At 40.1% G+C, this 60,948-nt stretch overlaps 3 protein-coding genes across 3 annotated transcripts in view; 2 read left to right on the top strand and 1 right to left on the bottom strand.

The window, feature by feature from the left end:
- Positions 1 to 7,161: 7,161 nt before the first annotated feature.
- On the top strand, positions 7,162 to 27,727 carry LOC311057214 (V-set and immunoglobulin domain-containing protein 1-like; the record flags this gene model as incomplete). The annotated part of the gene is made up of 6 exons (XM_084074163.1): positions 7,162 to 7,206; positions 20,081 to 20,288; positions 25,135 to 25,290; positions 26,008 to 26,124; positions 26,693 to 26,837; positions 27,271 to 27,727. 6 exons carry the CDS (start codon positions 7,162 to 7,164, stop codon positions 27,365 to 27,367), a joined length of 768 nt encoding a protein of 255 aa, XP_083930289.1. The 3' UTR covers positions 27,368 to 27,727.
- Positions 27,728 to 27,767: 40 nt separating this feature from the next.
- tmlhe (trimethyllysine hydroxylase, epsilon) lies at positions 27,768 to 37,914 on the bottom strand (the record flags this gene model as incomplete). Its single annotated transcript, XM_084074161.1, has 8 exons — positions 27,768 to 28,217; positions 28,621 to 28,759; positions 30,228 to 30,464; positions 31,688 to 31,807; positions 33,094 to 33,373; positions 35,189 to 35,365; positions 36,202 to 36,339; positions 37,869 to 37,914. Coding segments are annotated over 8 exons (1,269 nt in total), but the record flags the coding sequence as incomplete, so codon positions are not given.
- Positions 37,915 to 41,533: 3,619 nt separating this feature from the next.
- mpp1 (MAGUK p55 scaffold protein 1) overlaps positions 41,534 to 60,948 on the top strand; it is a 22,172-nt gene continuing 2,757 nt past the window's right edge. Inside the window, exons 1-10 of the mRNA XM_084075190.1 lie at positions 41,534 to 41,842; positions 52,684 to 52,815; positions 53,298 to 53,376; positions 55,165 to 55,250; positions 56,079 to 56,147; positions 58,349 to 58,545; positions 59,082 to 59,185; positions 59,287 to 59,367; positions 59,668 to 59,748; positions 60,587 to 60,789. Of these exons, the coding sequence (XP_083931316.1) occupies positions 41,720 to 41,842; positions 52,684 to 52,815; positions 53,298 to 53,376; positions 55,165 to 55,250; positions 56,079 to 56,147; positions 58,349 to 58,545; positions 59,082 to 59,185; positions 59,287 to 59,367; positions 59,668 to 59,748; positions 60,587 to 60,789 (1,155 nt within the window). The 5' untranslated portion in view covers positions 41,534 to 41,719. The remainder of the gene's footprint in view (positions 41,843 to 52,683; positions 52,816 to 53,297; positions 53,377 to 55,164; positions 55,251 to 56,078; positions 56,148 to 58,348; positions 58,546 to 59,081; positions 59,186 to 59,286; positions 59,368 to 59,667; positions 59,749 to 60,586; positions 60,790 to 60,948) is intronic.

Raw genomic sequence — 60,948 nt, 5'->3', positions numbered from 1 at the left:
AGCATCAACATCAGTCGCCCTTCAACTACAAAAAAAAAATGTGTGTAATGTAAAGGATGCTCCTGCTTAATTTATGCTCCGTCATACGACGATGTCACATGATATGATGGAAACGACAGCTCTGAAAGCTCACAGTGGATCGCGATGTAACACATCGTTAAGCTTGTAGATTGGCTACGTTTGTATGACGATGCATAAATCGGGCTTCACCAGTAGCATCTGAACGTAAGCCATTAGATAGCACATTGAGTGGGGGTTTCCTGCATTTTACTCTTTAATAAAGTTGCCTCTGGTTAAGGTGGTTAGGGTCTGTGTTGTCGCATACCACACGATAACAGTGAAACGCTGTGCTGATTCCCAGTTCCCTGTACATGGGTATAATATACAGCATACCTCCCTCTTAAAGAGCCTTCAAACAGGGAGAATAATGCTCGCTAAACCAGTCAATGAGAATATTATTTGATATTTAAGGAATTGGCAAAAAAAAAAAAAAAAAAGCGTAGAAAAAAACAAGAGTATCAACCCATTTTATTTTTCCAATATGAATTATGAAGTTACTTTATTCATTTATATATTCATTTCTAAATTTGATGTATTTGTTGCATTTGTTACGAATTGTTCTTATTATTACTGCTGTAGTTTTATCATGAGAAGGAAATGTAATCCATCTGACATACAGGCACTGGAAGAAAAAATGCATTTGTTTTTTTTGTACTGTAACCGTTTTGTTCACATCGGGTGCTTATTTGATTCAGTTGTTTAATAAGCTGTTTGATTTCATTTGGAGTATCATCAGTACTCATGAAATCGACATTTGTGTAGTATGAAGTTGTATTTTTTTTGTCGGTGCAAATTAATGTTATTGTGTCAATCAGCTTTTTTAGGTGTTTGAACAAAAATGTTTTTTTCCTTTCTTTTTTGTTTAGTTTTTTTTTACAAATACAAGGTGTTCAAGTATGTGGTATAAAAAGGGTTATCATTCAAACAACAGACTTTTTACAAAATAAAGGCTTATACAGTAAAGAATGCTGATGTCTTTTCATTTGCCCTTTGTGGACTAATATACCACACCATTTCATTTAAACATTTATTATACTTTTTTACATATTAGTCCCCAAAAGGTAAATAGCATCCTATGTTGCAAACTAAGAAGATCAAGTCAGGTATTTCCCATTACAATTCCACATTGCCAGAGCGTCTCGCCTCTAGGTTGTGTCTTGCTTTTGATAAGGACTGTTGGATTTGAGAACAGTCCGACAAACGAAAATGTAAGTACAAACAAGAGTGTCTTCTTTTAATTTGATTACAAAACATTGCGCGTTTATGAAAATATACCTCCTTTCGTACCCTATTTCCTGAATAAAGACGCAAAGTGACTCCTGCTGACAAGTGTAATATTTGCCCCAGGGGCAAGGTATATCAAACTCTACAATGAAATCTATACATTACCAAATACCAGAACATGAACACAAAAGTACGAATGAAGCTTAAGGCATCTGTTGGTATTATTCTGCTGCTGTACTGAAATAGTAGCCTGGTAAAACCCTCCCTCCGGATATCTCATTTCCATTTGATATCAGAAGTGAGTCTGGCATGGGGGCTTGCTTGGCTTTTTGTCTGTGGGCTGGAGCTGGGCGGGAGTAATACTGTTGACTGACAACCCCTTCAGCCAATCAGCATTTCATTCCCCTTCAGCCAATCAGCAGTTTGTTTCCCCGACCACCAGACAGCGTGACACAGGGGAACTTTTGAAAGAGCCGAAAATAGGTGGCTTTATTCGGATGCATGCGTGTCACTGCCCGCCCCTGACAGTTCTCTGAATTTGTATTTTTAAATAGGCTCAGTCATGATTAATTGACCACATATATGAAGTCAAACAACTAAATTCTCTCCGAACAATATCTTAAAAGTAAATTCCGTGCCTCAAAAAAGAAGTTTGAGAGCGTTTTTAAGTTTTAAAACCAAAACAGCGGACAGAATTTCAATGGCGGCCCGTTCTATTTTTGTCGGCTGCACTCGGGTTAACTCGGGTTCCACCTGACTGGCCAACCTCCGCTGTCAATCACAGAGCAATGAGCGAGGACGCTAGGCGAGTCCATAGATAAGCCCTAAGGCCAGACCCAATTCCTGAAATCAAATGCAAAAGAGATTTCCGGAAGGGTGGGGGGGGTTACCAGGCTACTGAAATAGTGCAATGTTCACTGAAAAACATGTTTTCTGAATGTGCTTGCTTTCTAAAGATGTGAATATTATTTGTGAACAACAAATACCATATTCAACAATGCATGTCAATATCACATTGACTGTCTAGAACCTTGTTTTGGGGAATAGTCTCAAAGTTTATGATGTTAAGAAGCTGCAGAAGAATTGGACCTGTGCCAAGCTTCTGGAATGAATAAGTTGTCTTCATGTTATAGCCTAAGCGTATGGTTCCATCAACCAGGGGAGGGGGAATGCTGTTGACAAACTAATTTACTTTCAAAACCACATTTCCTTCAACAAGTCTCTCAGTAGCCAGACGATTAGATAGATAGATATCTAACGTCTGTGGCACTACAATTGAAAAGACCTTAAGGACAAGACAAAAACGAATGTACGACAGACATAATATGTCTGTGGATTGACCAATCACACACACAACAGTCACAACTCCATCGGACCAACCACAGACCTCCACTACAGCCTAGCCAATCAGAGGCTTACCTGAGTATTTCTGTGACAAAACGCCTGACATGCTGATTTGTGATTCAGACCATCTGCTGTTGGAACTGACGATGTAAGACAACGGGTCTGACCATGTGTGACTTCCCTCAAATCATTCTCAGTGCCTATGTTTGGCTACAGTATACAAGCTTCAAAAGTGTGCAGTATGACTGCTTACATGGTGAGACATTTACACATTCTGAAGGCCAAGACTTTATTTCACAAATTTCTGACGTAAACCCCACACTCCAGTCCAGTGCTTATCTGACTTTTTCATGTCAGGGACCCCCAAATTGATATATATTTGGCCGCGGACCCCCATCTGAAAATATGTTGTGCCTAGGACTCCCAGAAGGAAAGATTTCTGATTCTTTAAAATAAATACTTTCAGAGATTTGCACGAATCTTCAAGATTTTTCAAAAATGGCAGATCTACAAGCTCATAATGAGTTTGTAGATTTGTTATTTTTGAATAGCCAAAGTATAAAAGGTTAAAATGGTGAAAATGATTGTGATGCTATATTAACACATTTTGCTGGGGACCCCCTGGGACCTCCCCTAGGACCCCTGGGGGTCCCCGGTCCCCACTTTGAGAACTAATGCACCAGAAAACAAGCACATAATCTGTGATGAGATGTGACCAGTTCTGCGTTTGCACTTTTTGGAAGTTTTGGACAAAGACATCAACTGACCGACCAGCAGCATGACTACTAGACGTGGTTGCCGCTAAAAACTAAAAGGAAATAAATAAATATATATTTTAAGTTAAATGTTCTCAAATATAAATTCTAATCAAAGATTTTCAAATGAATTAGAAAATGATTTTTTTTACTGGTGTCCTGAAACTTTGGACCTTTGGGTGGACCTGGTATTGCATGTGGAAACATTAGGGTTTTATGGTTGGAAAAAAAGGTCGAATGCAGAGTTGCAGACCCAGCCAGCCTGAATGGGTCTTCTGGAAAATGTAAAATGTTGTTACTTAGCTTGATCCCTGCTCTCAGCTCCAATAAGTGTCCAGTGCATGATACTGATGCTGCGCCTACACTTTAAACTCAGAGTGCAATATCTCAACCAATAATTTGCACACCAAATGCAGCAAGATCATGCGTAATCGGACGGGTTATCCTGGAGGCTTAAACGACCAGCTCAGCAGTTCAGAAACTGCATTGTACTGACAACTGAAGATTAATGGGACGACAACCCTTCTGGCATGAAACAGTCCACTCAGCAGTTAAGAAACATATTGTGCTATGATCTACAGCTAAACGGCCAGCTGACCCTGCTGACAGAACCCTGTATAATAGCCTAACCGAAACTCTTGAAGTCTACCAATCTTCAGCGTCTGGTATAGGGCATAGCAGTGTGGCGGCCATATTCTGGTTCCACTTAAAATAGTCCATCAATTTTTCCCAGAGATTCTGTGATTTTTAAAAAAATATTTAATTATATGCAATACTATATTTAATAAATACCCTTTGTTTTGCCGTTCTCATTTTTTTTTTTTTTTTTTTTGACAGAATAAAATGTTTTGTGGTCATGATTCACCAGGACCCTGGATGGCTTGTTTCTAGGCTTAAAATAATTGATATAAATATTTTTGGATATATCTATGGGAAAAATGCATTGGCTTTTTTTGGAGTGGAACCAGAAAATGGCCGCCACTGCTATGCCCTATTATAGTGAGATGAATAAACATCCGAGGTGCTCAACTTGCACGGGGCATACAAGCTTTCCCAGTCTTGCTGTTCAGCCACAACATCAGTCTAAACACATCATTATCTATTCACAACTTTGGCCGTATATCGTACAGGAACAGAGGCAGATTTCGCTTAAATGTTTAGAGAGCGAGGTTATTATATGATTGTTTACGTTTTCGTCAGAAGTCATTAAAGCGTTAGGTTACGAACGTAACCCCTGTTCTTTGAATATTACTCGCTCAATATTCGCTTATGGGAGAGCGCCCCCTGGCGTGATTACAGAAGAATTATTATACATTCCAGGCAATATTATTGGCTGGAACAAGGTTGCGTGCTGGCGTCGTCAGCAAGTACCACACCCCCCGCGTTATTCAAGATAAGCAATTCCCTTCTCGCCAATCAGGCAAGGAGGGCGTTTTTTTCGTAATATTCAAAGAACAGGGGTCACGTTCGTAACCTAACATTCTTTTACCACATTACTCGCTCAATATTCGCTTATGGGAGACTTTATAAACTCCCGTATTGCCCAGACTACTTATCTCGAAGTCCCTTGACAGCCTCAAGGGGGAACGTCATCGCCCCTTTTATCTGGAGTTCGCACTAAGGACTGCGTGTGCCAGAGGCGGTGCAGTCAAGCCTAGCCTATAGAACCTGGCAAAAGTTGAGGGAGAAGCCCAACTTGCCGCGGCACAAATATCCTGAATAGAAAGCCCTTTAAACAGGGCCCAGGAAGTAGATGTTCCTCTAGTGGAATGAGTCCAAGATCTGACACTTGCAGTGGTGGAAAAAGTACACAAATGTTTTACTTTAAGTAAAAGTATCAATACTGCAAAGTAGAAGTACTCTGTTACAAGTAAATGTCCGGAATTCTAAATTGACTTGAGTAAAAGTACAAAAGTATTGGTAACAAAATGTACGTAAAGTACCAAAAGTAAAAGTACTGAAATGTTTGAAAATAGCAGATCTACAAGCTCACAACGCGTCGCGTTGTGAGCTTGTAGATCGGCTATTTTCAAATAGCCTAGGTATAAAATAGGGCTAAAGTGGTTAATGTAATGTAATCATTTATATCTGCAAAGTAACAAGTAACTACAGTTTTCAAATAATTGTGGCGGAGTAAAAGTACAATATTTGCCTCTGAGATGTAGTGGAGTAGAAGTAAAAGTATTGAAAATTGGAAATACTCAAGTAAAGTACAAATACCTCAAAATAAGTACTTAAGTAAATGTACTTAGTTACTTTCCACCACTGCACACTCAAGTCGAGCTGTTAAACTATGATCTGAGAGATAAGGTGAGAGTATGCTCTGTGATTAAGAGAAGGGAAGTTTGAATAACACGCCTGGCACTCATCAGTGCTTATAAAGCACACAGGGGGGTGGTACCTGCTGATGACGCCAGCACGCAACCTTGTTCCGGCCAATAATATTGCCTGGAGTGTATAATAATGCTTCTGTGATAAAAGAACACTACTGAACGGACCTGAACTGTCTGTGTTACTCTCTGACTTAACAAAAATGTAGAGTAACGGACGTTTGAATTTTGTCCATAAATAAATATTTTCTCTAGCAAATAAAGGTAGGGTAAGTGATTTACTTTGGTTAAAATAAGCGTTAAATATCTCTATATTCTGATAGTAGGCCTACTCATTGCTATAGAGTAGCCTGGGTGCCAGCCTGCTTCGCTACGTTCGGCGGATTTTTTTTTCTCTCTGCGCTTCTCAGTCTGGAATGCCTCCTATCTCCAGGAGGCGGGACACAGCAGCCAAGGTTCGAAACCTACCGTGGCTTCTGATTGGTCTGTGGTGCGGGGCGGGACAAAAAAAACGGTGTGATCGTTTTGATCGGGAGCATCGGGGGCATTCCAGACTGAGAAGCGCAGAGAGAAAAAAAAAATCCGCCGAACGTAGCGAAGCAGGCTGGCACCCAGGCTAGCTATAGAGTGTTTGTTCAGTAAAAGGAGACTCCCATGTCTCTCCAGCTCTTTATTAAACAGAAAATGCATTTTCAGTGCTCTCTCCTGATTTGCTTAAATGTTGTCTCCTACCTGAAAATGTACTATATTCTGTTTACTAAAGAGCTGGAGAGACCCCTGTGATCAAACAAACGCTCTGTAGCAATTATTACTACTAGACCATACCCGGTGGACGCATCCGTGGGGGGATATGCGCACATGATCTGGCAACACGGGAGGCAGTTCGTCCCATAGCTGGGCAGCCCCGTAACCATGGCGACAGTGTTTGACACAAAAACGCTAATAAGAAGCTGAGATTTGATGAAATTGAAAAACGGGCTTCACAGTTAAGTTCAGATGGTAATGGTCAATGGCTGTGTGCAAAATCAGAGCAATTGGTCCAGCCACTGAGGAGAACCGGGTAGCTTCACTCACGTACTCACGTACTCACCTACTCACCACTACAGACAGAGGTTACTAGAATTATAGTAGGATATCAAAAAAAAATCCCAAACATTATCCCTTACCCTACCTTAAGGACATACCCAAAATAGGGACGCCGCAGGTTGAAAGTGGTTAAATGATACGTTTGATTAGTGGCTTAGTTCCTACTCGCTGGATTTCTCTAGCCAGAACATTTGTATTTTAAAATGTATTAAAATGCAACGATAACAATGTTGAAAAAAAGAATGATAATGGTGCGTGTTAAATAGCTCAAGGAAGTTTCAATTCTCTGCAAAGTGTTTTTCATATTGTAAGCTACTGAAATCAATGAAAAATACTGGCTTCCTCAAAGACCAAAAGAAACGATGGTTTTGCTGTGGAAAGTGGTCGGCAGTAATGTCACGTACACCGTGAGTGGTAGGAAATGGACTTAACATGACCACCCGTATGATCCTTTAAGCGCCTTCCTTTCATACAGTATGCCTCACCTACCCCGAGTCTTGCAGCTAAGAAACCAGTGTAGCTCAACAGGTGCGAACACTGCCAGAGATGGAGGTTTGTTTCCCACTGGGGCCAGCCATGGTACAAAATGTTTGCATTCATCCAGTAAGTGCTTTCATAAATGATGTGACATGCCTGCATGCCTTCCTTCCCTCTAGAACAGTGTTTCCCAAACAGTGGTTTGGGACCTATACTGTATTTGGGTTGCGGACCCATTTTTATGGGTTGCGAGTAAATATGCCCTTATTTGGTTTCCTTTAAAAAATAAAAATAAATGATTTAAAAAGATTTTCAATGGGTTAATAAAATAAAAAATCGGAGGCATTTCCTAATTGTAAAAACGTTGCGATGCGACACATTGTGAGCTTGTAGATATTTTCACTAGTTTGGGTCACGGCGAGACATCAAATTTCTCTTTTGGGTCTGGAGCTAAAACGTTTGGGAACCACTGCATTAGAGTGTGTTGGAGCAGATTATTGGTATTAGTAGATGGCAGTCAGTAAGCTGTGGCGTGTACTGTAGTTGGCCTATGCCTGCACCCAACCCAACCCCCTTGGAGTCACCCTGAAGCCCAATTCATACTTCATCGAACAACGGCGTCACTCGCCAAAAATGGACAATCCACAAGCTCACCCGTAACGTGTTGTGAGCTTGTGGATCGGCTATTTTCGGTAGGTGGCACGGTCATATGGTGGTCCATAAATTAGGCATAACATGCACCGATTCAGTAATAAATCTCTCCCTATTTACTCCCCTTGTGGAGCCAACATGATGCATAGAATGTATTATCCTAATGGGTAAAACATTGATTTCTGTTCATTTTGCTCTCAATCGCTGCAGGTAGGCTCCACCACTCTTGGCTATGCTAATGAGTGTATTGACCTCAAGATGATTGAAGTATATAATTAACCTGTCCAGTGTTTTTAAGTCATGTAATCTAAAGGTATCAAAGTATTCATTACAACAAGAAAAAGAGGTTGCACATCAACAATGGGTTTTCTCAGTGGAGTGCTAGACCCAAAATCCAGTATACACACCAAAAGTAGGAATTGGAAAAAATCCCAGGACCCACATCCAACATTTCAAATCAATGGAGGACAAAGTACTCACATCCAACGTTTCAAATCAATGGAGGACAAAGTACTCACATTTCCTTTTTTTTTTTTTTGGCATACACACACAATAAATGTGTTTCGGCTATGAGCCTTCATCAGAGCAGATTCATTACAACTGCTTACATCACAACTGAACTTCAACTTCTTAGAAAGAAAAGTTTAGGTTGACGTAAGGCTGGGCGACATGACTTCAAATCAATATCATGATTATTTCAAACGTTTGCCTCGATTATGATTTATGAACAATTTTTTTTTTGTTAATTGAAAATAACAGCAACAAGCTCACAATGCAATGCTACGTGTTGTGAGCTTATAGATCAGATTTCCTGCCACGATTGTACAACAAAGTAACATAATAATACAGGGCTTAATACAGTGATTAATCAACTAATTGATTTAGTCAAACCCTGCCCGTGTTTAAATCACGTTTGAAAACTCACTTGTACTCCTTGGCGTTCGATGATTCAGACTGAGAGTTGCTGTTTCCACTAGGCAATGTGTCTATATGTTGCACCCTATATGTGTTTTTCCCCCGTTTATTGTCTCCGCTAGGCCGAAAAGCATGGCCGAGACTACGTTTTGCACCCCGTCCGTCTGTGAACAGCTAATCTCGGGCACCATTGGCTTGATGGCAGCGAAACTGTGCACACACACTCCCTGGATGCCAGAGCATAACCTCTGCCCCAAATGTTTCACATCGGCCTGTTATAACGCCACCAGGAGGCCGATATTTGAAAAACATTTTTTTTTACAGTACTCCTACTGATTTTGTCCAAACATCACGCAAAACGGTACACGGTCATTAAACAAAACGCGTCTTTCGGCTTCCTAAGTTTGCAAGAGTGCTCCGTTTTGAACAAAATGCCTCAAATCATGAACACAGCATGCAATTTCCATGCAATTTTGGACACACATTCCCACTTGGCCGAGGAAGAAATGCCACTTGATTTTTTTTTAATCAGCTTCATGGTGGTGCTATAACAGGCCGATTTGCGTTTTTACCTATAACTGCACCAATCTGTGTAAAAGTTTGTATGCACACTCCCTAGAGGCCAAGGAAAAACCTTTGTCCTGCATTTTTCACATCGGCCTGTTATAACGCCACCAGGAGGCCGCTATTTGCAAAACAATTTTTTATGTACTCCTACTGATTTTGTCCAAACATCACACAAAACGGTACACAGTCATTAAACGAAACGCGTCTTTCGGCTTCCTAAGTTTGCAAGAGTGCTCCGTTTTCAACAAAATGCCTCAATGCCTTTTATATTACTCCTTCAGATTCAATCAAAATGTCACTCAAATCGGTACACATGATCTCTATAGTCATGTGAGCAAGACGGATCGGTTTGATTTTTTTGTATTCCATCCTGATTGGCTAAGATTGACATCTAAAGTTTGCAGGAGTGATTGTATACCCCCCTCTGCACTGTCGGCCATCGATCTTTTAACTGTTGTGTTTAGTGAAATAAGTCTAAACACTGACATACGCGCCTCTTATTGGCGGGGGCTTCCATCACTGCTCTTCCCTGCTTCTTACCATGGGAAGGCACTCACTGGATTGGAGTGCATAGTTCTGTTGAGAAGAAGATGGATGCGGCGCTAGTGCAGTAGCTCGGTTGAAATGTGCCCTCCATTTCCGTGTTCCATTGTCAGCACTCACATATAAAAACCATCAAATATTGAACGGGTGCATTAACATGGGTCAGATATTGATGGCTGCTCCTCTATGGAGAATAAATAAATAAATAAGAAATTGGTCAAAAAGCATTAGTTGGTTCAGCTTCCTGGCTTGTTTTTCCTTTCTTTTTCTCTACTTTCTGCCACAGAGGTTGTTTTTTTTTTCATTTTCCAACTGCTAACCACAGCTCTGCATTCTCTCTGAACAGATGAGAGCTAATACTTGTTGCAATGTAAATCCATAAACAATTAATATTTAACCCATTAAGACCTGGAATGCATCCGTGTCACTTTTTGATTTGAGCTAAAAAAAAGCATTATTTTACACTTTTGTTATGGCCATGCATTTCTTCAGATCATTCTAACAATATCCTGTGATGTTCTTGAACATCTCAACACAACAGTTTCATCCTGGATAACTGGAGAAGCCATATCCGCTGTCAGCGGTGGACAAAGTATATACTCCGATATACTCAAGTATTCAAAAGTGCAAATTACAAAGTCAATGTTATCAACGCATTGCTGTAATGAAAATGTATAACGTTAAAGGAAATCTTTAATTTGCAAAAATAGTTTTTGATATAGGGCTTCTGTGGTTAGTTCATAATGTATTTCTGTAAGTTTGCATGGGTCGCAAGAGACCCTTCCTAGAAATGTTTGTCAGTGCTAAATGTACTTAGTTAGTGTCCAACACTTATATCAGACAGGAGCTAGCAATTACTTTACGTTAAGATCAGGTATTTAATAACTGTTATGAACTTGATGTTTTTGAATGTCTTCTACAGGGCTTCCCCATGTATGAGAGAATCTTTCCACAACTATTTTGTCCACACAGAACCAGTGTTTCAGTTGCAGACTGCTGTCTTTTGCTTCTATCTATTTTCAATCTTCAAGGGCTCTTGTATGGTGTGTGTGTGTGTGTGTGTGTGTGTGTGTGTGTGTGTGTGTGTGTGTGTGTGTGTGTGTGTGTGTGTGTGTGTGTGGGGGGGGGGGGGGGGGGCAGGAGGAGATGAAGAAGAGTGGAAACATAATGTGTCTGATAAAATATTAACACAAAGCTCTTTTATACAATGTGACCATTGCTGAACCGCTGCATCCCCCATCGTCCCATCTCACCACCCCCATTCCGATGCTTAAAGGGGTAGTTCACCCAAAAAATGACTTGTTTTCTATATCAATTACACACCCCATGAAGCATTGAATTCATGGAGATGTTTTAGTTTTTGTCACATTCCTGAGCCAATAACTTGATGAACGGGTGTATTTCCGGTAGGAGACTCAAAGAAACTCCTTTGAGTCTCCTACCCGACACATTAGCATCTTTCCGCCGGTAATCCATTCCTATTGGCTTAGGAATGCGACAAAAACTAAAACATCTCCATGAATTCAATGCTTCATGGGGTGTGTAATTGATAGAAAATAAGTCATTTTTTGGGTGAACTATTCCTTTAATTTATGCTCCATCTTACGACGGTGTTGTGAGCCGGAAATAGCCGTAGATCGGGTATTCCCGGAGCACGACCCAATCGTGCAACAGAACAAAGTATAAATCGGGCTCAACTCTCAGAACTACTCTCAGATCTAGTGAAACATAGCCACGGCGTGACAAATGGAGGACAGAGGGCAAAGGTTATTGTAGAAAAGTATGCCAGACGCAACCGAAATGTTACAATAGCCTAATTCATCACATACCCAGCCTTTATTTGCCCCTGGGTGAGGGAAGTGATACAAGGACATGAGAGGGTGATAAGCTTCATGTGCTTATTGGTCAGCTGTCCTATATCTTCCCAAACGGTTATACAGCAGCTGACCAATCAGCAGGCAGAGCTAAAGTTCCACTGCACTCTGAACTGCCACTGCAAGCGATCTCCCTGCTTAAGGGACTTGCCATGTCAAACATGGACGAACCTCTGCCACCTAAACACATTTGATCCGGGAGAGTCGGTAGAATTCATGGCTGAGGAGACAGGAGTTTATCTGGATGCAAAGGAACTAGAACGCGGAGTGAAAAACAGTGAACTCTGACAGTTCACAGAAAGGCTTTCTACCAGCGGGGGAGCAACTTCCACGTTCTGAGCCAACTCTTTCCAGACTGTTGGAAAATCGCAGACGATAGACTATCACTATACCATTTCATTAGGGAGCTCCTTGCTGAAAGTAATATTAATCTTTTAACCCATTAAGATCTGAGGCTGATTCTTATTAATGTCTTCTAAATCCTAACAGTTTTCTGAAAAACGTACGTTTCTATGTCAGTGGTGCTCAAACTTTGTCATGTCAAGGACCCCCAAAATGATATGTATTTGGCCGCGGACCCCCATCTCAAAATATGTTGTTTCAGGGACCCCCCAGAAGCAAAGATTTGAGTTTAAAATGTTCGCTTTAAAAGAATATAAATATATTAATTTGCACACATTTTCTCAATTTTTCAAAAATAGCAGATATACAAGCTCATAGCGCGGCACTCGGTGCCGCGCTATGAGCTTGTATATCTGCTATTTTTGAATAGCCAAAGTGTAAAATAATGCTTTTTAGCTCAAATCAAAAAAGTGACACAGATGCGTTCCAGTCTTAATGGGATAACTTAGTGTGTTGATCAAATTCCATTTTGTCTATGTGAATGAATAAGGCAATGGGTATGTGAAAAACTAATTATCACTCAGCATTCGTCATTGCCCTTCTTGTCCAACCTCGGGGGACGGCAATGAACCGTTGTCAAGGCTTGGGGGCTGGCGTGCCTGCCCGCGGTTGGATAAACTCAGGGCAATGACAAATGCCAGGGGTGCAGAAGGAGCTCAACGTATCAAACATGGGATTCCAAACAGTGCCTGTGAATGGTTTGGTAGAATTCACAGCGGAGGAGATTAAATCAATTAGTTTGATTATTGCACCCTATACTCTCCAGCACCTTCTGTGCAAAATTTGACCGAGAAAATTCTTTAATAATTTTAGTTTCAGGTTTTGAATTAAACTCCCTCTCTGTTTAACCATGTAAGCCACATAGGCCTTGGCCTCGTTTCCAGCCTTACTCATCTGCGAAGAGAAAAGCTTGGTCACGACCCAATGCAGAGTGTCTATAGGGGGCGGGACTTCCGCCGTACGCATTTCCCCCGGAAACTATATTTTTCCGACCAATCGTAACACTCGTTTCATTCACGGAGAATGTAAACAGATTTGTAAAGCGTCGACGTCATTTCCTTGGGCGGTACTTCCGCCAAAGGTCTTTGCCCAGCGTGCATAGGCCTACGCAGTAGTAGGTCACCCCAGGTCCGCTCTATGTTTACTCTCCACTCCAAATCTCTTCGCCAAAAACAGCAGATCCATAAGCTCATAATGCGCTGCATTGTGTCCAAGGGGCAAGGCTTGGATATTTACGATGAGGCCAACACGGAAGCTTATGAATGGCCAGAGTGAGGCACTGTTTTACCCTAAGCCGACCTGAAGTGTCAGAAAGAATTTATTTTAACGTGAATGGGTTTTTGACAAACTTTAGACTAGATTTTCTTACCGTAATAAAAATTGTCATAAATTCTATATGCTTCCAGTCGCTAGTTTAAAGTCTCCTTTCAATCATCATGATATGCGTTTTGCTAAATTATGGTCCCATTTATTCTAAAATTGACGATAAAGTAGGCTATGCTCCAGGAGGGGCGGGATGATTTGATTGACAACCTACACAACCAATAGCATTCATTCCCCGCCCCCGCTCTTGATTGACAAGCTACCCAACCAATAGCATTTTTGGGGGTTGTTTTCCGGTTCACTGGTCACGTGTCTGGTCTCAACCAATAGCGTTTGAGTTCCGGCGTGGCCAACTGTATATATTAACGATGGAGGAATGCATGTTACTGAACTATCGGCTTCATTTTCGTTCTGTAGAAAGCAGGGGAGTGGCATTGTCCATTCATTTATACAGTCTATGATTGTGTCACGTGGTGAGCTTGCAGATCTGCACACTTTTGCCTAATGTCCTCCCCCCCCCCCCCCCCCCAGAATAGGGATGCCAGGGTTGATGTGGTCAACAGGACACCCTTCAATAGTATCAGAGATGACAAAACAACCTCCTAACGGCTGTATCACTGCTTATGCCCAGTGGTGGAAAGAGTACTCAAATGTTTTACTTAAGTAAAAGTATCAATAATGCAATGTAGAAGTACTCTGTTACAAGTAAAAGTCCGGAATTCTAAATTTACTTGAGTAAAAGTACAAAAGTATTGGCATCAATATGTACTTAAAGTACCAAAAGGAAAAGTACTGAAGTGTTTGAAAATAGCAGATCTACAAGCTCACAACGCGTCGCGATGTGAGCTTGTAGATCGGCTATTTTCAAATAGCCTAGTTATAAAATAGGACTAAAGTGGTTAATGTATGTTTTATAATGTAATAAGTGATATCTGAAAGTAACTAAAGTTTTCAAAAATAATTGTAGTGGAGTAAAAGTACAATATTTGCCTCTGAGATATAGTGGAATAGAAGTAAAAGTATAGACAATTGGAAATACTCCAGTAAAGTAAAAGTACTAAAGTACAGTACTTGAGTAAATGTACTTAGATACTTTAACACCACTGCTTATGCCCGTGTTATTTTCGCTACGCCAGTCCTTGTGAACGCAGTGGTTTACACGTTACACTTGACGCCAATGTAAGATGATAGATCAGTGTCACACTGTATATGTGTTTTTTTTTTTTTGCGAGGCAGTGGGAGGCTTGCATGGGTCACGAATGACCTTTTTTTTCTCCCTCTCTCTGCAGGGTCAGAGAATCCAGTCTCACTCTCACTGCTTGCGGTTGCATTATTCTTATTTTTGGCAGCGTGCACCCCATCCCTTGCTTTTTTTTGAAGAGTGGTACGTTCTGTGGCTGTAGGGACAGTGTGTGAAGTCATGCTAAATGTCTGGCCTATTTTTCATAGGCTGCCGGGGAAAGATGAGGAGGAGGAGGAGGAGGGCGAGGACTGAGGCGTGAGGAGCTCTTGTCTGTGTTGTCATCGGCTGCCTCCAACTCCCTGCAATCCCCTCCAACCACAAACACATGCACACGGTCACGCACACAGGCACGCACTTAACATTTAGCGGTCAAGCCTGCCATCTGTTGGTAGGCTTCTGAACTTGCAGCTCTGTTGTTGCTTGATAAACGGCTGCATTCGCAGCTGAAGTGAAGGCCGGGGCCTACGAATCAAGTGCCGTCAACCTCAAACTATACTGCTAGTGCCTCTGCTAGTAGTTAACTGCATTCTGCTAGTGTCCCAAGTGATGGGGAAAACCATCAAGTACTCTTAAGATAAACAGTTGTGATCTTTTCTGACTAAGAACTAAGAATCTAGCTGAAAAACGTTAGGAACCATCAGCCTTATTATCACTTCCTTCACAGGTGTGTAATGATAGCCTACTGAAGGCTCTGTTCCATTTAGTGTAGCACAGTGGTTCTCAGATTTTTCAATTTTCACGACCCCCACAACTCTGAGTGTACAAATGGAACCAAATGGACTCTTAATGGGTCCATTTGTACACTCTCAGAGTTACACACCCGTAAGGAGCCATGAGGGAGGCCTGGACCCACATTTTAGACACACCTTGACAATGGAACAGAGCCTTCATTTCATTAGTATCATTGGTAACACCTGTGAATGTCTTACAATATGGCTGCTGTGCATAGAGCCTATTTTGACCAGTTACAACCTTAATATGATCTCCTATAGGACCCTACTCACTATTATCACTAATATCATCAAAACATGCAGCCTGCAACAAGAGTCAATGACCGTATACCTGCTTGAATATAAAGCGCTGGTATCTCTGAGGTCATTGTTTTTATGTTTCTTGAGTGCTATAACTAGCTTATCATCTAGAAGTTGTTCCCAAACCTTTTAGCTAGAGACCCAGAAGAGAAATTTGACTGGGACCCAAACTAGTGAAAATAGCAGATCAACAAGCTAGATATATTTCACTACTTCTTAAAAGTTCTAATTTAGAAAAAAAGTTTTTGATTTATGAAAAATAGTGACTTTTTGGGGCAATTTTAGAAAATCTTTTCAAAAATGAATAATTTAAATTTATTTAGGAAACAAAAGATAAAGCTATATTTCCACGCAACCCATAAAAATAGGTCCTCTACCCCGTTTGGGAAACACTGTTCTGTTTCAATATTTTGATTAGACAAAAAAGAAAGTAGACAATCCACAACGAGTACGACAGGACAGAGGGCACAACATAGCCCAACATAACAATACAATAAGAACAAAAACACAAAAGAGAAAAACAAATCCCAAAAGACTAAACACCAAATACATTATATAGTAATAGGGAAACACTGTTCTATATCTTTTGTTTTGTTTCCTTTTAAATTTGAAATGTCAGTTCAAGGAGTTGAATCTAGAATGTGGGCCTTTCACTGACCACTACTGTTTACTTTCATGCGGTCATTTGTGTGGCTGTGAGTCACACTGTTATAGTGTTACTGTAAGTGATAAGATTTAAAAACGTTAATTTCCTCTTCTGACGTGTTCAACGGTTCTGCTGACAAAAATGTTCCTCCTTTCAGTCCTCTCAGTCAAGAGGTAAACATTAATAGCAGAGCAGTTGCACACTTCCCTTAAATACAAACAAACAAGACAAAACTCTGGTAACACTTTCTATAGTGCTTATAACTAATAATAGTGTTATATAAGCAGATATTCTGCATTATAAGTTTAAAATGCTTAACAGACTTTGGCTTCATAGAAAATGTTACCAAAATGCTTTTTTTCAGACATTAGACAGCCTGACATTTGAACCTATCAAAGGGTTTGTACTTAATGAGCTTTGTTTGTGCAGCTCCTTCACTTGTCCTCCCACCAGATTCCTCATTATGATCCCTGGGCTGGATCCCGAAGTCAAGACCATCAGTCGCTGCTCATCAACATTCCACCACCTCATTAATTACTTGTGCCAACTTCTGGTAATTATATACTCAATTAATCACGCATGACTCATTGTCTCTCCATCAGCATTGTACTGCAAGGCAAAAAGCACACCGCTCCTGTGAGCCAATGTGACAAAGGTGAAACTGCCTTTAATAAGTGAGCAGCACCCAGGGAGTGAACTCCCCACAGATAAGCTGAGTATTGCAGTGTTCTGGCTCACACTTTTCCTCTCTAGGCAATGTGATAAAAAGGCCAGGTGGAGATTAAATTACATTAATTCTTCTTGCCAGGGGCCCTGACCCAGAACGACTTACAAGGCATGAACGTGGGGGGTTGGCGGGCGGGCGCAGAGAGCGAGAGAGAGATGAGTAACGGCTAAAGTACCGCCAAAGTACTGAACGATGAATGAACCGTTAAAGCCTGATTTAGACTTTGACGTCACGGCGGTGCCCCGCTCCGAAAGTGGACGATCTACAAGCTCATCGTGACAAATATTTTCACAATAAATACCTGTTTTATGCACTGTACTTGGATTAATACGTAATTTATTAAATGTAATAGCTTAAAAATGTGTTCATTTGCATTTCATTTACAGCTTTGGACCAAAAAACACAACAGATATTATAAACCAGATTTATTGTAAAGCAGTTATACTGTAAAAAAAAACACTCTGTTTTACCGTAAACTTAACTTACTGTAAAGCTGTTGTACTGTAAAATGCACTTGCAGTAAAGCTATTTTACTGTAAAACAACTAACATTAGAAGGTACTGTAAGGTTACTGCAAAACTACAATACAATAGGTTTGTCAGCTCACTTCTCATTTGCGGGGAGGGGAAAAAAAAGTATGAAAAATATCGTGGCATTCACACACCCAGTCTCACAAACATTGATATGCAAACAGTGTTATCTTCATGCACAGTATCAACCAGTCCGCTACCTACCACTGGGTAACCTTTCCTATTCAGCTGTAACGTTATCATCCTCCCATTACGTTCTAATCACAGGAGAGACTCAGAAACAACTACGGCTGGGCAGAGCTAAGACCATTTAGGAAAATATCCCTTAGTGCTACCCTCCCAAACGACATTTTGTTGAAGATGTTTTCCACATTGAGTGTAATGGTGCTAATAAGCATGATGGGTGAGTATTCTGCTTCAATGTTTTAAGTAAAGTGCACTTTTTTTTAAGAGAAGTTAAGCTTTTAAACCCATGGTGCTATTAGCAAGCTTTGTCCTGGTTATGGGGTTTAAGCTATCTTAAGTCTAACAAAGGTTCTGGGGGTAAAACTGGACTGGTTTTGTTTTCTAGGTGCTGTTGAACTCATCTCAGTGAGGGCCCCTCAGAAGATGGTCAATGTAACTAAAGGTGAAAGTGTCCTTATCCCGTGTACATGTACTACCACTGCAGACACCAAACAACTCATCATCCAATGGAATTTTGTCGGAAAGTCATCCTTGAATCCCGAACAGGTAAATATGCTATTCATATGCTATTTCCCCATTAAGACCTGAGGCGATTCTTAAAACATTTCTAAATCCTAAGTTTTTTGAAAAAAATACAAACATTTTTTTTCAAGATTTTTCAAAAATAGCAGATCTACAAGCTCATAGCGCGGCACTCGGTGCCGCGCTATGAGCTTGCATATCTGCTATTTTTGAATAGCCAAAGAAATCTAAAGTGACACAGATGCGTTCCAGGTCTTAATGGGTTAAATCTGCTCTCCATTTGTAATGCCAAACTTATGCTCTGTTGTACGTCATTGCGGACCGAAAGTAGCAGATCTACAAGTTCAATCTACAACACACCTGAGTATAAATCGGCCATAAGTGTCCTTCGCAATGTTGACCATCTTTCAACCATCTTTATTATTTCGCTTTATGTTAAGACTTGTAATCGCACTTTTTTGTCCAAGTTACAGCAATAGGTGCTGCCTTGATGACGTACTATTTAGTGTATGATCAAACAAGGTTCTGTGTAAAGTAAATAATAATTTGATGTGGCTTGGAATTTTGTTATATAATACCCCACCAACATAAGTGTTGACAATGATTGACAGTCTACTGTCTACTCTACATCTTAAACTAAATGTAAAATGCAAAATTTCTACTCAATTGTGAATTTACACCTACTCAGCACAATCGCATAAGAGAACTTAATGTGAATGTGGGGAAATTCTAAATATAACATTTCATGTAATTTACATATTGCATCGGAGAAATGTTTATCAACCAAGTCATTTAGCATTTACAAAAGAGCGGAGGAAAAAAAAGGCGGTTCAGTTCTAATCATGGCGGTTGCTCTTGAGCGCCAGTTTGGAGACACACCCTGGTAAAACAACAATGGCTGCAATTCAGATTTGAGATAAATCCACACAGCTCTTTCATCTACACAAGCTTAATATTTGTTACTGGTGTCCCGTATTTTCATGCCAACTTGCCAAGTACCCCCAAAATGATATTTGGCCACAGACCCCCAACCTGAAAAGATTGTATCCCATAAGAGAAAATGTGTTAAAACATATACAATTTAGATTGTTCAAAATGTTTAAAAAAATAGCTTGGTGGCACAGTGGTATAAGTTCCTGCCCACCACCATGGAGGTTGTGGGTTCAAATCCACCGAGGTGCATCTAGCTTTGTCGGGCGTCTATGTGAACACAATTGGCCCGTGTTCAGGGGAGGGAAGCCGGGCGGGGAGGGTGATATTGGTCATTGCACGTACAGCTACAAGCTGGGGCGGCACCTGTCAGTAGGGTGTGTTGGGCGGGAGGAGTAGTCCTCCTGGTGTGGGCTCCTCACAGTCAGTAGGATACAACAATAGTGACAACACAGATATGTGTGTAGATTTTGCAGTGTACTTGTTTTAAATAGACCCAAAGCTGAATACCAAAATTGGGTTATGGTGCAAAACCAACTGAAAACTCAAATATGCTACTTTATACACCACAACCTCAACTGCAGTGAAGCCTGGTTTTAAATATTGCCTCGCATTAATAGCACGGGACTGGGATCGTCGATAGTCATTTGGTTGATAGACATTTGTAAGTTGCTCTGAGTTTCTCTACTAAAAGGCTTTGCTTTTCACTTCCAGGTCTATTACTATCAGTCAGGACAGGATGTCATTGGAAAAGGCTACGATGGCAGGCTTCATCCCCCGACTGCTCCCAACACCACCCATGTTGCCTCAATAAGGATAGACAACATGCAACTGTCAGATGCAGGGGTGTACAGCTGCGAGGTCCACAACTTTCCTGATGTCGATGGACAGTCTGAGGCCAACATCATTGTGAATGTTCTCGGTAAGTTTTGCTAACTTTCAAAGGCAGAGACCAGAAGGATTTGAATCCCCCCCCCCCCCCCCCCCCCCGGGGTAGTTTTTAACCATGTGAAACATGTGGGAAGTTTTACCTTTCCATGCTGCACAAACTGGTCTCTGAAACAGCACCTGAAGAACAGTGTACCTGCTGCTACTTTTCTAAATCCAGGCTCATAGCCTCTCTCTTCTCATGGAATACTGCATGATGATGCAGCGTGCATGAAAAAAATGTATTCCACCCATTCCTTTATGCTTGTAAACCTGTTATGTGACAATGACAAATACACCCGATTCTGGCCTCCATAAATATTGCCACAAATAATCCAGCCTTACAGACACACCCACAACTTCAACTTTATAGAGAAAATATACTTGTCACACACACACACACACACACACACACACACACAATTCAATTCAATTCACACACACACACACACACACACACACACACACACACACACACACACACACACACACACACACACACACACACACACACACACACACACACACACACACACACACACACACACACACACACTTCAAAAGAACAAAATGGAAGTAAGCTAAACATCTTTTATAGTGTTCGATTCTTTTCGGGCAAATCAATTGCCGATTATTATTTCAAAATCAATCAAACCAATTTGTTGTATTAACTGTTGCTAGCCCCTAGAATCACTCACACAGCAGTGGACGTTGCATCTGTTACAGCAGCCTCTCGTCCGAATTGCCCCTGGCTGCTTTCTGTCGGAATGCTAAGGTCAGTTATTCAACCAAATGATAAAACTGGCTTGACAACAAGGCAGATGTTGAGTAACTGGAGGACCAGTTCTGTCTGCTGGAATCTAGGTCAGGTCAATGCAGGAGACTGACAATGTCCTTGTATGCACTATCCAACCTGTCTGCCTGTGTCATCTTCTTTTTTCAAGGTCCAACGTTTCTTACATCTTGTGTACATAAATTAATTATTATAATTAAGTATAATTATTTTGTTCTGACTCCTTGGACATTGTAGCAGCAAAAATTTAATATTAATAATATTAATAATTATTTGTATTATTATTATACACAGCATACTGTATGTTCTGTTGGGCAGGAACCTTGTACGTCTGTCCAAAACTACTACTTTTCAGGAAATGGAAAACAGAACCTGACTTCCGAAAGGATCCAATGTATGTTGTTTAGTCACAGCAATTGTCATTGGTTAAATATGCATACGACCCAAAGACACACAACCACTTTCACTTATCACTTCAATAATATTTCTAAAATAGTGAAAACAGCAGCTCTTACAGCAAGCATACAACGCGCCGCGATTCACAACACGAACGACGTGTTGCGTGAGCTTGTAGCTCTGTTCATGATGCCCGACCACCTACCACCTACCACCTATGTACACCTTGAAGTGTATACACAATGAACACATTTTTTTGGTTGTTGAAGGTTTTAAACAAAGAGCCACCATGACATTTAAAATGTTCACATACATTTTTTTTTATATTACCGTGAAATTATCAATAAAATCTTGGGTGTTTCGCCCAATTATTTGGGGGGCCCACTTGCAATAATAATATCGTCACGGCCCACCCACCCAGTGGTAGCCCCTGGACCACCATGGTTGAATGGACGGGTGTGGAAGGACCGCAATAAACAAAGGTTCTCTGCAATGGTTCAAGATAAGCCATTGTTGCGTACTTCTTGGGGAAAAGAAGATGGCAGCAAAACGACGGCAGCAAAACCTTTTTCACCTGGTGAAAAGGTTTGCTCTGCAGCTTAAAGAAGACCAAGCCAAAGAGAAGACGGACAAGAGGGGAAGGCGCGAGGAGAACTTGAAACAACGTGCTGAGAATGAGCGCAAAGCCGAGATTGTGCAAGTGATCCAGAATTACAACAAAGATTAAGAGGATGAAGAAGAATGCTGTGTACAGTATAGGATATGTTTTTCGCCATGCCCTACGTTTGCCATTGTCACAGACCATAAACACATTCATTAGGGCCCTGTGTGATGAGTGAATCACATTCCGCCTGCGTCCTCTCTCATTCACCGAGTTACCACGACAACCTTCGCAGGGCCTCGGTATCCATGGTTAGTTTCCATGGTAACAGCAGCAGCGGCAGCGGTAGCAGCGGCGGCAGCGGCGGCCTCCCTATTGTCAGTGTTGTAAATCGTCTCTGTCGCGTGGAAACCCCGTAAGTCCAAAAAAAAGCGTTCCTTTTATTTTCTCGTTATTATTTTTAAAACGCTTTAAAACAGTGGAAATAGCCGATCTACAAGCTCACAACGCGTCGCATTGTGACGGCTGTGAGCTGGTAGATCTGCTATGTTCGCTCATTTCGCGCAACGCTCTTTTATGATGAAGTAGGGCATTAATTAACGGGGGGGAAAAAAGGAAACGTACAAAGTCGAAATGGAAATACGAGGTTTCCGCCCCACAGCGACGAAATTAAAGTGTGACTGTGAACCCTGACACGGCATACAAAATACATAACAGCAGCGACGGAAAGTAACTAAGCACCTTTACTCAAGTACCGCTACGTGCTCAAGTACACATTTTGAGGTACTTTTACTTTACTCGACTACCGTATGGAGTGGACGTTTTTTTCCCCGACACTTTATGCCTCTCCTCCACTGCATCTCAGAGACAAATATTGTGCTTTTTACTCCACTACACTTATTTGACAGTGGTAACTTTGCACATTTAGATTATTACTAACCAATTAAGCCACACATACAGTAGGGCAACATACGGCCCCCCGGGGGCTGTGTGCAGATGTACTCAAATGTTAAATGTTTATAATGTGCAGTGGTGTAAAGTAACTAAGTACATTTACTCAAGTACTGTACTTAAGTACAATGTTCAGGTACTTTTGACTTTCCTTGAGTAATTCCTATTTCCAATACATTTACTTCTACTCCACTACATCTCAGAGGCAAATATTGTACATTTACTCCACTACAATTATTTGAAAACATGAGTTACTAGCTACTTTGCAGATATCAATTATTACATTATAAAACATACATTAACCACTTCAGCCCTGTTTTGTACCGAGGCTATTTGAAAATAGCCGATCTACAAGCTCACAACGCGTCGCATGGCGACACGTTGTGAGCTTGTAGATCGGCTATTTTCAAACATTTTAGTACTTTTACTTTTGGTACACTTTGATACCAATACTTGTACTTTTACTCAAGTACATTTTTTATTCCGGAATTGTACTTGTAACAGAGTACTTCTATATTGCAGTATTGATACATTTGAGTACTTTTGCCACCACTGATAATGTGACAGAGAAACAGTCTGCCTTAAGTCCATATTTACATAATGCAATGTGTTTGATAATGTGAGCGATACAGTACAGCTGTAAAAAAGGGAAAAAAAGAAAGCCTATTGTAAAGTGTAGTCGTGTCTAACACATTCATGCAGTTTTAACATAATTCAGCACCATGCGTTGGAAGTTCCAATCCAATAGTCCAATGTTTGGCCCTTCACCCACTTTATCGAAGTCAGTATGGCACCCCTGGAAAAATATCCTGCTCACCCCTGAATTAAGCCCTATTTTATATTTCGTCTATTCAAAATTAACCGAACTACAAGGTCACAACGCGTTTGTAAATACGCTATAATTGTTGAAAACATTTTAACAAATAAAATGTGAGCATACTTTTACTTTGGTACTTTAAGTTTTGATGTCAATACATTGTAGGCCTACATGTCAGTACTCTCTCTCGTGATATTGCTACTTTTGGGATATTGAGTACTTCTTCCACCACTGCATAACTAAAAAAAGGCATGGGTTTCCAAGGCTACTGCATAACAGACCCTATCACCATAATACTCTGTTTTGCCTGTAATTCTGAGAAAACAAAACGTTATGCCAGACACAGCAGTGTCAACATGCTAAATCCATCTCATACTCGTGCTTAATAGGCTCTATGCACAGCAGCCATATTGGAGAAAAATTGGGCCTCTTCTGACTTCCTTCACAGGTGTTACCAATGTGATACTAATGAAGGCTCTGTTCCATTCTGGTCAGACAGAGTCAGGGTGCTGATGTTGTGCATGTTGGCTCACTAGAAATACTAGTGGGTCTCAAAGTGTGGTCCAGGGACCCTCATGGTTCCTTGAGAGGGTGTAACTCTGAGAGTGTACAAATGGAACCAAATGGACCCGGGAGGGTCCATTTGGTTCCATTTGTACACTCTCAGAGTTATGGGGGTCCTTGAAATTAAAAAGTTTGAGAACCACTGTGCTACACTAAATGGAACACAGCCTTCATTACTGTCATTGGTAACACCTGTGAAGGAAGCAAGGAAGGGGCCCAATTTCTGTCCAATATGGCTGCTGTACATAGAGCCTATTTGTCCTTCCGTTGTACGACAGTGCCACGTGCCAAAAACAGCAGATCTACAAGCTCACAACGTGTCATGAGCTTGTAGATCTGCCATTTCCTTGGCAGTAAAATGAGACCTGAGGCTTCCCCAACGAGATAAAGGAAAAAAGAAGTTACAGGAGCGCTTACTGGTATCCCTCAGACCACCGGTGCTCATGGAAGGGAATAATGTTCAGGAGAGAGGAAAAATTATGTAAAAACGGCACTAAAAAGTTGTATTTTGTAGGTAAAAGGCCTTTATTATATTTGGACAGACATTAGTGTCTGTAGCCCAAATATAATTTGGGCTTTTACCTACAAAATCCACCTTGAGTGCCTGGACCTGTTTTTTTTTGACAGAATTTCTCCTCTCTCCTGAAGGGTGTGTAATTACTTAAAAGGTAATTCTTTTTGGCACGTTCATTAATCATCACCTCTCCCCGTTTTTTCAGAGAAGCCGTCTGTTCCCTACTGTGCCGTCCACGGTGACGTGGAGTCCGGACACCGGGTCACCCTCAAGTGCCACAGTGAAATTGGATACCCCAACCCGACATACACCTGGATCAGACTGGACCAGCAGAAGACGAGGATGCCGGTGACGGGTGTCAGTAAGTAGTCTATGTGTTTGTGAGTGGTGGAAAGAAAGTACTCAAATGTTTTACTTCAGTAAAAGTATGAATACTGCAATGTAGAAATACTCTTACAAGTAAAAGTCCGGAATTCTAAATTTAGTTGAATAAAAGTACAAAAGTATTGGTATCAAAATGTACTTAAAGTACAGAAAGTAGGCTACTCATTATGCAGAATGTCCCATTTCAAGTTTTCAAATGTAAAACATGTATAAAAATATTTTGAAAATAGCAGATCTACAAGCTCACAATGCGTCGGGTTCAAATGGCGAAATGTACATAGGGCTGAAGTGTAATGTATGTTTTTGTAATAATAATCAAAATCTACAAAGTAACTAGTAACTCAAGTTTTCAAATAATTGTAGTGGAGTAAAGGTATAATATTTGCCTGAGAAATAGTGGAGTAGAAGTAAAAGTACTGAAAATTGGAAATACTCCAGTAAAATTACTTTAAAATTGTACTTAAGTACAGCACTTGAGTAAATGTACTTAGTTACTTTCCACCACTGGTGTGTGTGTGTGTGTGTGTGTGTGTGTGTGTGTGTGTGTGTGTGTGTGTGTGTGTGTGTGTGTGTGTGTGTGTGTGTGTGTACTAAATAGAAGTGTGCACTGGGAAGGAATTAGCGATTAGTCTGTGACTGAACACTCACTGTATACTATGCACTTTGTGTGTTCTCTAAATATTCTTTTCTTTAGCTACTACAACTGGAGTACTGCAGTTCACAAACATATCGCAGTTTCAGTTTGGAGAGTATCAGTGCAACGCTTCCAATGTCGCGGGATTCAACATCTGCAGTGTGGAACTCACTCCAGGTACGGGGTCACATTAACCGCTTTTCTCTATACAATAAATCTACGTTATTTAACCCTTTAAGACCGGGAACGCATCTGTGTCTTTCTTTGGCTATTCAAAAACAGCAGATATACAAGCTCATAGCGCGGCACCGAGTGCCTCGCTATGAGCTTGTAAATCTGCTATTTTTTAAAAATAGTGTGCAAATCTTTGAACATATATTTTTTAAAGCAAACATTTTTTAACAACTTCTGGGGGTCCCTGGAACAAAATATTTTGAGATGGGGGGGTCCACGGCCAAATACGTTTTTTTTTAAAAACGGTTTAGAAGACATTTGGGAAAATCCCAGCAGAAGCAAAGATTTGAGTTACAAATGTTCGCTTTAAAAATATATATATATTCAAAGATATAACATTTTAACGTTTTCTTTTTCAAAATAGCAGATCTACAAGCTCATAGCGCTATGAGCTTGCTTGTATACCTGCTATTTTTGAATAGCCAAAGAAATTTAAAAAATGACAGATTCGTTATTCGTAATGGGGGGTTAATGATTCTATTCATTGGCTTAACAACTTGTCAATTTACAGAAGCAGGAGACGGGCTGATCACTGGGGCGGTGATAGGCGCGCTGCTCGGATGTGCGCTGATCATCCTAGTTGTCTGGTTCATCGCACACAAAATTAAGAAGCACAAATACAGCGCAGTCAAAGCGCAGGAGGCCAGCGAGATGAAGTGAGATCATGTTCACCTTTTTGTTAACTCGCATAATGAAGTGTCATGCAGGTGGTGGGAATCATTGAATGTTAAAAAAGGGACCATACCGGTGGTCCGGCAATTTAACTACAACTCACGCAGACAATCCAACACAGTTTTTTTTCTTTGGGTCAAGCTATCTTTGCATCTTAATTCATTTTAAAGTGCAGATTGATTAGACAAATCTAGCCGAAAAACATTGATTTGATGGCGGTTTGGTCAATCTAAAAGGTCAACAATGTGCTTGAATTTGGAATAAAATACATTATCATTGTAGAATAGTTATAGGTTTGGTGTCTGATCAATGATACTCTTGCATAAAATAAGTCTTTTTTTAATGTGCCTGAATTTGACTTTTGAACACCTATACAGTGGGCAAGGCTGCAATATCATTCCCCTTTCTCTCCACCAGGAGGAGCACTCACCAGGCCCCACCTACCTCAGATGGGGTTCCCATGGCAACTGTGACCAGGCACCAACATGCTGAGGAAGATGAGGCACAAGCTTGAAAACAGTGCCATCAGAAAGGCGTTTTTAAACAGGGCTGACATTGGGACTCGCTCCAGATGTCCCTTGGTTTGTGCTATAGTCCAAATGAGTCCGTTGAGTGCCGTATGTCTGTATGCCCCCTTTGAGACTGCATTTGTACTACATTTAGTGTTCTGAATCAATCTTCTCATTTTTTTACTTTTGTTTGTGTTTTTTTAGTACAATTGAGAAATGTTTGTTTCATTTTTTTTTTACTTTAAATCTTTGTGAATATAAAATCAAACACTACAATAATATGGACGCAAGAACAGGATTCAAAGGTAATCATAACAGTCTTCGTTATTACAAATTCAGTGTGACATTTAAAATATTAACTGTTGACTCATCTCATTCTTAATTGAAAATGAAGACTGACACGAATAAAAGTTCATAGATTTTTATTATTAAGGGCTAAATACTATACATTATTTCAAAGAACTATTTCATAAAAAATGGAATTTTTAACGAGTGAGATAACTTTGCAGAACCTGAGCTTCATTAAAGAGATCAACTTGATTTAGGCTTTTATAAGCAGTATTTTTTTTGTTTAGTTTTTTTGTTTTAATTTCATGTTTTTGTTCGACACATTATCAGCTACCGGTGCACACCTGATCAATTTGATTTGTGGGTCAATGTACTTCATGTGACATTGAAAAGCCGCAGAAGTCACACACACACAGCATACCGCTTCATGTCAACTCAGGCCTGCAGTCCATGGGAACGCGCATTGTTCAGGACGTCATCCCTGGTCAGGTAGCAACCACACAGCTGTCTCAGTCCAGTGAAAGACTCTCTGCCGTGCATGACACGCCAGTTATCTATGAAAATCACCTTAAACACATACAAAAATACAGCACTGTGACAAGACACTATATACTTTGTTGTACGATGAATAGCAAAAATAGAAAATCACAGCTTGTAATGTAAGCCTATAATGAAACATGCGAGCTTGTAGATTTTGCTATTTTCAAAGAATATCAATTTTGTTTAAAAAATGTTTGCCTATAATGACCCAAATATTGTCCATACTAAGAACTATAAAGATATAGTTTTAAAATATCGTCGACAGTGGTGAACAATATTAGTAATAGTTATATTCATAGCTTGCTGTGGACATCATTTTAATGTGGTAAACAAGTAATACTGACAGAATAATGAGAAATAAACTGATGTATACTTCTTTGTCTTCTCTTTTTTCAAATGGGACACAGTTTGACACACACACACGACTTACTTTGCCTGGCGTCAGTTTAACCCATAGTTCATTCTCTGGCCGTCTTAGTTCTGTGGTCAGTTGTCGATGAGCCTCGTACCACCTCTGAACAACATCATGGGGAACTGTGTTTATCACAGCACGGTCATAGTTGTTGTATCTGTGCAAAGCACACACAAATATTTATATATTTTAATGTTATCATACAGTGTAATAATTTTGGTTCCATATCAAAGCCAAGTCCTAGATTAAAATGATGATCTTTCTTAAGCCTTGGGTTGCATACATACTTTAGCTACAGTCCCTGGCCATAATCGTCCCAATATTGTACAATAATCTTTATCTGTTGCGTCTGTGCTGTGAGCGAGGAGCGCGAAATAAACTGAAGGGCTAAACAGGTCTCAAAATCACACTTTTGGCACAAGAACAAATGCAAAGAAAGCCGTTTTTGTTAATATATACAGTAAATAAATGTCTTGGTACATGCCTTTTCACCTACTGGGAGCAGTTGCACCCACGTTATGCCAGTATTGGTTATTCACAGTGGTGGAAAGTAACTAAGTACATTTACTTTAAGTACTGTACTTAAAGGTAGGGTAAGTGATATTTTTGGGTTAAAACAAAAAGTATTTTGTTAAAAGGTTAAAGCACTATATTCTCATAGTAATCATTGCTATAGAGTGTTTGTTCAGTAACAGGAGTCTCCCCGTCTCTCCAGCTCTTTAATAAACAGAAAATACTTGTTTCGGTAGGTGTCAAAATCTCAGCCAATCAGGAGAAAGTACCCATTTTTAAGCTTCATTTTTATAGTGTTCCAGTTACAATTTTGCCTGCTCATTTCTTAGTGTCATCACTTCCAATTTCACTTGTTGAATCTATATCCTGATTGAGTTCTCTATCCTGATTGGATAAAATTGGAAATGAAACTGAAACTGAAACAAAAATGCATTTTCTGTTTTATAAAGAGCTGGAGAGACATGGAGACTCCTTATATGGACAGGACACTCTATAGTAACGAGCACTATCAGAACATAGACCCATTTTGCAATTATTTGAATAATTGCAAATCACTTACCCTACCTTTAAGTATAATTTTAATGTATTTGTACTTTACTTGAGTATTTCCAATTTCCAATACTTTTACTTCTACTCCGCTACATCTCAGATCCAAATATTGTACTTTTACTCCACTACATTTATATTTTGATTGTTATTACAAAACCTACTTTAACCACTTCAGCTATGTATACATTTCGGCCAATTGAAAATAGCCGAAAGGCCGAATAGCAGATCTACAAGCTCAAAATAGTTGTGAGCTTGTAGATCTGCTATTTTCAAAAGATTTTCAAACATTTCAAAACTTGAAATGGGACATTCTGCATTTCTGCTTTTACTTTTGGTACTTTAAGTACATTTTGATGCCAATACTTTTGTACTTTTACTCAAGTATAAAGTAAATTTTGAATTCCAGACTTTTACTGTAACAGAGTATTTCTACATTGCAGTATTGATACTTTAACTTCAAGTATCAACTCATATAATGCCCAGGAACAGTAGCTATACAACCCAGGGTTCTACACTTCATGGAACCTGACCTTTGTGGAGTCAAATTAAAAGTATTGTTGTACCGAATGAGGTGGAGTTCGTTGTTCCAGGGATACACGTTGAGCACGGGGCCAATGCCGACCATGTGGGTGCGGTAGGTGGATGTTTTTTCAAGGTACTCATGTCTGATGGGAACAGTCGCCAGCAGCTCATAGTGTTCAGGGGACTGCTTGAGTAATTTGTCAGCAGCGTAGAAGCCATCTACCAGCAGATTTCTTCCTCCCGTTCCCTCGTGCTTGAGGCAATGGAACACCTGGATTCTACACAGTGAAATCCTTGGTGTTAAAACTGCTCTTGTTTCCTTCTACACTAAATCTCTTCGCCAGAAATAGCAGATCTACAATGTGACACGTGCAACCATAGACTGTAAAAAAAAGAATAGACAAAGTGACGCCATTGGTTTCTACAGACCGGTCCGAAATGCTACCGGAAATTAATGCTATTGGCTGCAACCGCAGCGACGCGGCGGGTCTTCAATCGGTAGAACCAGTAGAAATCCTATAGCCTAAACATACCCTACTTTATCATTAATGTTTTAATTAACTCAATTCCTGCCAATCACGCATAAATGCGATCTATTAAATAGCGCACTTGGCCGCCAAGATCGCATAAATGCGTTCTAATGACAAATTTAAAAAATTGAAAAAAAAAAAATTTTTTTTTGTTTGTTTTTTTCTTCAATTTGACCCAAAGACCAAGGAGATATGATTTTTCGAAGGAAAAGACTCCCATCCACTTCCTTGTTAACGTAAAACTTAAAAATGATGTACCTCGGCTCCTGAGTACTTTTTAAATTTCAATGAAAAATCTCTGGCAGACAACAGCAAAAAATCTGAAATAACTCTGGCAGGTGAAGTGGGACCATAATTTACTAAACGCATATCATGATGATGTAAAAAAAAGACTTTAAACTAGAGATTGAAAACATAGTGTTTATGAAAAGGATAAAGGATCGAGCATAAAGTCCGCCCAAAACCTGTTTTGTATTGAGATCGAGATTATAATGTATTGCGACCGGTAGAAGGTGAAATAGCTACATCTGCAGGGCCATTCACCATATTTACACGGCGGCCATTTTGCTATTAAGTTAATGAAATAATGCCACCCAACCCGCAAATATGACATGAGAGCAAAATGGCCGCTGTGTGAATATAGTCAATTAATAGGAACAGCACTGTGTAAGAGAAAGAGAAGAGAGCGGAAAGAGAGCTTCAATTCCAACGCGTTGTGAGCTTGTAGATCGGCTATTTTTGGCATCGAGATTTGGCGTAGACATTAAAAAAAAGCACGGTACAGAGAGAAAACTCAGGTCCTGTTTACTAAGTCAAGACTAAAAAAAACTTAATATACACAACTGCCATTAAAAATAATACATGGCATGAAACAAACAGTCCCGTCCTCTGTTTGTCCTGAGCACAATGAGACAAATTCCTGGCAACCTTGGTTGATTTGGCAACTGATATTGAATGTTGTAACTACCTACCCACATGGTTCCTGAAAGTATGTAGTGTCTATGTGGCGATCCAGAGCCAGTGTGGTGTAGGCAGTGTCGTCTCTGGACTGATCTGAGGTGAAGCTCCACATTCTCCCATACGTAGTCTCTCTGGTGGGGATGACAAAATGTCAGAATCGAGACGACGGCATGGCTGGCCGATATGGACAAAATCAAATATCACCATGTTTTTGACTAAATACCACCAGGTTTTAGACTAAATACCTAGATTTCCATATTGTGCCGATAATATCGTATTGTGATGATATAAATTGTATTTATTTCGGGAAAAACGGCAGATCTACAATTTCACAACAGGTCAAGTTGTGAGATTGTAGATAGCCAATTTTCATTATTTTTGAACATTATGAGTCATTAAAACCAGGAAAAGACCACAAGTATGCCATATCACGATACTACAAAATACCAAATCCCGGACGATATCTAGTCTCATATCAAGATTACATCTCTGCTGTCGGGCAGAAACCAGCTAACTCCAAAATGTACATTTTTCAGGAAAAAGAAAAACAAAAAATGGAGTTAGGTTTTGTTCATCGTTGATAAGAACAGCTGAATGGACCTCCAAGCTCACAATGAGGTTGGAGGTCAAAAGGGGGTGGAGCCTGGAGTCAGCTAAACCAGCTAACTCCACCCCCCTTTGGTGGAGTTAGCTGGTTTAGCAGAAAGTTTGAGGATCCAATGGAGTTAGCTGGTTTTGTCAGAAGCGCTTTTTTATACTTTTCATTGGTTCAATATTTGTTTAACCAACACACAGACATAAAGGGTGTTCAATAGCACTTATTCATGAACAAAAATGCAAAAGCGTCAAAAATGGAGTTAGCTGGTTTCTGCCCGACAGCAACGATATATATAATACTGATATAAACTAGAGCAGTGGTTCTCAAACTTTTTCATGCCAGGGACCCCCAAATTGACACTTATTAGCCCGCGGACCCCCATTTGAAAAGATAAGCCAGGGACCCTCATAAGGTACGTTTTTTACGTCTCTAGCATTCATTCTCAACCATTTTAATTTCAAGGACCCCCAGTTTGACATGCATTAGGCTACGGACCCCCATGTAATGGCATTTAATATCGCTGGGACCCCAATTCACATTGTAAAATCAATGTTAATTTAACTCTGAGAGTGTACAAATGGAACCAAATGGACCCGTTAGGGTCCATTTGGTTCCATTTGTACACTCTCAGAGTTACAGACCCATAAGGGTCCATTTGGTGCCTAATCTATCATTTAGCTGGGGACCCCCTGGAACCCCCTCAAGTACCCCTGGGGGTCCCCGGACCCCCCTTTGAGAACCAATGAACTAGAGTGAGTAAACATCGCAGGGAAGCTCTGTCTACTGTACGACCTCGACAAAACCACAAGCAGCACTAACCTGATTATGCTGACCCTTTGGGTTAACCTCTCCGTGTCCTCAACCGTTGGTGGAACCCCGTCCACCAAAGCGACGCCGTAGAGCAGGAAGGACCGGAGAAACGTCTTCAGCTCGTCGTCACAGCTCATGATCTTCTCCCAGTCGGCCGAGGCTACTTTGGAACTCGCGTAGATGTCGGAGTTCCAGAGCACTCGCGGCTGGACGGTGGCCAGCCTCTGGCGCTCGTAGCTGTTCTCGGCCAGCCAGCTCAGGCCGTACTTTGTCACGTGACCGTCGGGCCCTGAGGGAGAACCAGCAGGGCAAGCAGGTCACACACACATTTAACCCATTAAGACCTGAGGACTCGATTCTACAAAATGTCTTCTAAATCCTATAAAAGTTTTCTGAAAGAAATGTTTCTGTGTCAGTGGTTTTCAAACTTTTTCATGTCAAGGACCCCAAAATGTATATGTATTTGGCCGCGAACCCCCATCTCAAAATATGTTGTTCCATGGACCCCCCCGGAAGCAAAGATTTGAGTAAAAAATAAAAAATATATATTCAAAGATTTGCAAAAATAGCAGATCTACAAGCTCATGGCGCAGCACAAAGTGATGCGCTATGAGCTTGTATATTTGCTATAGCCAAAGTACAGTATAAAATAATGGTTTAAGTGGTTAAAATCTAAAGTGACAGAGATGCTTTCCCGGTTTGAATGGGTTAATTTATAGAAAAGGGACGAGACAGCTTCTAGTAAAAAATAAATAGTACAAATTTGTAGACAATTTACAATGCACCTTTACCGCCCATTTAAGTCAATGTTTATACTCTTAAATTAACAAAGGATTTTACCGTATGGGATACAATACCCCAAAATAATTATTGCTGGCCAAATTAGATCAGTTAACAATGCATAAGCTATCAAACCTAATGTGTGTTCACATGTTAAAAGGAATACTTCACCCTAAAAAAAGTTCAATTACAATTACCCATGAAGCCTGTTTTTGTCGCAATCCTGAGCCAATAATCCAATATATGATTAATTGAAGTTAATAGGAGACCAATCTTAACAAGAGCAAAACCATATTTAAATTCTATATCATCAGTAGGCTCGTCAGTGATTACACTGTGAGAGTTGTTTTACAGTTTATATTATTATTTTATTATTGGCTCGGGAATGCAACAAAAACAAAACAAATTGTTTTTTTTGGGGGGTGAAGTATTCCTTTAATCTAATGTGATCATTAGGCGTTTCTTTAAAGTGAAGCACAGTTTACTGTGCATAGAATGTGCTATATGAATATAAGACTTGATTTCACTTAATTATTAAACCACAAATAGCAGACGCACAAACTCACTGTTTTGTTTGTTTTTGAAAATTGGGATACCAGGGTTAAAGTGGTTAAATGAGCCATTAAACAACAGGAACTATTATGATCAGTCCTTTGGTGTGGTCAGGCAAAGGACATCATTCAAACCAGTAAATTCATTTAGATAAGATACTATTGAGCCATTTAGCCAATGTGCAAATGTGTTTCACAGGAGGCAATGACCTTACTGCTGCTGTGACCCTATAATAAGGCTAGATGAGTATCAGATGTGATCATTGTACTGAACCAAGTCAGTAGAAGAAAACTCTTTTTCTCTCTCTCTCTCTCTCTCTCTCTCTCTCTCTCTCTCTCTCTCTCTCTCTCTCTCTCTCTCTCTCTCTCTCTCTCTCTCTCTCTCTCTCTCTCTCTCTCTCTCTCTCTCTCTCTCTCTCTCTCTCTCTCTCTCTCTCTCTCTCTCTCTCTCTCTCTCTCTCTCTCTCTCTCTCTCTCTCTCTCTCTCTCTCTCTCTCTAGCCAGTGTTATCTAGAAATGACATATTATGTTAGCTAAATCATTATTGTATAAACTAAGGATGCCGCTTATTTCTCCTCGTCATGATGAATAATCTACCAGGGGGTCCCCAGCTAAATGAATGATAGTTAGGAACCAAATGGACACTTACAAGTCTCTATCTCTGAGTGGGTACAAATGGAACCAAAATGGCTCCATTTGTGCACTCTCAGAGTTAAATTAACCTTGAAACGAATACTGTTGGCAATCACTGAACTCTGGCACAGTTGACTTACATGTGAGTACAAGGTGATCGTCCTCCACTGTTGTTTTGGCTGGACGGATGTTGAGGTCTATGCTCGCCGTGTCCATGTTCCTCTGGTTTGTCTTGGCGTTGTAGCTGTCAGCCGAGCGACAGTGATCCCTCAGCCACACATAGTTGAGCTGCATCGACAGCCCGTCATGGTGGAGCTCTGGAGATGTACAGAAAAGGCTGTAAATAGTGTCGACATACAGCAGTATATAGATATATATATAGGCTCTTCTAGGCTGTGTGTGTGTGTGTGTGTGTGTGTGCAGTGGTGGAAAAAGTACTCAAAATGTTTTGCTTAAGTAAAACAAGTAAAAGTCCAGGATTCAAAATGTACTTGAGTAAAATGTAAAAGTACAAAAGTATTGGTATCAAAATGTACTTAAAGTACCAAAAGTAAAAGTACTAAAATGTTTGATAATAGCATATCTACAAGCTCACAACGTGTCATGAACTTGTAGATCGGCTCTTTTCAAATAGCCTAGGTATAAAATAGGGCTTAAGTGGTTAATGTATGTTTTATAATGTAATCATTTATATCTGCAAAGTAACTAGTAAAGTTTTCAAATAATTGTAGTGGAGTAAAAGTACAATATTTGCCTCTGAGATGTAGTAGAGTAGAAGTAAAAGTTTAGACAATTGGAAATACTCCAGTAAAGTAAAGAAATACCTCAAACTTATACTTAAGTACAGTGCTTGAGTAAATGTACTTAAGTACAGTACTTGAGTAAATGTACTTAGTTACTTTACACCACTCTGGCTCTGTGTGTGTGTGTGTGTGTGTGTGTGTGTGTGTGTGTGTGTGTGTGTGTGTGTGTGTCTGTCTGTCTGTCTGTCTGTCTGTCTGTCTGTCTGTCTGTCTGTCTGTCTGTCTGTCTGTCTGTCTGTCTGTCTGTCTGTCTGTCTGTCTGTCTGTCTGTCTGTCTGTCTGTCTGTCTGTCTGTCTGTCTGTCTGTCTGTGTGTGTGCAAGCTAAGCACTTTCTCATGGAAAAACTCACCGAGACAATCCTCACGTAGCTTCCAGTTTGACCGAGCGTCGGTGTGCTTCCACTTGAGCAAGTGTCTGCATTCTTTATGCCTCTTCCCAAGTCCATGGATCAAATGAGCCTCTTTCAGTGCAGGTCTTAATTTCACCGCTAAACGCCAAAACATTGCGACCTTAGTCTGTAAGTATTAAAAACAACTTTTTAAAAGTATTAAGCAAAGCCTTCTTGGTACCTGCTTGGGCCACACAAGTGTTTTTCACACTCCACCTTGCATGTTACTACCTCTAAGGTGTTTTTTTAAGTCTTCTTATCCTTTGATCTCATAAAAAAATGTAGCAAGTTGTCCTGAGATTCCAGGTTTAATCATTAAACGCCATTTGCATTGGCTTGCCAGTAGAGATGGTACCTTTGACACCTGAGGACAACCAGAGCCTGCAGCCTAGTAGAAATAACTTTCCGAAGTATATGGTCGCGCAATCAGTGGTGTAAGGTAACTAAGTACATTTACTCAAGTACTGTACTAAACCCAGCCACCTGGGATCTGTATTGCTGCTTCGTGTACAATAGGTAGTTGATGCGGGTATCGCCGATGGAGCTGAATCAAATTATCCTTTGCCTTTTATGTTGTTAGCCGCGGTGCTGGGGTCATTGCGGTGATGTCAGTCATATCCATATATGGAGCTCCCGCTGTCAGTCATGCCCAAAGATAGGGTCTATGATGTCAGGCCTGGAGGTTTCGGTTAGCCCCATATATGGAGCTTAAAGGAGGGGTCTATGACGTCAGACCTGAGTATGTCAGTTATCTCCATATATGGAGATGTCGGAGTGCATAGGTTATCTCCGTATGTGGATAACTTTACTCGAGTATTTCCCGTTTTCAGTACCTTTACTTCTACTCCACTACATCTCATAGGCAAATGTTATACTTTTACTCCACTACAATTATTTGAAGACTTTAGTTACTAGCTAGTTTGTAGATTTTGATTATTATTACAAAACATACATTAACCACTTCTTTTTATACATTTGAAAACTTAAAATGGGACATTCTGCATAATGAGTACTTTCTACTTTTGGTACTTTAAGTACATTTTGATACCAATACTTTTGTACTTTTACTCAACTACATTTTTAATTCCATACTTTTACTTAGAGTATTTCTATATTGCAGTATTGATACTTTTACTTAAGTAAAAACATTGAGCACTTTTTCCACCACTGCGCGCAATGAAACATGGGAAATTGAGTTTAGCGACGGTACGTACATTCTACAGCCGGTTCACCAGGAGGTTGTTGACATCGTGACGCAATGACGCATTTGTCTGCCGCTCGAAATGTCCACTACTTTGTATCAAAACACCGCGTACCAAGCAGTATGGAAACTGTTTTGACACGATACTTCAAATGGCAATGCAACACTCCATTTTAAAGAAATCCAATAAAGTACATGTTCAGAAACATGTCAGCCTTGGATCTAGACTATAACATGTGTATTTTATCGAGTCGACTTTTAAGATACGAAGGTAAAACTAGTCTTGATCCAAGGCTAGAAACATGTAATTATCCATGGTCTCCTTTCCCTTGGGTGGGCTACAGATCATTCTGCTCTTTTCAGACAAAACACAACACATTATAAGGACGCAAACATATCGAACAAAGGGGCAAAGTAGTGGAGTTACCCGTGAAACAGACGGTCGGTAGCACTGTGCAGGCAGCGGCGAATTTTGCAGGACATCAGGCAATGCTATTGGAACGCCACCAGGTGGCGTCAGGGAGCCGCCTAACAAGAGCCCAGAGCCAGAATCCACCCTGGATCCATGATGAGCCGAGCCCCCCATAGATATATATATATACACACACATGAGCCCACCAGGAGGAAGTGCGTCAAACAGAACAGACCAGTGGTTTTCAACCCTTTTCATATCGAGGTCCATTATTTATTAGGCATTTGAGCCACCGTTTGATGAGATTCAGACTCTCAGACCCAAGACTGAGATTTCTATTTTATCCACAATTGATGTTGGTACCAATAGGAGAGATAACAGGCAGACGTTGATCAAAATAACAATTATTTAATTAAGTAATGCAGATGTTTAACAATAATTCAACGCTTAAGAGTGTACAAGATCTATAAGGGTCCATTTGGTTACCAACTCTCCATTTTAGCTGGGGACCACCCGGAACGCCCCAAGGACCACTGGTTGAGAACCACTGCATTATACTATTTGCTTATATGTTTGCAGTAGCCTACAAGCAAGCATATAACATACAGTGCAAACTTCTATGATCATCATCATCATTATTATTAATGTTGTGTTAATTTATTTGAATTGCCTATAACCACCCATTTTATATTATTATGATCATGATCATTATTGTTATTTGGTTTACTCCAAGACAGTGCATAGAACTCAACCATAACACAGCATCCCTGTGCTCAGGAGGATGCTCATTGCAGTTCTGCACAGTTCTCAGAGAACTTTTAGTGAGCTTGATTGTACTGTATTTGCGTATACCTGCTCCATGAAAGCCCATATCTATATGTTATAGACAAGACAAGACAAGCAGGTCGGTGCCTTGCATACAGAATACGGAATAAACGTCATCTTACAGAATAAAAACAGATGTATAGGCTACCATCCAATGATGCTGCAATGACACTGCACACACCCACCCTTTCAACACACGCACGTATAGGCACGTGACGTACACACAGCTGGGCGGGCTCTTACAGCATGACGTTTTTGGTGCACCCCTCATCTCCCCCACGCAGTGACCACCCCCATGCAGGCTCTGGGTTTGTCAGTGTGGTGGAAGAAGTACTTTGACTTGAGTAAAAGTATCAATATCACAATGTAGAGATACTCTGTCACAAGTAAAAGTCTGGTGTGCAGAATTTACCTGGTAAGAGTACAAAAGTATTGGCATCAAAATACACATAAAAGTACCAAAAGTAAAACTACTCATTACGCAGAATGTCCCATTTAAATGTAAATGTACCTAGTTACTTAGTTTACACCACTGCTGTTTGTGGAAACCCCCTCTAATGTCTCCCTCCCTCCCCCCTGTTATCACTGCTGCAGCCTGTATACCCTGCTGTACATCTCTGCAATGAGAGCTGCAGTGTCTCACCAAACACACAAACAATAATCTAATGGGACACATTTGGAACCTTATAGCGTAATTCTCTGCTTGCATGCCCGTGTGCACACGTTTCATTAAATAGAACAAAAATCCAAAGAATAAGATGATATCAATAAGCATTGCAGTCCGAGTTGAAAATGAAGTAACTTAAATGAATACCGTATAGGTAACTTTTGTTATTTTAGCATTATTTTAGCATGCAGTGATGAATATTCTCATTTTAATACTTTTGTCATTTGTTTAAGTTTTAAGTCAAGTCAAGGCAACTCTACAGTATGTGCTTGTTGTCAACTATCAAGGCTGGTCTCCATCTGCGTGTTATTCTCATTTAGCTGCATGCAGGTATGAAGCAATGAATTGTCTGTCCTGTGTCCAGCGACCAGGCCCCTCTCTATAGAGTGTAGAGCAGACCAGTGGTTTGGGACCCCCAGGGGGGTCCCCACTTATTTTTTTGGGGGGGGCCCCAGATGACAGTGAAGTGACAATTTAAGCACTTAAGACCCTTTTAATACCTCAAAAAGAAATAAAAGAAAAGGGCCAGAAGCGAGGCGTTGTGAGCTTGTAGATCTGCTATTTTCACAATATTTATCTGTGGAACCAAGTCAAACAAAATTGAATGCCTCAACTCCTACGATTCCAAGTGCTTGTCAGGGTGGGGGGTCCCCAGTTCAAATATGATTATTTTGGGGGGTCACGGCCTGAAAAGGTCGAGAACCACTGTACACTATGCCATGACTTACTGACATATCTGTGTCCTTCTTCAAGTTCAGGGGGGGAGAATAGATTTCAGCAGGTAGACCTCACCTGCATGAGTTAAATTAGCTACAAGTACACTATTTGTGATTGGTTGTAAACGTGCATCGATTGATTCAGCGGTCGATAAATTGCTGCAATACAATTTTAATCTGTAATCTGATAAAAAAATATATTTTCTGCAATCTGATAATAGACATTATGTAATAAGGCTGTAATAGATAATAATAATACACTTGATTTGTATAGCACCTTTCATGACATGAAATGCAGCTCAAAGTGCTTTATAGAGCAAGAATACAATTACAGAAAAAGTACAACTAGTTTAACTATAAAGCAAAAAAGAAATGATAGATAGATAGATAGATAGATAGATAGATAGATAGATAGATAACTACATTGAATTTACTTGCAGTTATTACGAAACAATAGATTAGTTATTATTCAAACATTTCAATGTCACCACTTTAAATTTATTTCAGGTACAATTACATTTTGACAATTTAATTAGCCAAAACATCTTTTGACATCAGTGTCCCTGGTACACTGGGGGTGGGGGGTCCATAAAATAAAAGAACCCCGGGATAGAAAGATACATAGACACGACTGTGTCAGTGAATGATAAAATCCCAATGCTTTTCATGTAAAACCTGCCTCCTTATCCACTGCATCGAGGGAAACTTGAAGCTTTCTGATCTCGTTCTCGACTGCGATCGTGCATGAAAAGCCTTTCCCTGTGGTCGTTGACTATTACAGCTGTTCTGTGACTATTACTAATGCATGACAGTGGGTTTCTGTCGTTGTTTGTGTGATTGTGCTTCCTCACGATCTGTTCGAGAGCTTCGTCATCTGGCCATCCGTACCAATAACAGTACAGTACGCCCTCTTAAGTAAGAGCCCTGCAGTAGGCCGGCCCCCCTTCCAGCAGCCACTCACTGCATGTTTACTTCACTGTTGCCATGTCTGCGACTTATAAGCGACTTTAGGCTTGCTGTTCTGTAAAGTTGGTCGTTGCGGGTTGCGTTTTTGGGCTTGTTTCCAAAGTGTAGTTGCTCTTCTGGCCTCGTTTCCCAATGTTGTTTAAACCAGTGGTTCTCAAACATTTTCATGTCAAGGACCCCCAGATTAACATGCGTTTGATTTGTCTGCGGACTGAACATATTTTTGTACCAGATTTGTGTTGTTAAAATATTCCACAACTTTGTAAATTTGTTTCCAACATTCTTTTGAAATGAGCAGATCTACAAGCTCACAACGCGTCGCGTTGTCAGCTTGTAGATCAGCTATTTTCAAACAGCCAATGTTTAATAAAGGTTTAATAAAGTGCTCATGTGGCCAAAATAGCCGCTTTACTTTTTGTTCTCACAGACCCTCGTTTCTCTCGCAGAATCTGGCAACGCTGGTTTACTTGCTTTGTCAGCTGTGTTCTCCTTCTCCTCGCAATAAGTACATCATCTCCTCATACGTCTTTATTACAGCGCAGAACCTTGGACTTTTAGACCCGAGGAGAGGGACAGATTTTATCTCCTTGTCTCTTCCTTATCGGTGTCGCAGCCTCTCTCTATAGGTGGACCTTTGATCAGGGACACATTGGGTTCACCACCTCTCTCTCTCTCTCAAGAAATCAAGAAAGATGACGTTAAAATCCAATAAAAACGAACCTGCCGTCCCACTGGAGACGGTGTGCAGCGTGCGGACGGCGCTCTCCGACCTGTACCTGGAGCAACTTCTGCACAGCAAGCCCAAGTCTGAGAAGGTAACGACGATCTGTACTTATTATAACGTTAAACCACGCTCATAACATCAGACACTATACTTGCTTCTTCCGGGATTGGACGATGTAATAAATGGTGTTTTTATGTACATTTAGTTCTACGTTGTCGTCGCTTGCCGACAACAATAGATCGACCTGCTTATATTTGTTGTTGTTGTTGTAATAGCCAGCCAAACGTCACCGCCGTACGATGGAATAAGTTTAGTTTAACTGTTTATGCTCCAGTTGCGCGGATCATCTTCTCAACTCATCCTTTTTTCATTTCACGCGCACCCTCATATAATATTTCAGGGGTCATCATCGATGTGTCCGTACACACGGACACGATGTGTCCTCGGTGGCAAAGACTTGGTCTTGTCCGTGGCACATTTTTTACACACCATAATGTTCTTATTTTGATCATAAGACCCAATTATTGAATGTCAAGTCTCCAGGTTTTCTTCAGAATGTGTATGACACTGATTTACTATGACGCTATAGCACAACTGGTTCTCAAATGTTTATTATTTGCAAGGACCCCCTTAACTCTGAGAGTGTTCAAATGGAACCAGATGTTGGTTCCATTTGAACACTCTCAGAGTTACAGACCTATTATGGTCCGTTAGGTCTAGCTTTATGTGTTTCTGGTAATATATTGTCCACTTATTTTGTATGTCCATGGCAAAACATTTATTTTGACCAAAATGTGCCACCACATGCCAGCATGGCCATGACCCCTGTATCAGTTTGACATGCATTAGGTCACGGACCCCCATAATAATAACCCCTATTGATCATATGATTTAGGCTAGATCTCAAATTCTCAATCTAATTTCATTGTTAGTCATGTTTGTCCAATATGGTCCGACTTTGGTCCAGTATTCCTTTTCTGTCAGAGATAACAGTGAAACTCTGATCAAAATACCCACTCTTGTAGGTTACTTGTACTGTCATGCTGCAATAATGGTTAAGAAAGACAACCCCCCCCCCCTCCCCAAGACCTCATGTTGAGGGTCCTCTATCTATGTCTTAAGTCAGTGTCAGTAAAATGCTGGTCTTAGAGATTCCATAGACATGTTATAGGCAAGATTCACTTCTGCAATGTGTACACATAAAGAAATAACTACGTGGGGAGGCCTATTCACGTGATATAACAGACCTGTTTACTCCCATAATAATGAGCCATGTATTTGATTTTAGGCTATTTTTAGAGTTACTTATTCACCTCCTATCCTGGGACTGGGATAAATGTTATCACATGACTTTGATTGTATGTATCACCCATCAGGCTTAATGCCAACCTCTGTGACGAAAACAACACTCAGCAACTCTCCTGGCAAAAGCGTATTTGCACAAAACTAAATCTGCGATACATTGTGGTAGATAAACCTGGCTACATAATAATAATAATGTAACAACTATGTATTCGCATTTGTATGTGGAAACTGGGGCCAGTATCTTTATATATGGCTACAATAATGTACTGATTTATTAGGTAATTAACCACATGAACCCTCATACATGGAATGAGTGGTACTGTAGGAAGTGAAAGAGTCTGAAGAGGCCAGCTTCAGACTGCGGTGGAAAATGGGGAGTGAGGCTGCAGTCCTATGGGGGGGAGGGTCATCCCATAGCTCGGGAGCCAGGAGGCCAGGACATCACAGAGAAGGGAGGGCCACATATTCTGTGTTAGGTTACAATTTTTATCTAGAGTCAAACAAAATGTATTGCCTCAACTCCTACATTCCAAGTGCTTATCAGAGTGGGGGGTCCCCAGTTGAAATATGATTATTTTGGGGGGGGTCACCGCCTGAAAAGGTTGAGAACCTCTGATCTAAAGTGTGCGGGAGGGGGTGTAGGGGTGGATCAGGCCCTGAAGGTGAAAGGTGCCATGCCCTTGATTGCCTTGTAGCTAATCATCACCAGTGATTTGTGCTGGGTGCAGGCAAGCAATCGGAAGCCAGTGAATAGAACGCAGAAGGGGGTAAGACAGGTGAAAATGTAGGGATGTTGAAGACTGGCCTGCGTGCCGCGTTATTCCGGATGAGTTGTAGGGGTTTGACTGAGCATGCGGCCAGACCAGTCAAGGACAGGTCTGAGTTGCAGTAGCCTATCTGGTCTAATGGTATCTGACAGTTTAGAGTTAAGTGACCTTGAGTGACAGTCACATCAGAGTGAAACTGTGCCGATTTGTGAAATCAGCAACTTCTTTTGGATTAGTGCCTAGTCAGGAGTAATACTGAGTCACAAGGGATATTTTGTGCAGAATGAAGGTCTTTCCCTCAGTGTGTGTGTCCTGTACCATACGGTAGTCACTTGTAACTTTATATTCAGCACTTTCTTCTCTATCATGTGACCGTGATTACAGTACATCCAGGGGGTAGTTTAGGCCCACAACACAGTAGCACATGTTTGTTTGTGTGTTGAAACTCTATGACTCTGATAAGGGTGTGTACGATTAGGGTTATGTCTCCCAATATCTCGTGGGGCAGCTCCTGTTCTAGCCTTTTCATCAGGAGATTTTTGAGTCCGATGCCGAACCTGATTTTGGGAAGGCCTCGACCACCAATTATCCATGTTTGGATTATTGATAGAACATTTTCTAATCAATTTGAAACTTGGATTTGATTAAAGTTTATATTTGAAAACATTTAACTTCGGCAAAGAACATTAACTTTAATTATATAATGAACAATGCAAACAAGTAAAATACGTACACATTTTATTTAACCACTTGAGCCCTATTCAAACATTTTCAAAATTAGCAGATCTACAAGCTCACAACGTGTCGAATTGTGACACGTTATGAGCTTGTAGAACTGCCATTTATGAACATTTTTGAAAGCTACACCGGCTGTATAGTTGACGATACCGACCGATGTAATCAAAAAAGTCAAAAATGGCTGATATATTGGCCCAAACGATACATCAGTCTGACCCTAGTTTGTTGAACAGTTTAGGTCAAATAAATAAATAAGGTGCCCACTCCAGGTAGGGAATAACCCAAATGAAGGCGTACTAGTAACTCAGGGTCTTTTTCATGAGTGAGGGGTAGACTTGTCACATAATCGCCCAATCGCAATTATTTGAGATAGTCGTAATTATTTTTCATAATCGTCATAATCGTTTCCATGTAAAAAAGAAATCATACATTTTCCAAAAATAGCTTACAACACGTCATTTCCGCTATTTTTACTTCTTTTGTTAAAGTATAAAATGATTAAATGTGTCCGTAATTTATTTGCATAATTAAGTTAGTTGTCATATTTGCCCAGTGCAATTTGTGATTATGAAGCCTAAAAACCAAACAAATTAATGTTCCAATGCCAAAAACACAATTCAATTGTAAATTATTTGTGTGACAATTAATCGTCAACTTAAATTTGTAATCGTGACAGTCCTAGTGAGGGGAGGACAGAGCTGGGGAGATCAGCAGGAGAATTGAAGCAGCGGTACTGTGTTTACTGTGCTACAATGTCATGAGGAAAAGAGAGCTGAGCCAGAAGGCAATGCTCTCCATCTACCAGTGGAAAATTAGGTTCGATCTTTTATCCGTTGAGGTGGTTCAGGACAGGTATCTAATACGGATGCACCCCGGGCCATTCCCAAGGGAGGTTTTCCAATCCACTCAAGACACGTCCAGCTGGAAAGGCAGACCAAGGACCAGATGGGGGATTGTATCTCCACACTGGCCTTGGAATGCCTCTGGAAACCCCAGTCAGAAGTAGAGAATATAGCCCAGGAAAGGAATGTTTGTGATTCTCTGCTGTAATAAGATTAATAAAGCAATAATAAATGATGTGTACACTACAGCAGTTTAGCAAACATTAAATGTCAAAGTTGTACCACAGGTCATTGTCAATTGTTCCTGAAAAACACATTGCAATGTTTAGAAACTATAAGTTGTTACAGCAACTATGCAGTATGTGGCATCTAGGCAAATCATTCTGGCTAAGGAATTCTACCTGGCTTTAAATAGATACCACATCAATGGAAGTTTCCCCATCCCTGTTTTAGAACCAAGAACAGTTAAGATTTTGTATAGATTTCTCAGCTGCCTTGTTAAAAGGCATTATTGTGCATTAAACTGTATTTTAAAAGGTACCATATTCGTTTTTAATTATGTCAAACGTGACTGAATATTATTCTGAATATTAGTTTTCCCCCTGGAGGCACTAACATAGTCAGGTTTTGAGGTGGCATGCTGCCAAACAGCTTTCCACTTGTGGAAGGCAGGTGATATATCAGACCTGGTTTTCATGTGGTTTTGCTCTCACACACTGCAGAGGAATCATTCTAACTGCTGCAAAGTCTGGTGGAAACAGTTTGCCTCTTTTCTTTCCATTTTAATCTCTCTTTAATCTCTCTTCTCACTGATCTGCAGCAATCTCACAAAGTTGATTTTATTTTCCTTGGATGATTGAGTATGAAGTAAAATTCATTTACCTTATCTGCCTAGTCTGCACAACTAGGTTGTTCATTCATTCTAAGCACATTTTGTTTGACTTGTTGTTATTATGAGTATTTTATATTGGCATGGGTTTTATTGTGGCATGGGTACAGCTTTTTTCAGTATCAGACAGTTCAGTCTCAGTTGTCTAGCCCTTCAAATATGGAGCATCAGTAGTTCTTTGACTATTGGCAGAAGATCAAGCCGATCAACATTTGGCTAACCACTATGGGGAGAAACATTAATAAGTAATGTGTTTGATTCAGATACTGATCTGAGAGCAAGAAAATCAATAGATGGCAACACTGATAGGTTGCTCTATAATGGTTGCAGAACATAAAACAATAAATACAGGATATGCGGTTTAGAGCTGATCGCTGACAATTAATGAATAGGAGACTGATTTTGTGGACTCTATAAACATATACACGTACAGCATACGTATGTGTAGTTATCCAGAAGTGCTCCTTAGCATTTTGAAGTGCAATGGTTTTAACACTTGATGATCCTATTTGAGCAAATTAAATGACATCACTGTTGTTTTTCCCACATACACCCAGTATCTATAACTGAGCTTCAGGCTGCTGCATCGTCATCACTAACAGGGATTTGGGTATTCACCTCAGTCAACATTCATGAAAGCCAGAAAATCACGCGACATTGACAAACAAACCCAAGAGCGTGCAAGGCAGCCTGCCTTTTTTTCCCTCTCCCTTTTGTTTTTGACCATCTTTGATCACATGACTAGACATGTCTCTGTACAATTCTACACTTGCAGAGTTAACACTGAAGATTGTGCTGATGTGAGTGCAGTGGAATCAGGAAGTTAAGAGGAACACATTTCTCCGTAGAGACACAAAGGGAGAGGGGCCTGGCTGCCAGGGTCTTTTTCTGTCCTTAACTTCTTATTCACACACGTTACAGCCAGCGGCTATTTTTCCACAGATAACTTATCCAACTATGTGGCACTCCCTATCTCAACTTAATGCTGACCAAGCACAGTGTCACAATTAAGAGTCACTTTCAATCTTCTAGTCTAGTCAAATCAAATAGAAGAAGAGCCTCAGACCAGGCCTAAACATACACACAATTTACAATTCATCAACAAGAACACCTAAATCAGCAAGAAAGAAAGAAAGAATGTATGCCAATTCTATACTAAAACCCTTACAAACCTTGAAATAGCAGTTGAGGAATGCCTTGATAAAAATTGGAAAGTGGTCTGATTAGCAACATTGTTCACAGCACAAAGGCTTTTGTTACCAAGACATTTTGAGTACTAGAGAAAAAGATTAGGCCTACATCAAGTAGAAGAAAGGACGGATTGTGACACAGCAGAGCAAATCATTATTTGTGGGCCTGAGAAGGGGGCGGGGGGATGATTCGATTGTTTTTCCATATTCACTGTCTGGAAGTCAACTAAGATTTGCAAATGGCACAAGATTTAGGCTACAAAATGATCAATGCTTTAACAGGATAGCGCCACCCCCCGGCACCCAGTGTTAAATTGACAGCAGGCTTTTCCAGGATCATAGCATCTCCAATATGTAAAGTTCATTATTAAATTAATTTGCCACAGTGTAATAACAATACGAATGTATTATAATTGTTAGTATTATTACCATCATAATCATTATTTATTAGGGTAGTTAGTATTCGTCACAAATCAATGAAGAACCTACCAAATCCACATTTAACTCTTTCTTGCATACTGTATTTTGACAGTGCCAAATCAAACAAACATATCAAAAGTAATCCTTTGGAATATCAAGTTTTGAGAGCCTTCCAATCACACCTCTGCACGTTTCGTTGAATATTGTTCAGCGTGCCTCAGCACGTTTTGTACTGCTTCTGATATTAATCATCCTGCCAATACTAGCTGACCTTTACACTGAGGTGTGACAGCTTCCTTTAACCATGTGACTTCCCTCTCTCCCTCTCCCAAGGGTCAGCACATTGTGTAAACGTTAAAAGAAAGAAGGAAGAGACTCCCTTTCACAGCTCACTAGTCCATTTTGTGTGCTCAAGACATCAGTATTGCTTGTGAACATTGGTTCATGATGTAGATAAAATGTCAAGATACTTAAGGTTACACTTGTGTCAAGAATTGTGGAGATTTACTGTAGCAGGATGATCGTACAAAAGGGGAGTCCTCGTCACTACTATGCAGTGGTGTAAACCAAAGTAACTAAGTACATGTACTTAAGTACTGTACTATAGTACAATTTTGAGGTATTTTCACTTTAGTAGAGTATTTGCAATTGTCTATACTTTTACTTCTACTCCACTACATCTCAGAGGCAAATATTGTGCTTTTACATAGAATTATTTGAAAACTTTAGTTACTAGTTACTTTGCAGATATAAATTGTTACATTATAAAACACACATTTACCACTTTAGCCCTATTTGATACCTAGGCTATTTGAAAATAGCCGATCTACAAGCTCACAACGCGTCGCATCGCGACGCGTTGTGAGCTTGTAGATCTGCTGTTTTCAAACATTTTAGTACTTTTACTTTTGGTACTTTAAATACATTTTGATACCAATACCTTTGTACTTCTACTCAAGTCAATTTGGAATTCCGGACTTTTACTTGTAACAGAGCTACGTCTACATTGCCGTATTGATACTTTTACTTAAGTAAAACACTTGAGCACGTTTCCCACCACTGCTCATACCTGATGACATAAGTGTGATTCTTAGCTCCCACAGTTTAGCTTAAGAGTTTATCATAATAACAGACCTTCACGTGTCTACCCTAGAACACCATCGTGAATAGCGTGTGAATACATGTTGAAAGGCCAGGTGTCTTGTTCATTTGACTGGAAATCGGTGTTGTGTCTTAAACGCAGTGCTGTTTTCTGCACTGCAGCAGGAAAACTGCCCACTTCCCCGGGGAGGATGTAATATAATCTGTTTACTAGAGTTTGTCCGTGTGCTTCGCTGCACGTACAGTGATAAGGCTAAACTAAAACTTTTCCTTCCAACTCACGACTGATAAATAACTATTACATTGCACTTCTGTGGCTGCTTGGATGAGTCACCTAATCCCACACAACCTCAAACACATGCTTTTCTCCACCAGTGGGATCGGGACATGATAAAAAGGGTCACAGACAAAAGACCACCTTTGAAAAGTGGTCTTATAATAATAGGAATATAGAAATATAGCAATTATAAATATATAACCACAGAAGCCAAAGGCATGGATCTACCAAGTTCAGTATGAACTCGACCGGGCGTGATAGGGTCCAGAGGTCAGTTCTAATAGTGATGAGGAGATTTGACACTGTCATGTCACATTCCATACCTCTAATCAAGAAATCCTGTGGATATCAAGCTCTTCTGGTTTTCATTTAAAGACATCAAACCAGGGATTAGCTTGCCTTAGACCTATGGCTTGCCTTAGAAAATATGGGCTTAGGTTAGACACACACAAAGTAGTAAACTATAAAATGAGTAGCAGGGTGAGATCCTATTACTAGTTGATAACCCTAGAACAATAATGAAGAACAGCACCATCTGGAGGCTGTCCACGCTATCTCATAAACCCAACAGCAAAAACAACTGTCAGAATCGTTTGTGTCCAAAACCACCTCAGATGAAGAGGAGGTGGATGATCTTTATTTTATTTGACAAACAGACAAACAGAACAAGTACTGTGCAGAGAGAGCGTATCACCGCTAACGCATTTTTATCATGATTTGCCGATGCAGGGAAAGCTGTCTTTGGTGTACAGTGCAACTCTTTGAACCTTTATGGGATTTATTGTTCCATATTTTATGAGAGGTGCCTATTTAAATATCCACCTTGGAGAGATCAATAAAGCGTGTCTTATCAGAAACACTTATCACAAGAGTAGAGCTGCTGCTGCAACACTCCTTGTTGGAATTTCCAGTTTCGGGGGAACTCGCAATCTTTTAGATAATTCCTGACATCTTAAAAGATAGATATACATATGTACAAAAGATATATGTAGAATATACTGCTACAAAATGTCTTCCAAATCCCAACAGTTTTCTGAAAAACCTATGTTTCTATATCAGTGGTGCTCAAACTTTTTCATGTCTAGGACCCCCAAAATGATATATATTTGGCCGCCGACCCCCATCTCAAAATATTTTGCTCCAGGGACCCCCCAGAAGCAAAGATTTATTTGAGTAAAAAATGTTCGCTTTAAAAGAATATATTGCAAGATTTGCACTCGGTGCCGCGCTATGAGCTTGTATATCTGCTATTTTTGAATAGCCAAAGTGTAAAATAATGCTTTTTATCTCAAATCAAAAAGTGACACAGATGCGTTCCAGGTCTTAATAGGTATGAAGAAAGGTGAAATAATGTGCATAGTATGGATACCCCAGTGTGAAGCACTTTGGAATAATTATTTCAAAGGACTGTGTTTAAAAAAATCACTTTGTTTCATATTTTGACTCCCAAAAGTAATCTTCCCCACAGGGATATTCTACCCTTTGACTCTGCTCTATCTCAAAAACATAAAAGCCAACATTTTAGTCCAAAACAAACCGCCCCCTTCCCATCCATCAGAAATTGGCCCAAAGAATATCTCAAATGTGTCTCTTCATCACATCAAAGCACAGGCTGAGTTGAAATGAGATTGATTTCCATCCCACTCTTTAATATTTGCCAAGAGATGTGACCCCATTACTGATGTGGTCACCATGGCCACCCAGACCAGATGGACCAGACTGCCGGACGAATGCTTAATGAAGTGTTTAAACAGTGGGTTAATTTTCAACCTTGAACATATGTTAAAACTGCAAATGAAACGCGACTTGTTGAGACACAAAACCTTCATCAATTTCTCTCAAAATACCTGGATGCCTGGAATCTTAATCTGACAGGAATCAGGGTGACCAAAAAAACACAGCCATATTTCCCCTTTTTTGAAAATGTATATTTTCCGGACGCAGATTCTTATGGAGCTAATATATTTAACATCACTTGCAAAACACGTTGATTTTTTGACTTTTGCCCATTATTGTATTATTTATCTATGGCTATTGGCTATATCCCTGACCCTTTGCCTGGCTTTACCTGAACTAATGTCATTCCCACTGGGAAGTGTTTGTTAAAACCATTAATTTCAGGGAACAATGGGACATACAACAGTGCATGCTTCTGGTAAAAAGGCAAAACAGGTGGTCCTGGTGCGCCACCTTGTACTAAGAAGTACTTGACTTGGTCTTTTCATCTACAGGGAGGGTCAGTGGACTAATACAGTGGTTTTCAACATTTTTCATGCCAAGGACCCCTAAATTGATATACATTTGAACGCGGACCCCCATCTGAAAATGTTGTGCCAGGGACCCCCCAGAAGCAAAGATTTGAGTTTAAAATATTCGCTTTAAAAATACATATATTCAAAGATATGAACCCATTTTCAAGATTTTTCAAAAAATAGCAGATCTACAAGCTCATAGCGCAGCACTTATGAGCTTGTAGATCTGCTATTTTTGAATAGCCAAAGAAATCTAAGCTAAGTGGTTAAAATGATTGTGACGCTATGTTAACTAATTTTGCCGGGGACCCCCCGGTACCCCCCCCCCCCCAAGGACCACTGGTGGTCCCCGGACCACTGGACTAATACATACACATTGAAATATCAATGGACATTGACTATTTCGAGCAACACCTATGAAATGACAAACAGAAGCATTGTGTATATGAGGGTGTATGCAGGTACTTGTTTTACTGTAACTACTACAGTAGCAGCTCCCTGTGAACACCAGTTTGAAGCACTATGCCCTCTTAGCTACAGCTGAACTACTTTTAAGTTCTGCACACCTGCTGCAAAAAAAATCGGCATCAGCGCTCTTTAAGAACCTGCGAGAGCATGTCCCTCTCAGCCAACATGACAAAGAGACAGGTGGCCTCCGTACCCTCATACCCCAAAGTTCCTCAAATCCATAACCCCCACTCCCATAACCTCCACCCCCTTCCAAGCAGTTCCTACATGAAAGCCCCCATACCCCAGCACTCCACACCCCACCATATTCCATTACTACCTGTAAGACACCCCCCCCCCCCCATCTTACAGAGCAAGCAGTTGGGGCCTCACCGCATACCCCCTGCCCATATCTTCCATGGGGTAAGATGTCGATTCTGAAATCTGCTCAGTTTCTTTCCAGTGCAGCTCTGTTGATGTGAATGGGGGCATGTGCTCTCTGTAGCTGCCTGTAGATGGCGCATGTACACAGTAGAGCGAGTCGCCTACTGGCCAAAATGTGGGGAACTTTTAGTAAAAGTATAAAAAAAAGCACTTGTGCAAAGTTTGGAGAGAATTGGTCTACTGGTGTGCTAGGCGAGCGGATAAAGACGCCTTGAGGATTCTAAGTATAAGATATATGTTTGTTGTTTCTTGTCCCGCAGGCTGCTATGCAAAGCTACGAGTGTAAGGGAACTGACGTATACACCAACGGTAGTGCTGCTGGTCACATGAATGGGGCAGAGATGACCAAGATGAGAGAAGTGACGTTTGAAAAGAATCCCTCAGAACCCATGGTAAGTCTAATGTAATCAATGCAGTAGGCTATAATGTTTTGGGTTTTTTGCTCAATATTTTGAGTAGCTGAGAATTCATATACAGTATTAACATTACATCCATAACTATAAGTTGTTACTTTATGTTGAAAAGCTGTATTTAATAATAGCAAGATGCATGGACAACACATGCACTGTACATAATGTCAATCTGTATCTTTCTCCTGTATATCCTGCAACAAATATCATCATGTTGTCCTTTAAATACACACACCCCCATCTATTTCTCACTGTTTCATACACAGAGTAAGAAATAACATACTTACAGGATCATTTTAATGATCGTAAATTTGTGTGTGTGTGTGTGTGTGTGTGTGTGTGTGTGTGTGTGTGTGTGTGTGTGTGTGTGTGTGTGTGTGTGTGTGTGTGTGTGTGTGTGTGTGTGTGTGTGTGTGTGTGTGTGAATTCTGTTCATTCTGATTAATTGTGCATCTCACGTCTAGGGGGTGACGCTGAAATTGAACGACAAACAACGATGCACTGTGGCAAGAATATTGCACGGGGGCATGATCCACAGGCAAGGTACGGAAAGTCCGATTTATATGTTATATTATACCGTATGTATATCATATGTATATCTTAGATTTATTTTGGTGGCCGTAGCTGAGAGGATAGAGAAGCCGTCTGGGAATCGGAAGGACCCTCGGCTCGCCCACCCAGTCTGTGTGTCAAAGTGTCCCTGAGCAAGACACTTAACCCCTAAAGGGTCATTTATACTTTTATAAATCAGGCAGCTCCCCCTGTGTACTCATCAGAGCCATCTGAGCAGCCTTTTGCTGGGTGAAGCAGTAAAAGCACCCCCCCCACTCCCCTGGGGACCAGAAAATACCCCCCCCCCCACCTCCCTTTCCCTTCTCAGTCCTACAACGGTGTCTTGCGGGGCCGCGGCAAAACAAGACACCGACATATAACACAACAGAGTAAAATTTAGGCATAAGCTTAATGTAAAAGAAATGTAATTAATGATTACATTTCTGCTGTTCAAATATTGCCTTTACACTCGTAGGAGGTAATTGTACTTGATGGGCATCAAGGCAATAGAGTTAATATAACAATGATAGACTATTGGTGATTAACCTTCTATAAATGCCACACACAGATCTGCATGGACACTATTTAAAAATGGCAAACAGTGGTCTGGTCTGGCTGTGTGTCAAGAGTGAGTAGATCAGTGAGAGTTTCAGATAGCAATAGCCTACTGTTAAGACTAAACTCATTCATTATTCATTCAGTAATTGAACTCCCTCGTAAAATCAATAACAACAGATGGATGATAATACTTGTCCGACACTTTGACAAAGAGTCTCTAAATAGGTAAATACTGATTGACTGATTGAGAGAGTGAAGTCTGCGTCCAAAGAAAAAGCTTGCCATTTTCAGATTGCTCCCAATGAATACACACAGATATAAAGACAATACTAATTTCACTAAAACAAAGGAGTTACAATGCTGACAATCAATGCTGACAATCAAAGAGCACAGATTAAAGGTATACTTACACACTGAGGTGTTTTTTGTTTTCTTGCGATTAATTAACCCAAAAATATATATTTTCAAACTGCTTTGTGCCATGAGTTCATTCACACAGAACATTATTATTACACGGCGACAAAGCAACAGTTTTACTCGGAACGAGGTCTCTTTTTCACCCCTAATATAGATATCAGCCTGTATGAATGAGGCATCAACTATGAATAGTTTTGATAGTTTCAATATTTTCATGTTGTTTATCTGTCATGTCTGTTTAAACTTAGTTTATTCGCTCAAGTACAACATTACAGATTGTCAAGCTAACTATCTGTTATTATCAACATGCGATGGAGTATAAATTAAGCTAGGTCAGAGGTTCTCAAACTATGGGTCTGCACCCCAAGTGGGGTCACGGGAAGGTGACGGTCAGGTCGCACATTGGCAACTGAAAAAAAGGAAAATGTATCCTCAAGTTTTTCAAAAGCATTCCTGTGAATGCATTTTTCTCTCTTTTTTTCTTCTTTTTATTATATATTATATTCTGGAAACAGATAAAGGTTATATACTGTATGGTTCCATTTACAAATGTGTACAGAAAAACACTTAAGACACAAAATCAGCAGGAATCAGAGTATTATGATTGTATTTTCTAATAAATATTCCTATTCAAGGCTACCAATGTATGATTTATTTAAGACGTTTTATTTCAATGTTGAAATTCCAGTATAAGTTCAAGTGTGGGGTTGCCCAAGAAAAACTTCAGTTCTCACACTCACAAAAAGAACACCTTTCTTGGTGTTACTGCTAGTCTCCCTCTGATATAAATGTGTCTCTCTCCAGGGTCTTTACATGAAGGGGATGAAATAGCGGAGATCAATGGGACAAGTGTCATCAACCACTCAGTTGATCAGCTGCAAAAGATCCTGGTAAGCCATTAAGTTGTAAATGCTTACAATTATCTTGACACTAACTTTGTTATTTTGGGCTACACTATAATGTATCCATAAAATCAATGTTCCAGTATGCTATTGATTCCTCCCAGAGATGTAATCACCTAATGCTTTGAAACATCTGTGATGGGAGGTGCCCACTTCACTTGACTTGACTTGACAACATACCCCAATCTAGGGCTGTGTGATATGACTTCAAATATCTGTCGGGATTTTTTCAAACGTTTGCCTCAATTAACCCTTTAAGACCGGGAACGCATCTCGGTCATTTTTAGATTTCTTTTCTTGAATATATATATTTTTAAAGCAAACTTTTGTTACTCAAATCTTTGCTTCTGGGGGATTCTACAAATGTTTCTAAATCCTAACCGTTTTTTGAAAAAACGGAATCAGTGGTTCTCAAACCTTTTCATGTCAAGGACCCCCAAAATTTGGCCGCAGACCCCCATCTCAAAATATGTTGTTCCATGGGACCCCCCAGAAGTAAAGATTTGAGTTACAAATGTTCGCCTTAAAAAAAAATATATATATATATATATATTCAAGATTATATATCATATTCAGATTTGCACAAATTTTCACGATTTTTTTTTAAAAGAAAGAAAAAACAGCTATGTAGATCAGCTATTTCCGCTATATTTGGAAAATGTATGAATATTTTTCAACATGGAAACGATTATGCAAAATGATTGTGATTATCTCAAATAATTGCGATTAGGCGATTATGTAATACTTGTGACAGGCCTACTCAGCCCTACCCCGATCATCATGTTCTTCTACCCTCCCCATCATCATCGTTTACAGAAAGAAACCAATGGCGCAGTCACAATGAAGATAATTCCTAATGTGCAGAGTCGCTCCAGAGTCTGTGAGGTAAGCCTCAGTGATATTCCAAAGACAAAATATTCCCTGATCATAAATGCACTTTTGTTTTGTGATTTATGTTTTATGTTGTTGTGATTAATCTATCCTTGTGGGAAGCTTTCTTCACATTGTCCTTGTGCCATTTATTGTTGCATGGTGGATCGCAGACACTGAGCATCCCATTCTGATTTCTCTTTTTTGTTTTAGTGAAATTCTACATATTTTTCTACTCTGCTCCAAAGGAGAAATATGACCTTGTGATGGTTATGGATTGGCGTCTGTGACCAGTCAAATCTTAAGAATAATCAGATATCTGTTAATTGGATAGTGCTGTGGTGCCCGCGAGAGTCTAATTAACCACATTAACCCTGGCGTCCCTATTTTGGGCATGTCATAGGTGAAGATTTTCCAAAAATGTCCAAAATAGCAGATCTACAAGCTCACAATAGTCTGCGTTGCAATGTGTTGTGAGCTTGTAGATCAGCTTACTTTTAAATAAATACATTTTTTTTAAAGTGTGTATATATATATATATATATATATATATATATATACACACACTATATATATAGATAGATAGAGGGCTTAACTGGTTAATACTTGGCTTCATGGTGATGTTGCTTGCTGAAATTTCAAGCTTAACAACACAGGTCAAAGCGTAGCGTTAGCTTGACAATCGTTTCTTTTCGGGGCATAAATTAGAGACTGAACTGTCCTGTCTTTTCCAAAACTCCTCTGTTAAAAGGAATGTGTTCTTTATCAGGTGAATCTTCCATAATTGAATGAGAGACACAGGTGACTATATAACATTCTAAGTTTGCTGTAGTGGGCCAATAATATAAAGATCATCACTCACATTAGATTCGCTGCTAATTTGACCTGAAACTCATTTGCAATGCGTTTCATTCTGCCATCTTCTGGCCATAACATACTGTAGCTTCCATGTGCAGAAGCCATTTTGTAACATCCACAATTCCTTTGCATTGCACACATTACATTATTGACTAAGCAATTTATTGACTAAACAAAATGTCTCTCCCTTGTCAGCTTGGACGGGGACATCTTGACAATTGTAACTAAATGATAAACATTAAGTTAGTGTTTTGATAAGTACAGCTTATGATGTGGTCAGTGATGGCAGTTTACCCTGAAGCTTGTAGTGCATTAAGTTACATAGCGTTTCATGCCATTATATTAAGTACATTTTTGTACACCCTATCCTTCCTTTTTTCCCCCTCTTCTTCTTTTCTTTTTCTGTGTGTGTGTGTGGCGGGGGGGGGGTTGTTAAAGGCAATAAGGATGTTTACCACAACCACTGGAGTGACTTGTGGAAATCACACACATCGAAGTACTGAATACTAACGATGCACTAACCTACCTTGAGAAATAGCTTACATTTATTATTGATGTTTCAGTGAATTTCTGTATAACCAAGTACCTGTACCTCCCAGTGATAAAAAAAAAAAGGATAATGTGGATTTTTATATTTATCTACGTATGTACCGGTAATGAGTGAATGAATGAATGCACACAGATTTCTTTCCCAGGGCTGATAAAAAGAGAAATGTTCTCCACTTTTAGAGCCCAAGATGAGACAAAATACAGGTGCATAATTATGTTCCTTTTATGAATTAGTACAAGACTAACATTTCACTTTTAACACTTCATTATCTCTCATAGGGTCTTAACACTTGTACTGAGGGATTAAATGAGATGGGGAAATTGTCGTCCATCCTGTCGACCATTAACACAGTCAATAGAAGAATCACATTTGCTCAATAGGGGGTGCCATACTCTAACTCTGGAATGGGCCTTTGATTCTAACCACCCATTTATAAACATATAAGTATAGGTATAAGTTAAAAAAAGAAAGAAAAAGGATATACTCCACAACCAGCATAATGCGTTTTGCTGAAAATTACGTTGCAAGGACATACTGACACTCATGTGACACAAGTAAGTACTGAGAATAAGTGTGGCCTCACTTGTAGTGCAATTGGACAGTACGATAATACAATTATGGCTAAAATCAGTTTGGGGGCAAGTAAGAAAGCGATCAGGAGCCCACACAGACCAGGTTTGGAGGCCATATTTCAGTCATGGGATTCAACTTTCCTATTCCCAACACCCACCAAAGAAAGAAAATATCACCTGTTCCATGACATGATGAAAATGTGAATGTCTCTCTGGCATGTATTTTAAACCTGCAGATGTACATGAGGGCTCAGTTTGACTACGACCCTGCCAAAGACGATCTCATCCCCTGCAAAGAGGCAGGTTTGAAGTTCCAGACCGGTGACATCATTCAGATCATCAACAAACAGGATCCTAATTGGTGGCAAGGCAGAGTGGAGAGTTGTACGGCCGACTACGCTGGACTTATACCCTCCCCCGAGCTCCAAGAATGGTTGGCACAGCCTGTCAGACACTATTTTTAATCCCAGATTCATATATTAGTTTAGTCTTATTAAGTTCAGTTTAATAAAACACAAATGTCAGAAGTGATAGACACGAAAAGAAAAAAAAAGTCCCATTAGTTTGTAACCTCTCTCTGCCTGGCGTTCTGCTATACCGGAGCGTTTATTTTTAGTGTGCCGACAGGGGCTCCACTTCTCAGAGGACTTAGCCTCATATTATGCTTCCTAAGAATCACTTCACACTGTCCGGACGGACAGAGTGAATCGACCGCCTTCATAACAGGCAGACAGTGTGAACATAAACACCAAGGGTGTGTGAACATGCCATAATTGTTATTTTTAAGCTAAGCAATTTTAACTCCAAATCGTTTCTGTTGGGAGTACAAATTACTGGATGTTTTTTTGTTTCTTTTTTAAACCGAAAATGTTTGTTTTGGTTGACAAAAACATGTGACACCAGACACTTCAGACAGTAAGGGCAGAATTGCACCTAGCTTAATGTACTGTAACACTCTTATCCTTGCAGGAGGTCGGCAAGTAAAAGCAAGGCCACTCAAGGCAGTCCGTCCTGCAGCCCTTTTGGAAAGAAGAAGAAGTGCAAAGACAAGTACCTGGCTAAACACAGCTCCAGTGTGTATTATTGAAGATATACATACTTACACTGTTTCTTTCATTGTCAGCCGTTATAGATTTCTGCAATGCAAACCTTTTTTTCCTATACTTGTTTACAGTTTTTGACCAGCTGGATGTGATTTCTTATGAGGAGGTTGTTCGGCTTCCAGCATTTCAAAGAAAAACGTTGGTGATTATTGGTAAGCCCCATTGTTATCTGGTCCATGTTATCAACTTCCAAGAAGATATACGGCTATGTATTTGTCCCTCTGAATATTTATAGTCTGGACTTTAACACACTTGAAAGAAAATATCTTTTACAGTTCTGAAACATTTATCTTTTTGTTTACTCCAAATATTGTCCATTATATTATATGATTTCTGGCACAACAATAACAGCCAGAAAAAAAGTGGGAAAAGTATCAATACAATAAATCACACCTGCCTCAAAATAATAATCTGAGATTATTATTATAATCAATGAAACTTTGATATTTTAGGTGCACCTGGAGTAGGAAGGAGCCATATCAAAAGCTCATTGCTGAGCAAATACCCAGAGAAGTTTGCCTACCCATCATCACGTAAGTACAGCAGCTTATCACCTTGCTTTTTGTTTGTTTGTTTGTTTTTTACTTTGTTTTCTGAATAGAGGTTTAATGTGGAATGTGGAGTGTAGCTAGTAGCTGCCAACGCATAAAGCCTTATGCTTCGGTGAGTAAGTGAGCAAGAAAATGTCAACAAAAATAATATATTTTCAACTGTAAAAAGTGTTGCCACCATCTCGAAGCAGTGACATTCAAACTGGACATCATTGAAGTTCCACTTCAGCCCCAATGAAGCAAAGGCTATGGCATTCCTTGAGTGCAGGGGTAGTGGTTTTGAAATACCGTTGTTTTTTAATCCTATTTTTAGCGGCGCTAGCCGCTCTATACCTTTAGGTATAGAGCGGATATTAGCCCTCTATACCTGGCTTTTGCGTCAACGTTCTGATTGGTCAGGCTCGCCAACGTTCTGATTGGTCAGGCTCGCCAACGTTCTGATTGGTCAGGTCCGTCAACGTTCTGATTGGTCACTATTCATGACATCACTATGTTACTATTCATGACATCACTATGATGTCATGAATATAGAATTAGATGTCTATATAAACAGAAATATTTAATAATTTCAGCTATGACATTATTAAATATTCAGTTTTTGCCACTTACCTTGGAATGCATTTGGTGATTCGCTTCCAATGGCACTATTTAGTGCCACTGGAAGCCTTGAAATAAATTTACAGAGATTTAATATTGTTTCTCTAGTAGAAACACATATCTATGACAAAATATATCAAAGGCGCCGCTACCTTCACACAGGTGTGATTTTTTTATGTTATGCAGAAATATAACTTTCAGCTCTAATTCTGTCTCTACACAGATACCACCAGACCCAAACGTGCAGACGAAGAGAGCGGGCAGGATTACTATTTTGTCTCTAATGAAGTCATGACCAAGAGCATCTCTGCAAATGAGCTGCTGGAATACGGCAGCTTCCAGGGATTCATGTTTGGCACCAAGATTGAGACCATCCAGAAAATTCAAGATCAAGGCAAAATCGCCTTGTTGGATATAGAGCCACAGGTAGGCAATCAAAATAATAATATAAATAATATAAACATTTAAGTCCCACCACTAGATAGCACTTGAATTTAAAGGCACAATCCACATTTCAAGTATTACAATAACATGGAATTTGAAACCGCAGAGAGTTATTTTCTACTGGTGAAGCAAACAGTATGA

The sequence above is a fragment of the Gymnoscopelus microlampas genome (genome assembly GCF_963454915.1).
Source record: "Gymnoscopelus microlampas genome assembly, chromosome: 12".
Taxonomy (NCBI): Eukaryota; Metazoa; Chordata; class Actinopteri; order Myctophiformes; family Myctophidae; genus Gymnoscopelus; species Gymnoscopelus microlampas.
The sequence above is the reverse complement of the archived record's forward strand: the minus strand, read 5'-3'. Positions and strand labels throughout refer to the sequence as shown.